This window comes from Molossus molossus, unplaced genomic scaffold, assembly GCF_014108415.1.
Source record: "Molossus molossus isolate mMolMol1 unplaced genomic scaffold, mMolMol1.p scaffold_m16_p_14, whole genome shotgun sequence".
Taxonomy (NCBI): domain Eukaryota; kingdom Metazoa; phylum Chordata; class Mammalia; order Chiroptera; family Molossidae; genus Molossus; species Molossus molossus.
This window is the reverse complement of record NW_023425349.1, coordinates 26331479-26403567: the sequence shown is the minus strand read 5'-3', so window position 1 is coordinate 26403567 and position 72089 is coordinate 26331479. Positions and strand designations below refer to the sequence as shown.

The 72089-nt window shown below is 37.0% G+C and overlaps 2 protein-coding genes and 1 pseudogene across 2 annotated transcripts; 1 reads left to right on the top strand and 2 right to left on the bottom strand.

The window, feature by feature from the left end:
- Nucleotides 1-28384: 28384 nt before the first annotated feature.
- On the bottom strand, nucleotides 28385-29354 carry LOC118629963 (annotated as a pseudogene).
- Nucleotides 29355-44480: 15126 nt separating this feature from the next.
- LOC118630047 (olfactory receptor 13C3) lies at nucleotides 44481-45582 on the bottom strand. Its single transcript, XM_036261745.1, has one exon. The coding sequence runs from the start codon at nucleotides 45459-45461 to the stop codon at nucleotides 44481-44483; it is 981 nt and encodes a 326-aa protein (XP_036117638.1). The 5' UTR covers nucleotides 45462-45582.
- A 17039-nt stretch (nucleotides 45583-62621) lies between these two features.
- Nucleotides 62622-63584, top strand: LOC118629900 (olfactory receptor 13C8). The gene has a single exon (XM_036261615.1). It carries the CDS (start codon nucleotides 62622-62624, stop codon nucleotides 63582-63584), a length of 963 nt encoding a protein of 320 aa, XP_036117508.1.
- The last annotated feature ends 8505 nt before the right edge of the window (nucleotides 63585-72089 follow it).

Sequence of the window (72089 nt, the reverse complement as noted above, 5' to 3'; positions counted from 1 at the left end):
CAGAGCCAGAAGAACATCGACAAAAATGAGGTGGTGCCCAGCATTAGTAGGGCACCAGAAGGGAGGCAGTTCACCTGTGAGTACAGGTGGGTAAGACAAGGCAAACTAGCATGGCTTCTTGGGCAGAGGCAGAACCACTGGAGTCTAGGCAGGCAAGGGAGCACGGAAAGTGACAGATTCCATGTGACAACAGGCCAGACTTGGTGACAAACACGCCTTATATACATGTGAGGCTACCGAAATGATGATGAAATGAAAGGAAGGCGGTGGGGATTCTGCACTACTGGTGAAATAAAACCCATTACTTTTTACCATATGACCAGGGTGTACTAAGGAAATTCATGTATACATTTATTTATAACCAGAATATGTAACAGTATTTCAAAAAAAAAAAATGGTTCAGATGATAAAATATCATGTAGCCACTTTAAATAATGTTTTTACATAAATATTTTAAAAGTTTCAGGTGAGGTTATAAGGAGGAAAAGAAGAATATTAAATTGTACGTACAGTATGGTTCAAATATTTATCAAAGGGGGCTAGGTGGAGATGGGTATGGGGGGAGGGGGAATGGGGAACATCTGCAATAGTGTCAACAATTAAAATATACATATATATAAAAGATATAGAAAATATGCCAAAATATTAGTGCTACTACTGTATCATAATAGATTATGTTGTTTGCTATTGTGTTTGTTATCATTTTTAAATAATAAACATGACACTGAAAGTCTAAATGTAAAAAGCTGGACAGACAGGAAAGTATTGTGATTAATATTTTCATATATACCTTTTTCCTTTTTGCTCTCATAATTTATGTGAAATGCTATAAAGTTCAAGCAAAGAACAGCTTAAAAATTGTAAAATTTGTACTTTTAAAACACACAAATATTAATCAGTTAACTTAATGAAACTTATCTCTGGATGGAAGTATTACAGGTAATTTTTTAAAATAATGTTCTCATATTTTTTTCTCCTCCTTCTCCTCCTCTTCCTCCTCCTCCCGTAGCTTCCTCCTGCTTCTTTCTTCTTCCAATTAATCAGGAAAGTAAGTATGATTAATCTCTTTAAATTATCTACCTTTTTACCTCATGAATGTTTTTCTGCCTGGTGTCTTTTTGTGCCATTGTGAAAAGCAAAAATACCATATTTTAAAAAAAAAACAAATTTGAGCCTCATTCATTCTATAAAGTGTCCCAGGTGACCACTCTTTTTTTTTATCCTCACCCGAGGATATTTTTCAATTTTTTGTACAGATAGAGTGGGAGGGAGAGAGAGACAGAAACATCGACGTGAAGGGACACATTGAGTGGCTGCCACCCGCACGACCAACCAGGGCCGGGGACAAACTGCAACCGAGGTACGCGCCCTTAGCGGGAACTGAACCCGGGTCTCTCCGGACCGCAGGCCGACGCTCCAACCGCTGAGCCAAACCGGCCAGGGCGCAGGTGACCACTCTTCACCTCATACAACACTCCGGGAAAGATCTGATATGCAGAACGCGATGTGTTGTGTCCTTCACTGACACTAAAATATAAGCTTTCTAACGGCAGAATCTTCACTCAATCTCCTGAGATCATCGAATACAAGAGCTGCCTAGTACTAGTGAATGCTCAACAGAGACTCTCAACCCTGGGTTAACCACTGAACGTCACACTGTTTAAAACACTGAAGCAAGAACATATACTTTTCCTCCCGTTGACCCAAATTTAGTATCTTTAAAACACTTACCAGTTCATTTTCCAATTAAGAGAATATTAATAAGACAATAAGCAAGACTGGATGCCCATCAAATTCCAACCCAATGGCTCTTGCTCCACAATCCTTAACACCCCACCTCACCCCCGCCCCATTCACCCAGGCCGCAGAGGACAGATACGTGTTCCTGGATTGAGTGTCAAGCCTACTTTAGTTTCCTCTCCAAATCCTGAGTGCTTGGAGAATGGGCATTTTATTCAAGTATTTGTAGTAGTGTTCTGCAGATCAAATGTTGATTTGTTGATTTATTTACTCACAGTCATCTCATATTGTCTACAAGTCTTGTTTATTGTGTTTTTAATATCTTTCCTATCCATGCTCATCTCTTTGTCATCTGCCCCGATTAACATATTTTCTCAACCTCAATTGCATTACTACACCTTTACTCATCCTATGTAATTTGATCAGAATGGCAGAAGGTGCTTTAAAACATGGAAATCTGGTCTTTTCAGTTTGCTCCTTAAAATCCTTTAGTAGTTCTTTGTTAACAGGGTAAAAATTTTTTCTTACTTTACCAAACAAAACTTTTGTGATCTGCCCCTTTCCATCATTTGCCCTCCTTTCACACGACTATTACTCTGGGAATACTTAATTACTATATTTATTTTGTATTAATTAAATATATACAGAAGTATTTAAAGTGATCTATTTAAATACTTGTGGTTATCACATCTTGAGCTTTCTTATCTGATTGCTCACTGAAATGTGCTCTTACAGACCCCACCCCAATTAACTTAGCTATACAATTATTTTTCAAGATTTGGTATAACCATAATTTGCTCTGAGACATTCCCCTCTTAGATTTGGGTTAAAGCTCCCAGTCACTATTGCCATCCTCCATCTATGTGCGTTTCTATTTTAATGTTCTCTACTATAATTTCTCGGTTGCTTGTGTGTCTCTAAAATGTAAATTAAAGATAATTTCAATTGTTTGAGTCATCCTTTTAATGCCAACAGGAATTACATTGCATTATACTTAATTTCTCAGAAAGCGTTTATTGAATAAATGACCTGTCCCGCAGGTCGAGCAACGAGGACTCTAGTGGGGGAGTGAGGATGAGGAGGGACAAGAGACACAAGAAATGGAGACAAGACAGGATTCTGATCAAGTCTCATTTATTCTGGGGAGATCCACACTATATATAGGGCAAGAAGCAGAAAAAGGAGAACATTTGTTGCCAAGCGATAAGTTTGTGGTAACCACCCCAAGCAATTTCAAGTAAATATCATGTGTGGAACAAAAGATAAACAGAGCATAACTGGCTGAGTAAATGGTTACTTAAAGGAATGCAGAAACATTGTATGCAGAGCAGATTTTAACAAAATGGATGCCATGCAAATAGTCTCCCACAAATAAATGCACACTTAATCACATCAAATCCTCAAAAACAATATTTCACTGCTTAATATTTTGATAAAATTTCCACTTTCTGGGAGTGGTAACTGTAGGAGAGAAAACCAAAGTGGTGCTTTATGCTCTTAAAATACAGAGCCTTTGCCCTGGCCAGTTTGGCTCAGCGGTTAGAGCGTTGGCCTGCAGTCCGGAGAGACCCGGGTTCGGTTCCTGCTAAGGGCATGTACTTCGGTTGCAGTTTGTCCCCGGCCCTGGTTGGTCTTGCGGGTGGCAGCCACTCGATGTGTCCCTTCACGTCGATGTTTCTCACTCTCTCTCCCTTCCTCTCTCTCCCTCCCATTCTATCTGTACAAAAAATGGAAAAATATCCTCAGGTGAGGATAAAAAAAAATAATAAAATAAATAAATAAATAAAATAAAATACAGAGCCTTTCCTCTATTGCCTGGTACCTTGGGTGACAAAAACTATGCTGTAGCTGTTCTTAAACCTTTATTTGCATCAGAATCACCTAATTTCTCCCTCAGAAAATCTCAGTCATTAGGGTTGGTGTCTGGCTGAGGCTTCTGCATTTTTAAAAGATGGTACACATAGTAATCTAAGAACCAGAGCTTTGAAAGGTGCCTTTCATATTTTCTATTTGTTTTGCAATGTTTAAGAAGTCTTAAATAGAAATAAAAGACTGCTCCATTTTTACTAGCATATTTTATTCTATCCTCTGGGACTATCATCTTGTCTACTTTCTTTGTCTTTGAAGTCAATAAATTCTTGTCCTGATGCTCTTGAAAAAAATTCCCCCTAATACCTTCCTACATTTTAATTAAACCACAGATTCTAGGTCTCTGAAGTTTTCTTGTGTTTTATATTAGACAAAGTCACCCTCTAGTGACATCAGCCATGGGCTGAAACATCTCTCAGAGGACCCTCTGGGACACTGTTGTTCACTTGCATAGACAACTCACATGGCATGCCCCAAGAAGACTGCAGAGTAACCTAAGCACTCAAAGTGTTCAGATGGAAAGGAACCTGTGAATTTTAGACCTCTTTCTCTCTAACATACAATATCTGAAATGGCATGGTTTCCCCCCAAACAATATCTTCATTCATTTGTAAAATTCACACGAAGTGATATCAGAGAGGAGTCCTTGGTCTGATAAAAGAACATAATGCCCCACTCGGCTGGTGTGGCTCAGTGGTTGAGCATCGACCCATGCACCAAGAGGTCACCTGTTTGAGTCCCAGTCAGGGCACATGTCCAGGTTGTGGGCCTGATCCCAAGTGAGGGGGCATGCAAGAGGCAGCCTGTTGATGTTCTCTATCATCTATGTTTCTATCTTTCTCCCTCTCCCTTTCTTTCTCTCTAACATCAATAAAGAAAAAAAATTTTTTTTAAGAAAAGAACATAATGTCCCAAGGGAAAGTACTTTCAGAAATAAAAATCAATAGTGTTCTACTTGGACTATCTTTGTAGATTTAAAAGTTTTTAAAAGAAACTCCAATAGTTTTTTTGTTTTGTTTGTGTGTGTGTGTGTGTGTGTGTGTGTGTGTGTGTTTGTATTTTAACCTTTGTGGCAGAGAATGATTTGGCATTTTACTATCACTCACTACAGTACTTCCAGTACTTACAAACCTAGTAGGCACAAAAGTAGTTGTCATACTTCACTCAGAAACATTGATGCTTTTCTTTACCATGGGAGAAAAGATGAGGAATGAACTGGTAACTATTCTTGTTGTCAAAGAACATTCAGATGATATCTGTGTTTTGCTATGAATTTGTGCATTGTGTGCTTGTTAATATACAATGCCAAGTATCAACTCTTTAAAATAGTACAGATGTCTTCTTAAAGCCAATAGCGTACCGTATTTGCATTAAAAAGACCTTTGGGTTCAAGTCCACGTGCTGCTTTATAAGAACAGTATGTAAATAACATTGGTTTGAACAGGGTTGGAAACACGGCACTTGGTTTGAAAGGGATTAAGAAGAGCTTCTGCTTTCTGATGATTCACTGTGTTATAAATGGAAAAAACTCTGTGTCATTCTCCCTCGGTATAAACCCCTGATGCCAGGTTCAGTGTCCTAGATACTGGACACAGGAATCCTAGGCATCACTAGGAAGCATACCGTTTAAAAGTTCCCTAGACAATAAAAATATTAATAACACCACTTACTGAATGTTCATGTCACTAGCACTGTGCTAGCTGTAATTTGTACAAGCTAAATTTATCTGTATGATATAGGCATATTATTATTTTCATTTTATAAATAGAAAACAAATACTCAGAGAACTTAAATGACTTGCCTAGAGTCACAGAGTTGGAAAATAGGGACAGCAGGACCGAATCTTGATTTAACTCCATTTCCAAGCTAATGACCTAATGACCTTTGTGCACAAAGATGAGTTCAAGCATTGCTCTGGAACATCCGGATCCAGTCCCTTAATTGCAGACAGTGAACCTATCTGCTCACTAAAACATGAGTGTAGCCATTGTCCTTGACAGTTTTCTTGTTTAAGTTAGTCTTCTATTTAGAATTTAGGCTATTATCCTGTAGCTAGTTGTGGTATTAAAAAATATATTGCCTAACTCTGAAATTTCTTAAGACCTTTAAGTCCATTGAAAGTTTTCAAAATAATCCATTCCCTACAAAAAGAGGAAGGAAGGAAGGAAGGAAGGAAGAAAGGAAGGAAGGAAGGAAGGAAGGAAGGAAGGAAGGAAGGAAAAAGTAGATATCTTTTCTCTAGTATCTTTTAACAATTTATTTTTTTCTTTAACCACTGACAGAGAGCACTAAGAACTACTATAAGAAAGCAATGAAATAATGTGTAAAAGGTAAATCATGGTGCCTGGTACATAGAAGGCATTCTGTCAGTTCCAGTGCACACCGCGCTAAAATCTCCCTCTTCATAGACTGGTCTAGAAAGTACTTAGCCTCGCCCTGGCCGGTTTGGCTCAGCGGTTAGAGCGTCGGCCTGTGGTCCGGAGAGACCCGGGTTCGGTTCCCGCTAAGGGCATGTACCTCGGTTGCAGTTTGTCCCCGGCCCTGGTTGGTCGTGTGGGTGGCAGCCACTCGATGTGTCCCTTTCACATCGATGTTTCTCTCTCTCTCTCTCCCTCCTGCTCTATCTGAACAAAGAATGAAAAAGTGTCCTCGGGTGAGGATAAAAAAAAAAAAAGAAAGTCCTTAGCCTCTCTGACGCTATGGAATGTCTTGCTTGAGTTATTTGTAAGCAATAAGAGCACAGACACTAAAATTTTCCATGCTGTTTTATTGAAAAGCAGAGAAATATGCTCAGTATGTACCAGAAAACTCAGGAATTTTCCTTTCGACATTACCTAAACAATCAAGCTACCCTTTTCTTTTTACTGCCAAAGTTACTTAGCAATAAAAGTGTAAGTAAAAAGGTCTGAAAATCTTGATCATTGGGTATTTTTTAAATCTCATATTCAGGTCCAGGTAATAATGCTAAAACAAATATTAAATAATGCTTAAATTTCCAAAGAATACTAGTTTTCTGGCATTCTCTACTTAAATCCCAGTATTAACTCATGCCTATAGTGAAGGTAAGGAAAATGCAATTCTGTGTTTGTAGTGGTCACTGATAAGTGATTTTATAGCTCTACTTTAAGAAACAAATGCATCCAGTAATTTTGGAATAAGAACCAAATATTCAAGAAATTGTATGAGATACATATAATTCCTGTTTTAGGATAAGAAAGCTGAGACCTGGCAAAGCTAATTTTTCAAAGGACACAAAGCAAGTACCGCCAATACCTTGTGCTTCTCTGCCTGGGTTTCCCAGGCAACAAGCAGACTGAGAAACTGATAGGGGCTCCCAATGAAAGAAGCTCATGCAGCCTCAGCATCCTAGATGTTAGGCTTCCTTCCCCAGAGAAATGCCATGTTGCACAGGTCCCAAGGTCTTCAGATACTGGGCCAGTTTATTCCTTCTTGATAAGGCCACTTTCTCATGTGTATGTTTGAAAAGGAAGACTTGTTTGGAGTGTACCATTCTGTGCAATGGTGAGTGGTTGGCAGACCATATGAATCACTGTGTGGCTGATCTTGCATTGTGATATTTTTTTTTCCCCCAATAAAGCCTACTCCTTATCCCCTACCATAAACTAATGAGATGAATTGGGATATAGAATTGGCCTGACAGGGAACAGCCTTAATTAAGGGAGTCCACTCAGCACCACACTGTCTTTCTACCTGGAATGGATGTGTTATTAGAAGTTGCTGTAAACTTTTGGTAGAAGAAAGAATTCCTAAATTAATTATGAGCAAAATAAGAATCCCCCATTTGCTCAGAAATATGGCCACTGTGCCTGGCATGATACCATGAAAACACCCCACTCTTACTTCCTCGACTTCTTTATGCTCCCACCATCAACTAAAACGTATTCATGCACATAATAGTATTGAGTATTTTTTGTCTACTCTAATCCATTACAAATGAACTATTTTATCTTTTAAGGAATCTCCAGGATTATCATATCGATTCTATGGGGAATCACCGGACTTTTCTTCTGCCTTGCCTCTCATCTTACTGCTGTTTCATCCTCCCTTGAACTTAACTTCGAGTTGCCTTCTTTTCATGCCTGGGTTGCTCAGATCATAATGGCATATATACTTCCAGAACTTGGAAATGTATTAACTTCTCAGCCTTTCTTATTTATTAAGCAAATATTTATTGAAAATCTATAATATACCAACACTGTGATAGGTGCTGGGAACGTATTTGGAAAAAAAAAAAAAAAAAAAACTGACACAGTCCTTACACTCCTGAAACTTACATTCTATTGGAGGAGAGAGATAATAAGCGATTAAATACGTATTTTATAAAATATTGAATTGTGAAATTGCCTATGAAAATATTAAAGAGAGTCTGGCTGGTTTGGCTCAGCAGTTGGGGCATTGGCCCTCAGACCAAGGGATCACGGGTTCAATTTCCACTCAAGGGCATGTGCCTGGGTTGCAGGTTCAGTCCCAGGCCCTGGCCAGAGTCATGTGGGAGGCAGCCAATGATGTGTCTCTCTCACATCAATGTTTCCCTCTCTTTCTCTCTCCCTCCCTTCCACTCTATCTAAAAAAAAAAAAAAAAAGTGGAAAAATATCCTTGGGTGAGGATTAACAAATAAATAAAGACAGCTAATAGAAAATAAAAAGCGAAAAACATCACCCAGGCTGGCCACCTCTCCATATCCTCTCTCCTTCTCCCTTTTGGAGACCTCTGATCAGACACTTTGCTCACTGTGTCACTCAGTGCCAGTACCTCTGCCTCCAACCCACCTTCTCCTCCTCTGCAGGCTCATGTGTGTCTCCTAACAGCTTCCAAAAATACGCTTTATATTCATTCACCAAGTTAATGTTAATGGAATTGAAATTATTTTCAAGAAATTAAATGCTATCATATTGGCAACAACTCACAAAGGACGGGAATTTGATTTGTGAAATATAACGGGACAATCACCGGATTGTCTAAGCTTGTAGAGCTCAAAAAAATTCACACACACAATTCCATCTGGACAGAGAACTATCAGCCAAACAGAGCCAGATTTATACATTCTCTTTAGGACTGGTGCTGGAAAAAAAGTAATTTTGAACATTTAGACTCAGCATTGCTTTTTAAAAACTAGAAGTGGGCAAGTGCAATTACAGTGCACTAATGGCCTCCAGTGTAGCTTTAACTTACATGAATAACAAGTGTTCTCATTGTTTGTAGATAGACTTGATAGAAATGGCTTTCAAGACTTTTGCTTACCCATTCTGGCAGTTGGAAGCAGCATAATTTATTTGTGGAGCATCCTTTATGCAAACGATATCATTCCCCAAATGTTCCCTAGAATTAAGTAATGCAGGAGTATAGACAGAATAAATTAAAGAATCAAGGCATGCAAATATTATAGGAGGAATTAATTAAAAGACACATGGCATTTGGCCAGCAAAAGGAAGGGAGAAACTAATAAGTATATTCAAGAACAGAAAAAATAACTTTAGATAATATTTGGAGGAAATGGAATGTTGAAAGTGATAGAGAGTAGCTAGCTGAAACTGGCATGATTATGAAGGGGCAATAGACTATTTTATCAAAAAGAGAATAAATAGAATTAAGAATCAAATGTGACTTCAATCTTAGATAAGTCTATAGTTAAATATAAAACAGGATTTTCTTCTAAGCAATTAGCACAAGTCACATTCAGCTAAGATGTATTTGTAATATATCTGATGGCAAGAATTTTAATAAAGTAGGTTTTTTAGGTCTTCTGTGATATATTCAACTTCATTTCAGAAGGTGTGATCACAATAATGAAGTCAGAAAGAATACGCTGGACCTACTTTAAGAACTCTGTCTAAACACTTCTGGGTAAAAGTCAAAATGGTTATGCATCCTTCTAAAATAATGCCTCACATTCTACTAAGATAATTAAGGAACTGGGTTTGCGGGATTATTAGATCTTCTGGCTCACTGTGGGTTAGATATGACCCTTTCTATATCAAGCCTAGGTGAAAATTTATTTTAAATGGCAAATACTGAATAAATTCATTGTCTAGTGGTGGAGATGTCCAAGCAAATAGCTACTTATGGTACAAAGTGATAAGAGGTACAAGACAGTTTTGCAAAGTTGTTGGAGAACAGAGAAGGAATTCCTAACTTAGTCTGGGAGGAGTCAGGGAAGATTGTATAATTGGTATTATACTTGCAATGGGTCTTTAAAGATTACCAAGAATATAAAGTTGACAAGGACATTTTCTACCTAAGTGGGAGCATGGGCAAAGAACCACCTCCTGATACCTGGCAGCGCTTGAGCATGAGAATTGAGGAAAGAGCTGGCAAGAAACCAGGAGCAATGCAGTGGCCAGATGTGGAATGGCCTTGATTTGGGGAGACAGGAAAGAGCCCGGGGTGGAACAGGCTGAGTGAGGTCTGTGGTGAACTAGATATCCTGGATTTTTTCCAAAGGGTGATCCCCTAATCAGTTATAGCTGTATATCGCATTACTTGATTGCAATATTTTGTATAAAACATTGCTGTTTAAATGAGGAGTTAATTTGAGTTTTTAATTAGAGTATAGGCCCAAACAAACACTTCCTTGGGCAAATTCCAGTTGAATGGGCTTTCATTTTGTAGCTTCTCCTGTGATGTGTACAAGAAAAATACATAAATTGAATTAATCCTGACCCATGTTGTATGTGTCTTCTAAATCTGGAAACTAGACTTGTGATTCTGTATTAATGTTCTCAATATATTACCTTGTACTTTCTTTTCTCTTCAAGTGAAGAAAATGTTCAAGTTATGTGAGTTTCAGTTAATCAATGTAACTATATCTTTTTCTATTTTATCCTATTGAACAATTCATATGTGTAACAGAATCTTGCAGAATGTTTGTTAAAAATTTAGATTTCTGGCATTAAGTCAAACCAATGATTACAGAATCCCAAGACCCAGGTATCTGCCTTTTCAGCAAGCTCTCCAGATATTTCTGATACAATAGTCTCATAACTATACATTGACAATCACTTAGTTAAAGAATGCCCAATGTGAATAAAAAGATTTATGCTTTTTTTTTTACTGCATACAATGAACATGGCCAGAAGCAAAGGCCAATCAAAGTCCAGGAAGCTGAGATCATCAGAGTTTAAAATTAGAACCTACCTGAAGATGGAGAACCTCAGTCTGCATCACTGAATCTCCTTCTGTGGACTGGAAGCTCTCACGAGAGAGAGAAAGCCTGTAAGCAACACAGAGTCAAGCACTTCTGCAGGTCAAGCATCCAGATCTATCTCTGGCTTACAAGCTACCTGTCCTAACCTCTACCCAATGTGCTCACAATTACAAACACAAATAAATAAAAACCTATCACATTGCATTTCTTATCATTCTATGGTCTTACACAACTTTTTCACAGGTGAATGCCTTTGTAGAACCTGGGTCCACTGTCTGCAAAGCCATTTCTCTTATTCAATTCTTCACCTGGCAAACGCCCATTTATTCCTTAAGACCTGAACTAAATGCTACCTCCTCGCTGGTAAAGCTCGCCCATGAGCCCAGGTGATTCATTCACTGTTCTTACCTCTAGTTCCCAGAGCAATTTGTTCAGACAGTTCTAACAACACGTTTCATTATAATTATATTTATTTTATCTTATTAGACCTTGATGTATTGAGAAAATTCAGGCTAAATAGTGAATTCAGTAGCCTTTTACTGGTGCCAGCTAATGGATTTGACTTTAAATGTATTTGTAAAAAGACTGCCAACCCAGAGGCCACTGGAGCAATTAAGCCACAGACAATCAACCCAGCCCAACCATGGCTGAGTTAATTAATAGTTTAACATCTTTAATTAAATGGAAGTCTACTAAGAAATTTTAAATCAATCCAATTACTAGATATTACATTTTGTATTCCATTGTTCTAATTGGTGAGATCTATTTCACTGTAACATCTAGGTTGTTTGAGATGTAGAAGTTTCCTTACCAGAAAGTTATTGTACTAGTAAAGGACATGAGCTTTATTAAAACTAATTTAATAAATCTGAGAGTCAGAGCAGGTAATACCATGAGGAACATGACCTTGGAGTCAGGTAAGCCTAGATTCCAACTATAAATATACCACTGTGTGATTTCAAGTTACTTTATTATTCTAAGACTCTATTACATCACTTACAAAATGGAAATTGTTTTACAAAGCAAAGAGCCAATTAGATAAATGTATGAGAAAATACCCAGTATACTGGCTAGCTCATAATAATCACTCACACATTTGTTACTGCTGTTGCACCAGGGACAAGTCCAGTCCTTTCTGTTACCAAGAGTGGGAGGGCCGAGGCACGAAGACAAGCTGTTGGTTGACTGATCCCAGCTTTACATCAAGAACCTTAGCAGAAGAATTAACTAACATGCTAAGATGTATAATAGCAACATGTTTCTTTTTCTTTCTTTTTTTTTTTTTAATCCTCACCCGAGGACATTTTTCCATTTTTTGTTCAGATAGAGTGGGAGAGAGAGAGAGAGAGAAACATCGAGGTGAAAGGGACACATGGAGTGGCTGCCACCCGCACAACCCAGCCAGGGCCAGGGACAAACTGCAGCCGAGGTACGCGCCCCTAGCGGGAACCGAACCCGGGTCTCTCTGGACCACAGGTCGACGCTCTAACCACTGAGCCAAACCTGCCAGAGCACAACATGTTTCTTATAAACTGGAAGAATTTATAGTAAAACTTGACATCTATGCATTTTACAGTTGATATATTTGCTTTTCAAATTAAAAAAATCTGATTTTGAGAAAATCTGGGTGGTTTGAGTCACATACTAATCAGCGATGGTCATAATGAGAGTATGCTGACTTTGAACGGGCACGGATATCGAAGAAGAGCACGTGCACGGGCCCTGGCTGGCCTCACAGCCTCCCGGAGGCCCCCCAGAGCTTGCTGAGCTTCAGCGCCCCGAGTCTGGCCCTTGATGTTTTTAACAACAGCTGTATTGAGATATAACTGATATACAAGAAACTGCACATATTTAAAGTAAACAACGTGGTAAGTTTTGACAGATCTGATATCTATATCCATCCCCTCCTTTTCAGTCCCAGACATTTGCATCTGCCAGTGTGCCGAGAGTGAACTAGCCTGTCGGGGAAGGGCTTATGACAGCATTCTCAGGCAGTAGATGGCAAAGCAGATACTGGCAGATTTGTTAATTTACTATGGAAGAGCGAACATTTCCAACAAACTCAGGGTACGCTTTCCCTGCTGTTAGATACAAGACACTTCAGTGGTTTGGAAATGGAGGTGTCATCGGAAGACTGCACGGTAAGGATCAGAGTAAGGGAATTGGATGCTCTTCTGGAATATGTCAACAAAGGTGTAGAAAAGCAACAGTCTCCCCTTTCCCCCCAATCCTGTCCACTGTTCCTGTAGTCATTCTTTGCGTCTTTTGGATAAAGTGTTTCTCTCTTGGACAAAATTCCTCCTTTTCAAGTCAGGCAGGTAAGACTCCTCTTTTGTTCACAGGAACATGCACACAACAGAAGGTTCGGTGACCAGGTTTTCTTGCTCTGATCACTTTGGTATGGCTTGGGCACTGTCCATAACTCATTTATCTTTGTTCTTGTTTGTAAACTGTATGGTTATGTTGGCAGATAATTAAACTCTTGGATATTGTATGTTGAGTCCTGTGAGACACCATCCCAGAGAATGGTTTTATCTACCTACAGGTATTGAAGTGACCTGGCCATGTCCCCTGTAGAAATGGAAGCACAATACTCGCTGGACCAATTAAGGCATATAAAACATTTTTATTTTACGCTGCAAAAGGACTCGCAACTTGGAGCCTGTGACGTGATTTTAGAGTGAAGCCCGCAGTCACTTCTCAAGGATACTTGGTGCTTGGGCAGTCTTCTCTTCACCTTTGGTAGATGATTTACAGAAATATTTAAATGTGTTTCAGCAAGTTAAACATGTCAGCATATGTCAAAACACTTAAATTATAATGAGAGTCTATGACCTTAGCATAAACATGATGTCAATATCAAAAGGCCTCTTGCTATAATTAATGTCCTCCCTGAAATGAATCTCTTTGAAATGACTTTTTACCAAGCTCTTAAATAAGTGAACTGCTGTACATATCTCCTACTTGAAATATTCCAGGCATTAATTTTCATGGAATTAAAGACTTTTAAGGGCTAGAAATTATGTGATCTTTCTCACACTAGGAAGAATACTGTTTTCAATAAGAACCTAATTTAAAAAAACTCTTTGTCTCTATTAATAGAGAATGATATGCTATTTAATTCTATATCAAAGTGATAAGAAAATTTGTTATCTTTGAATAGTGAATAATGTTCTGAAAGGAAGTTGCATCATAAATGTGGGTATTTGGTAAACAGTAGAAACTCAAGCAATGCTAAATGAGAGATTTAAACCTTTCGTCATGCTGTAAAGCTTTTATTACAAAAGAATTTTCATTGCTTTTGATTTGACATTACTTTTGGACACATCTGCTTTAATTTCAAATTAATAAGTGGTTACTGAGCACTTGCGATGGGAGCAAATACCATGCACTTGGCAGGAATACTATGCTGGGCATTATGATGCATTAATAAGAAGTCAGGGTCGCAGAGAATTTAAACTTATTCCATGACATACAACTCTTATTGATATATAACTTATATTGATTTACAAATTTATAAGTTTGATTTGATTTTGTAAGGCCATATTTAATCATGTTTGTCAATTCCAAATTATATATTCTTTAAAATATTAAAATCAACAATAAAAACATCTGGACTTGTACTCTCCTGTGACTTGCCTGAAAGTTATTTGTCAAATAAATTGCTGGTCCTTAATTTTTTTAAAGAGTATTTAATAGGGCCTCCAATTCCAAAATTACTGGGTTAACTATTTCGGTCTGTTCAGTGCCTGTGTATTTACGTTGTGCTCAATGCTAGAAACAGTGTGAGTGAAAACAGATGAGTTGCCATCTTCAGTCTGTGTGACTCCTTGAAGACTTGGACTATATCTTCTATTGGTATGTAGATCTCCATTTTTCAGTAGGTCTCACAAGGGCTTCCATTGTTATTTTTAGTAATACAGAGTCTATGTTTTGTCTGAGTTCTCCTCCCAGGTCTTGAGTTGTGTTCTCTTACAACAGTGGACCTCACAGTTACTCCATTGGCAGAGCAGCTAAAATACATGGTGTCCTCTGAAGTCTAGTTCATCTGGCATACACATTAGGAAGATTTTTTTTTGTCTGCTGAAATAGGACTATTGCATGACTCAATTATATAATTATAATCAGGGATAAATTTGTTTCATATATTTAAAAGCTGCTGAATGAAGCAAAAGTGAGTTTTGAAAATAAATTTAAGCCAGTGGAAGAAGAGTTAGGTATTTAAATAATAGTAATTGAGAATGCTGATGAATTGCAGAATTACTGAGCACATTAAGGTTAATAGGGACATTCAAGAGTTGCCCTTCACTGGAAAAGAGGACTCTACTAATGACAATCATACCAGCAAATGTGTTCAGATACATCCAGGAAGCATTCTTCAAGTGTTCTGCCCACCCTTAGTTGCCTAACCTGTAAACATGGCCAGCAGAATGTCAAAAGGTTTGAGAAAAGAGGCAATCATGAGAATACAAGAATCACTCCCAAGCTGGTATAGGATCTCCATCACCCACTTGCAGAGTTTCTGGCACTTTTCCTGGGTTTTGACCCTGTTCACAGTGGATTTTCAGGTAATTCTTCATGCTACATGATGCACAGGTGTGTATCCAGGTTGTTAAATAAGCCTATCCAAATAGGGTTATTCTCCTGAAGATAAATCACGCCTAGTCTATCTCAGAGTTCTCTTCTGAAAACTGAGCCTTCATGTGAAAAGTATTCTTCAACCATGGTTGAGCAATGCACTTGCTAAACTCACTAACATCCTATTTTTGAGCATTCTTCCTCATGACGGGTTTGGCTGCTACAGGCCACATCATTCCCTAATGGACTTCATCTTGGATAGCAAACAAAATAAAAAATGATGTTACAAGGAGTGTACCTTGCCTTGCCTACGAGATAAGCAGCTAGAGTGTCCTTCAACACTAAAAAAAAAAGTTTAAGTCCATTTGGCTAAGAGATCTTAGAATATCTGTTATAGAAACCTTAGTTAGTCATAACTTAATAAGGCTCTATGTTGTCATATTTTGTTTAAAATATGAAGTTTGAGTGCTATTTTGATAAGCTACAAACTTCTCCTATACTTTCCTACTGTTATGCTCCTCCTATTTTCTACTGATTCAATATTTCCCAGTCATGTACCAAATGTAACCTCAACATCATTGTATAAAAGTAATAATAATTAGGAAGAAAAGAATGAAGAAAAAAGGAAGAGAGGGAGAAAGGAAAGAATGAAGAACAAAGGAATAGAGGGAAGGAGAAAAACATAGTTGGAATTGTTTTTTAGCATAAGTATTCTATAATATATTTTGTATACTTCTCTACAGGGGAATGTTGGCCATCTCATTAAATTAACATACAGACACACACACACACAAAGGAAATCAATCAGAGGATACTTATACCACCCTCTTGAGAATTAGTTTTAAAGCCTTCAGTCAAGAGTTGAGTTATGTTCCCCAAATACACATAGTATGTTCAAGCCCTAACCCCCTGTACTTCAGAATGTGACCTTATTTGGAAATAGGATTACTGCAGATGTAATTAGTTAAGATGAGATCATACTGGAGTAGGGTGGGCCCCTAATCCAATAAGATTGGTATCCATATAAAAAGGGAAAATTTGTATACAGAAATGGACACAAAGAACACCATGCAAAGATGAAAGCAGAGATTGGAGTGATGCCAAGGAATGCCCAGCTAAGAAATGCCAAAGATTGCCAGCAAATCCCCAGAAGCTAGGCAAGAGACATGGAACAGATCACAGTCCTCAGAAGGAACCAGCCCTGCTGACACCTTCATCTTGCATTTGTAGTCTTCAGAACTGTGAGATAACACTTTTCTGTTGTTTAAGTGGCCCAGTTTGCAATACTTCGTTATAGCAGCCCTAGCCAACTAACACACCTTCTTTGAAGTTACTGATTGCAAACAACTGTGTCTGTCTTGTCAAGAGGAGCCACTACCACACTCTCACCCCCAGTGAAAGCATATGATGGGACAACCTTGGCCTAAGCTTTAAAAGTCACTTATTGAAACCAATGCTGTATCTTATCTTAGTCTCTTGTGAGCACACAAAGCAGACACAGTAATAGCCCTAGGGTCCCGTGTACTCCTCATAGAGCTTTCCTATTGTTTACCCGAAGCTTTGGCAAAAGAAAAGAGCTATTGACTGATACATGGATGTAGGAGACATTAATGAGTTCAAGGGCATTGGATGAAGCCTTCTCCTTATTTCTATCCCCTATAGCCACCAGCTCAATGCTGAGCACAGACCTATTACTTAGTATTTCATCTTTGATGTAAGACACTATCAACTTTCTTCACTAGTTTTTTAAAAATATTTTGAGTAAAATACATTAGGAAAACAACTCTTTTTCACTACTTGTAAATATCAATAACAACAGGGAGAAAAACAAACCAGTGGATTTCTGAGAAGGATTTTCAGTAGGGTAGCCTTAAAGACAAGCTAGTCTTTGTTGCCATCTAGTGAAAATAGAGGATTATAACAGTATAAAGCTTAAATTTAAACTCAGTCTTTTCCAAAGGATGCATAGTTAAAACTGTATTTAGAAAACTGCGGGAGTATAGAGTTCACACCTTCCATTTGTACCCAGGGCAGGCCAGTGTAGCTTTCCCTTGCTCGTTATCTTTTGCCAATTTGCAGAAGCATGACTTTTGTGATGAACTATTTATTTATTCTACTCAGCCACTGCTATATTCCAGGCACCATAATGCTAATCAAAAGTGGATGGCACAAAATAGGCCATCATGTGAGATGAGAGGGTCAGACATGTATGTGTGTTTAAATTAATTTATTCTGCTCTCACTACACTATCATAAATATCCAAAGTCCCACACATTTATTTACTCTGTTCACTAACAGCCCTCCCTCTGTCCATTTGGATCCATTATTGCTTCCTTTCATCTCTCTGGATTTTCTAACCCCTTGGCTTTGCCCCCATGTACCTGGTTCTGTCTGAAAACCACTTTTTATTTTGATGATTTTTTATTTTTTGGCCACACTTCTTTGACTTTTCTTCTAGAAATTATTTCGTAAACATAATTTTTTTAAAACAATCTAGCTTCTCTTCCAGACTTACAAAATCCTAACAAAGCAAAAATTATACTGGAAAGCAGAAACGACAGAATACTGACATCCTCAGGCCTCGAGGTCCCTGTTCACTGGGGACAAGACAATGCCCTTTTAATTTTTTGGAAATGCAGTACAAACACAGTTTTGTGCACTCAGCTGTCAACAGTGATACAGCTGCCTAAAGCATCTGTTCGCTGGCGTCCCAATTCAACAAAGGTGTCAGAAAGTTTATCAGGTGAGTATGCTCCCTGCCACCAAGAAAGAAATCTCACTACTCCTTAGCTATCAGTGTGAGTTTGGGTGAGCATACTACTTCACGGGATCCCTCAATTTTTCCCACATCCAGGTATGAGCCTTAATAATAGACCCTGATTATATTCTTGAAGTACAAAATAACCAAATGCCAAATGACCATACCCCCTGTTACGGGCTGAATTTTGTCTCCCCAAATTCATATGTCGAAGTCCTAACCTCCAGCATCTCAGAATGTGACTATATTTTGGAGATAAGGTTTTTAAAGAGATATTCAATTTAAAATGAGGTCATTATGGTGAGCCCTAATCCAGTATGAATGTGTCCTTATAAGGGAAAATTTAGACACAGAGACACCAGATAGGTGCATTCAGAAGGAGGACCATGCTGCTCACACAAAGAGGGTAGCCATCTGCAAACCAAGGAGAAAGGCCTCAGGGCAGGCCCCCACAGGGAGAACAACCCTGCCAACATTTTGACCTTGGACTTACAGGCTCCAGCACTGGGAGGAAACAGATGTCTGTTGTTTAAGCCACCCAGTCTGGGCATTTTGTTACACCAGCCTACCAAACTAATTCTTCTCTGCAGGGACCCTCTCCGGAAAACTTAGCTCCATTCAGTCTTCTTCATGAGTAACAGCCTTACTTCTTACATGAAGTTGTCTTTCCTTGGATCTGGACTCTTCTTTGGGAAGGTGTAATAATTTTCAGCCAGACGTACTTTTGGTCAGGAATGAATTATTCTCTGCCATAGGGGAGATTGGTAAAGCATCAAAGACGGAAATCCCACAGCCCGATCAGTCACTTCCCTCACAGTGTACCCATGTACACAGTTCCCCTGGGATCACAGGAAGGGGTCATCCATCCCCCCAGTGCCCTTTATCAGTACAGCTTTCACGTTGCTCCCAGGAACTTCTAGAACATGTCAAAATAAAGTATTAATTAAGCGCCTGCGAGAGCTCATTTTCCTCTTTTACAGATGTTTTGAAATTATGCTCAACAAGATGTCCCAGCTCCCTGAATCAAGTTATACAGTACAGTGAACACCAGATGACGTTATAACCCAAGCAATATATATCTCAGTCTATCTTAACATCTCAGGACTCAAATTCCTCTCATCCATTTTCATTGTCAGAGCTTAAATTTCAGTCTTATTTTTAATGCCGTCTCTCTAATCTCACCAAAGTGATTGTTTTAAAAATTCAAGCCATGTTCATATTCCTTTTCTCCTGGTTAAAAAAAAAAACTCCTTTTTTAGTACCTAAAATGTGAGTTATAAAGCCCCTAAGTTGGCACAGACACTCGTGCGACCAGTCCAGCTTTATCACTTGCTACTCTCTCTTTCACATTTAATGATCAGGTCACCCTGCTCTACTTACCTTTTCCGAAATGCAAAATAACAGGTTACAGCTCCAGGTTTAAGTACATGTTACTCTCCTTGCCTATGAGGCATTTCTCTTACATACTCATTCGGCTGCCCTTGACAACCTTTCAAATTCAACTCTGGTTTCAATTCTTCTGGGAGGTCCTTTGTATCCCCGTCCCAGACACAGCAAAGGCTACCCAGTCACTCCCATGTTTCACAAATAACTCTAGCCTTACCCCAATTTCCCTAATTAAACTGAGAAAGTGCTAAGAGAAGGGTTTTTACCTTTATCATTGTCTGATCACCAGCACCTCACACAGATCAGAATACAGCAGAAGAAACAGGGTGTTTGCTTGCTTGCTTCTTTGGGTGGGAGGAAATGTTGATTTGCAATACCTGTCATTTAAGTAAGAGGAACCACTCGATCCAATAGCTCCTCTGCCCACGTGTTGGTCAAGAGGTCAAGAAGTTGGAGCCTTTGTGCATTGTTGGTGAGAATATAATAGTACAGCCATTATGGAAAACACGATGGAGATTCCTCAATAAATTTTAAAAATAGAACTACCATATGATACAGCTGTCCTACTTTTGGGTATATATCTAAAAGAACTCAAAACAAAATCTTAAAAAAAGATCTGAATGCTCATGTTTAATATGGCATTATTAACAATAGCCAAAAGGAGGAAGCCACCCAAATGCCCATCAACAATTCAAAGGATAAAGAAAATGTGTATATACATACAATGGACTATTATGCTGCATTAAAAGAGAAAATCTTGTCACATGCTACAACATGAATAAACCTCAAAAACATTGTGCTAAGTGAAATAAGCCAGTCACAAAAGGACAAATACTGTGTGATTTCCACTCATACGAAGTAGTCAAAATCATAGAAACATATAATAGAAAGATGTTTGCGAAGGGGGTGTAAGAACTAGCATATAGTGGGTATAGAGTTTCAGTTTTGTAAGATGAAAACATTCTATTGTTGCACAATAATGTGAATATAAATACCATAGTGAACTGTACACTTAAAGATGGTTAAGATGGTAAATTTCACCAAAATTGCTACAGTTGAAAATCAAAAGACTATCTATTTCAATTCCCTCCATTTAGAGACAAGACCACAATAAGAAAGGTTGAATGTGGAAATATGTTCAAGATGAAACAGCAGAATAAAGTCAATTAAAAGACTGAATGTTCCCCTGCTAAGATCAAGATCAAGGCAAAAATGTCCACTATTATTACTTCTATATAACAATACTGTATTGGGTGTTTTAGGCAATGCAATAAGCAAGAGAAATAAATAAAAGGCATTACAATTGGATAGGAATAAGGAAACTGTCTTTATGCACAGGTTGTATATATAAAAAAAAACTATAAGAAATCCACAAAGTAAGTAATAAAATTAATACGAGAATTTACCAAGCTATTAACATGTGTTACATCATACAAACCAATTGCATTTCTACTTACCAACAACAAACAATTGGAAAAAACATTTTTTTTTTCAGAGAAGTAGAAATTGAGCCTATCTAGACCATATTTTAAACTAATCTTTCTCTACCTAGTGCTTCCTCTATAAAATTTTAATACTAATTCATATCCTAAATTTTATTTCTGTAATTGGCCACCTCTCTATGACTTACATAGTAGCTCTTTATTTACCAATTTCTTTCTTTTATTTATTTATTTATTTATTTATTTATTTATTTAATGTATTTATTTTTGTTACAGATGTTTCTCCTTTTTCCCCCATTGACACCCTCCTTCCCCTCCCTCCCCACCCTGTCCCCAGCTTTATTGTCTATGTCCATTGGTCATGCATACATTCATGTAAGTTCTGTGGTTTATCTCTCCCCCTTTCCCCCTCTTCTAGGGATTGTCAGGCTGTACCCCACTTCTATGTCTCTGGGACTACTCTGTTCTTCAGACTGTTATGTTCATTATATGCCACAAATAAGTGAGATCATATGATACTTGTCTTTCTCTGTTTGATTTATTTCGCTTAGGCTAATACTTGGAAAAAAATATTTTTAAAAGCCATTTGTAATAAGTTAAAAATATTAAATAACAGAGAAAATTAACAGATGTACAAGACTTTCATACCAAAAGCTAAAAAGCTTTTACAGAGAAATTAAGGAAAACCTATTGAAGAGGTACCTTGTCACAGATTTGAAGATTCAATATTATTAAGATATTAATTCTTCCCAAATTGATTTATAGATTAACACCATCACTTTCAAAAATCAGGCAGAAATTTTGGAGAAATTCATGAGATGATTCTAAAATTGATATGTATATAAAAAGGATCTAGGACTTCTGGTCAAGATGGCTGGAGGTAAACGCGGTATCTCGTCCTCCCACAACCACATCAAAGTTACAACTAAACTACAGAACAACCATCATTCAAAACCGCCTGAAATCAAGCTGAATGGAAGTCCTACAACTACGGAATTAAAGCAGCAGCCACATCCAGACTGGTAGGAGGGCGGAGGGGACGGGCTGGTCCCACACCCACGTGTGGCGGATAAAAATCAGGAGGACACCTCGGCTGGGAAGGTCCTTCCTGAGGACTGAGGGGTCCCTGTCCCACACCAGGTGCCCCGCTCAGGGTTCCAGTGCCAGGAAAAGAATCCCCATAACTTCTGGCTGGAAAAACCAGCGAGAACTGAGGCTCAGGGAAGCTGAGGTGGCTGGAGCCCCAGGCAGCTCCTTAAAGGGCCCGCGCACGGACTTATCGGACTCTCTCCTTCTGAGTTTGGAGGGGAGACAGCTCGAGGAGCACCAGAGACATACAGGGAAGAACTGAGCTGTTTGGCACTGGAGCGAGGGCTGGAGAGGGGGCTTTCTCCGGGACAAACGCGCTATCAGAGGCCTTTGTTCCTTTGGTGAGCCCTTCCCTGGGGTGGCAGACAGAAGCCATATCTGGGACTCCAGCAACCTGGCTCACACTGGTAGCCCCGCCCTGCTGACTCCCTGAGGCCCCGCCCCGCCCCACCCAACTTTCAGGCCCACCCGACTTTCAGGCCCACCCAAGCTGTCGCCACTTGCTTTAGCATAGAATTGGCCTATCTTGGATCCTGCTTCAGGTTTTTCCTAAATTCTTTCAAACAAGCAGCATCTGGTCTCAGATAGCCCCATACCTCTCGTTAAGTAATACACTGAAACAAACACAGGGAGGCAGCCAAAATGAGGAGACAAAGAAACAGGTCCCAAATGAAAGAACAGAACAAAACTCCAAGAAAAGAACTAAGCGAAATGGAGATAAGTAACCTAACAGATGCTGAGTTCAAAATACTGCTTATAAGGATGCTCAATGAACTTAGTGAGAACCTCAGTGAACTTAGTGAGGGCCTCAAGAGCATAAAAAAGGACCAGTCAGAAATCATGGATGCACAGTTAGAATTGAAGGAGGCATTAACTGAAATAAAGAATAATTTACACAGATTCAATAATAGAGTATGTAAATCCAAGGAGCAAACCATCGATTTGGAATATAAGGAAGCAAAAAATGCCCAAACAGAAAAGCAAAAAAAAAAAAAAGAATCCAAAAAAATAAGAAGAGTGTAAGGAGCCTCTGGGACAACTTCAAGCATGCCAACATTCGCATCTTGGGGGTGCCAGAAAGAGAAGAGAGAGAACAAGAAATCGAAAACCTGTTTGAAACAATCATGGCAGAAAACTTTCCTAACTTGGTGAAGGAAACAGACATACAAGTCCAGGAGGCACAGAGAGTCCCAAACAAGATGAACCCCAAGAGGCCCACACCAAGACACATCATCATCAAAATGCAAAAGGTTCAAGACAAAAAGAGAATCTTAAAAGCAGCAAGAGAAAGGCAGCTAATTACCTACAAGGGAGTTCCCATAAGGCTGTCAGCTGATTTCTCAAAAGAAACTTTGCAGGCCAGAAGGGAGTGGCAAGAAATATTCAGAGTGAGGAAAAGCAAGAACCTACAACCAAGATTACTCTATCCTGCAAAGCTGTCATTTAGAATAGATGGCCATATAAAGACTTTCCCAGACAAGAAAATGTTAAAAGAGTTCACCACCACCAAACCATTATTATATGAAATGATGAAGGGTCTTTTTGAAGAAAAAGATAAAATATATGAACAAACAAAATGGCAATGAATACATATCTATCAACAATGGAATCTACAAACAACATGAACAGGTAGAACAGAAACATTCTCATAGATACAGAGAACATTTTGTTGGTTGCCAGTCGGGAGGGGGGTTGGGGGAATGGGTGAAAAAGGTGAAGGGATTAAGAAATACAAAATCATTGCTAGACTGACAAACCTCAAAGGGAAAGGGGTTGGGGGGGGGGGGGAGAAATAAACCAAAGAACTTATATGCATAACCAGTGGACACAGACATTAGTGTGGGAAAAGGCGGGAGGGGGGCGGGAGTGGGGAGGATGGGGTCAATGGGGGGAAAATGTGGAACATCTGTAATACATTTTACATTCAACAATAAAGATTTAAAAAAAAAAAAAATCAATTGACCATAGTGCACAGATTGATTTCTGGTCTCTGTATTGTTTCATTGGTCTATAGGTCTGTTCCTATGCCAGTGCAATGCTCTTTTCATTGCTACAGTTTTGTACCATATTTTAAATTTTAAAGTGTGATGCTTTCAGCTTTGTTCTTTCTCAAGTTTGCTTTGGCTATTTGGGGTCCTTTGTGCTTCCAAACAAATTTTAGGATTTTTTTTTCCTGTGAAAAATGCCATTGTAATTTTAGTAGGGATTGTGTTGAATGTAGATTGCTTTGGGTGATATGGACATTTTAACAATATCAATTCTTTCAATCCATGAGCACAGAATACCTTTCCATTTATTTGTGTCTCTTTCAATTTCTTTCACCACTGTTTTGTAATTTTTAGTGTACATATCTTTCACCTTGATTCATTTACGCCTAATCATTTTGTTATTTTTAATACTGTTGTAAATGGAATTGTTTTATTAATATCTCTTTCTGATAGTTCATTGTTAGTGTACAGAAATGCAAGTGATTTTTTGTTTATTTTTGTATCCTGTAACTTTATTAAATGTATTAGTTCTAGCAGGGTTGTGTGTGTGTGTGTGTGTGTGTGTGTGTGTGGCATTGTTAGGGTTTCATATATATAAAATGTTATGTGCAAATACGTACAATTTTACTTTTCCCTTTCCAATTTGTATGCCTTTCATTCCTTCTTATCTAATTGCTCTGGCTACAACTACCCAGTACTATACTGAACAGACGTGGCAAGGGTGGCCACCCTTGTTCCGTTTCTGATCTTGGAGGAAAAGCGTTCAGCCTTTCATCTTTGAGTATGAAGGTAACAATGGGGTTGTATATATGGCTTTTGTTATGTCGAGGTGCATTCCTTACAATTTTTTGAAAATTTTTATCATAAAGGGTGTTGGATATTGTCGAAACTTTCTTTGCATTCATTGAGATGATCACAGGGGGCCTAAATCCTGGGACAGTGGGTGTCGGCCTAATGCTCGGGGCAGGCCCGGAAGCTGGGTTCACAGAAGCAGGCATGGAGCAGAGTCCACGAGGGCTGGGGCCTTTAGAACTGGCCTCGCGCTGTGGCTGCTGGGAGCCTTGCTCTGGGGAGCTGGGGTGGAGAAATGGGCTGAACCTGGAGACTGGGGCCATAGATGCCAGCCTGGTGCCAAGGTGCACGGGCCTGGGCCTGGTGCTGGGTCCGTGGTAAAGTCAGGTGCCCATTGAACTCGTCTTGCCCCATGAGGAAGTTGTTTCCATACACTTCACTGCTGGGGCTTGGGAAGGGTAACATGGATAATGTGACATTTCTTCTTACCCTCTTCAAGGCATCTTTTCTTATTTCTGTGCTGGATTTCGATGGAAATCCAGAAACATGTACCAATCTGTAACTACTCACCTGGCATCTTTGCTCTTGCGATGGTATTTTTATTTAAGGACAGTTGTTCAAATTGATATTTCTGTGAGGGAATGAGCTCTGGAATCTCTCATGCCACCATCTTGCTGATGTTCCTGTGGAAGTATCCTTTTACTGCTAGCTTGCGCTCACTTGTTCATGACTTAACGCCCTTTTCTATAACGGTGGATTTGATTTGCTAATTTTTAATGATTCTTGAGTAGATATCCATGAGTACTACTGGTCTTTAACTTTCTTTTATAATAATAGTCTCATAAAGTTGTGCTGGTACCAGGGTATGTTGGCCTCATAAAAAAGGTTCATAGGGATTCCCTCCAGATACAGAAATTGATCCTCTGTTTTCTGAGTGTGTGTAAATGTTTCTGTAAGATTAATATGGTTTATTCTTTAAATTGTCAAAATTTATAAGCAAAGCTGTCCAAGTGACAGTAATATCCCTTCTTTCTTTCCTAAATGTTGGATTTGTGCTTTCGCTTCTTTTTCCTTAATAAGTGAGCTAGAGGTGTAACAAATTTATTCTTCTCAAATAGCCAACTTCTGGCTTTGTTCATTTCTCTCTCTCTCTCCCCCCCTCTTTTTTTTTTTTTTTTGGTTTTGTTTTCTAATTCATTTATTTTTTTTTTATCTTTATGATTTCCTTCCACTTACTTGGAATTATTTTGGTGTTCTTTTTCTAGCTTCTTCAGTTGAAATTTTATGCAACTTAAAACCTTTCTTGTTTCTTACTAGATCATTTAAAAACTCTTTCTGCCTAAACACTGCTTTAGCTGGAACCCACAAATTGGATAGATTGTATTTTCACGATCATTCAGTTCAGTATCCCTTGTGATTTCCTCTTTGGCACATTTTTTTATTAATAAGTGTATTGCTTAATTTACAAATGTTTTCAAATGTACTAGTTATTATTTTGATATTGGTTTAGAATTTCTTTCCGTTGTAGTCAGAGAAAAATCTCTGTATGTTTTCTGTGTTTTGAAATTTACTGAGACTTGTTTTATGAACCACCTTGGCGAATGTTCCAGGCTCGTATATTTAAAACGTGTATTCTGCAATTGGTGAATAATGTTTTGCAAATGCTAATGGATCAGTATGTTTTATAGTGTTTTTTCAATGCTCTAAATCCATACTGTATTTTTATTTACTTATTCTCCCAATTACTACAGGTGGGTTTTAAAAATTTCTAGATCTGATTATAGGTTTGTCTATTTTTCCTTTAGTTGTATCAATTTTTGCTTTAAGAATTTGAAGATATACTGTTAGCTATATATACATTTACCTCTTATTTAAAGTTCTTAATGATTTGACCTTTTTAAATCATTTATCTCTTATAATACTCTATTTCTTGAAGTTAATTTGCCTGTTACTAATGTAGTCATTCCAGCTTTGAAGCAGGACCTTGTGCATGTGCTTAAAACCTTGGTAGTATAAATCAAAGTGTAAAAAAAATTAAACCTGTATTGGATTGAAATGTAAGGCTCATCCAAGTCAGGGTGGGCAGAAGTTAAAGAGCCTCACCAACAGAGGTTGGTTCACACTTGTCTAAATAGAACCAAAAGCAGCACCCATTGTGATCCAAACCAGAGGAGAAGGACCAGAAGCTGGGGGTTTAATGAAGTGACAACACACCAACCCAGGGGAGACAGTAGATGGGCAACAAGATCTTAGTGACTAGATCACTGAGGTCAAGATCTGGATTTACCCCAAGGATATGGATTGGCAAAGAGTACAACTCTTAGCTAGGAATTCTGCAATTATATTATCGTGCTAAAACCAACAGGAAAGAGAAAATTTAGGTAGACAAATAAGGCTGAAACTAGGTGTCACAATGGCTGGTGATGTGGACCAATGATATACAATGCTCAGCCATGACAGAAGAATCTACAGAAAGTAAAGGGGAATTTTTAATTGGCTTACTGAGGAGTTTCAACTCACTGGAGTATAAAATGAAAAGGTTTTCTCTTCCCAGGTGCTAATTTTAGCCCTCTTTCGGAGCCTGAAAAACATTTCAGGCAAGCTAAAACATTTCTGGCTATTTTCAGCTTTAAAATGCCCATCCTCCAGCTCTTCTCTAAACTGACTTAGTCTAGAACCCGGAGAGAAAAAGCTCAGCAAGTCTCCACTCATCGGGCTAGACATTGGTTCTTTGCAGGTGCCCAACACCTCAACAGGCTCTTTCGTAGCACCTGGTTATTGGGCATGGATCACAACAGTCTCCCCATTCTCTCACAGGCACAGTAGTGAAACACCTCTCACCACTCTTGGAGCACTCCTCACGATTTAAAAGTCTCCTTTGATTCATCTTCCCTTTTCTTGATGTTTGCTTTATATATCGAGAGATAGTTATGGAAAAGTAGCTGCCCTTAATAATAATCTTAAAAAATATAAGAGGTGTTAGCTACTATCTTTTACCTTAAATTCAGAGTTTTCATTTCCATTCCTAAATATTGAGTCAACAGGAAAAGTCAAGCTCAACATCCTCTACAAAACCAACTACCATGAACTTAGTGCTATGCCAGGTGCTTTCTGTACCTTACTGAATCTTTATAATAATGCTGGGAGCAGTGCTTTAATTACTCCCTTTTTGCAAATAAGGAAACTAAAATTTAGAAAAGATGAATACCTTCCCCAATATTAATGTAAGTAGGTTGTAATTCAGCAAAATACTCTTGCCTCTCTATTTCCAAATCTTGTGTGTGATGTTTTTCACTATGTTGCCACACAGTACATCAATATCACTCATTTCAGATATGTCGAGGGTACGATTCTAAAGGAATTCATTGTCTTTATGAGTTATGGATGAGAACCTATTAAAATCTGAATTTATAGCAGATTCCTCTTCTCAGAAATTGTAGCTAAGCTGAGCAACTGAGAACAAAGAATAAAATCTTCTCTATATAATTTTGCTTTCTCCACGGAAGGTCTTCGATGATTGCTCAATGATGCTATTTCTATTCTTAATATACTAAAGACCCACATTTTCATTTGGTCTTATTGGTTAACAGCTTTCCAACTCAGCATATATTTTATAGCAGCTTTTACCTCCTTATTTCTCAAGCTATGGATTATGGGATTTAGTATGGGGGTAACTACCCCATTAAACATGGAAACAAGCCCTTCCATAGCTTGCAAATTGTTTTCCAACCAAGTCTGGAGACTTGGGTTTGGCATACATAAATAAGATGATACCATAAAATATGATCACCACAGCAAATGTGCTGAGCAGGTGGAAAAGGCCTTACGTCTCCCTGTGGCTGAGTTCATTCTCAAGATGGTGTAGAGGAGGAACACGTAGGAGAAAAAAATTACTAGCAGTGGAATAACCAGGAACACCATATTTGACATTGCTAGGGTAACAATGTTGAGGGATATATCAGCACAAGCTAGCTTAAGGCCAGCTAATATCTCACATGTGAAATGATTAATAACATTATTCCCACAGAAAGGCAATTGCATGGCAAGAGATGTTTGCACAATCGAGTTGATTCCACCAGGGAGCCATGACACAGAAGCCATCAGGACATACACCACCTTGCTCATGATGATGGGGTATCTCAGAGGGTTACAGATGGCCACATAGCAGTCAAAAGCTATCATGCCGAGGAGGAAACACTCTGTTGATCCCACTGCAAACCCAAAGAACATCTGTATTGCACATCCACAGAAGGAAATGTTCCTTTTCTTTGTGATTAAGCTCACCAAGGTTGAGGGAACAGAGGAGGATGTATAGCATATGTCCAGGAAAGAGAGGTTGCCCAGGAAGAAGTACATGGGGGTGTAAAGACGGGAATCAAAGATGCTCGCTATGATCAGAATGCCATTGCCCATCAGAATCACTAGATACATAATTAGAATTAGAGCAAAAAAAAAAAAAGAAGAAGAAGAATATCTCAAGTTTTGAGTAACCAGCGAGTCCCAGAAGAATGAATTCTTTCACAAATGTCTTGTTTATAATATCCATGTTCCAGCATTCAGGATATCAAAAGAAGACCTAACATAAAATATTTTCACTGCCAAGTAACAAATGTAACAGATGTCTTGAATAAGCATTACTCTAGGGTGACATAGAAAGAGTATTTTCTTTTACTGCTGTCATCTGCTTCTGACATATGTTGTTATCTTCAACTGTTTGTGCCTAGAATACAATGATACTGGGAAGTTGAGAGTTTCTATGTCTTGTGTTTAATGTGTTCAGATCTACCTAGGATCAGAAGCAAATTCAGAAGCTACCTCCCCTACTGTTGATGACACCCTAGTTGAGTTTCTAAAAGACTTTAGAATATTTCAAACAACAAACCTGCTTTCTTCACTTAGGTCCAGTGAGAAAAGAGGGGAAGGTAAAAGACATTTCAACAAGGACTAGAATTTTGATTTGGTGATTAACAGAAATTTTCAAAAATGTAAAGTAAGGTTGATTTTTATGAATATTTGTCTGCCTGACATTCTGTATCTCTGTTTAGTTAGTTAAATTTTGTGGTTTTATAGGACAGACATTTGATTATAGTAAACTGAACCAACCATGTACATTGCAATTTAACACCTGCTCAAGGCTAAAGTTGATCTCGTAGTTACAGCCCTCTCTCACTATTTGTTAGTTCCTATTACAAGACCAGTGTGTAGACCAACTATGCACATATATGATGGAGAACCTTTGAAGAACAATAGTCACTTTTTATTTGTTTTATTCTGTGACTTCAGGCTTATTTGTAATTTATTTAAGTAAACCTGAGAAACTGTAATAATGCTTAAATATATTTGTGTATGTAGCACTTTATACTTTACAAAAAAACCCCACAAATTATTCTTCTCATTATCCACATTTTTTCAAATGTTAAAGACAGATTGTGGCCAAAGTTATTCAGCCTGTAAGTAAAAGATAGAGCTTGACTCAAATCTTTGCCAATGAACTCTAGAGCTCTTTGGGCTACAAAACCCAAAAACTTTTGTAGTACTAAAAAGTGATAGTTTTCCTACCAACTACTATCTAGAATTTGGGGGCTTAGTGTAATAATAAAAAAGTCAACTATTTTAGTCCTTCAAACATTTCATATGTATGTAAATTACCTGGGGGTCTTGTTAAATGCAGATTCTCTTTCAGTAGGTCTGGGCCAGGGCCTATGATTCTGAATTTCTAATGAGTCCCCATGTTTTGCTGAAGCAGTGGGTATGGGGCCAGATTTTGAGTAGTGAGTTGGCTGACTATCCAGAGGTTTCTGATACACATAGATTTTCTTTTGTTTTATTAGATGGACCAGTTTATCAACCTAGAAAATGACCGAGGGCATACTTCTTTCATGTTTTCCAGCAAACTCCAGGGCCATATCTCACTGTTCAGTATAATTCAAAAAAATAATAACATTAAAAGACAAATTTTATAAAAGCAGGATAGATTTTTGCTGAACTACTATAGTATGTATAAAATATTGCCAATAGCCTAACTTGAACCCATTCCTATTCCAAGCTGAGTAAGGCTGTCATCAAAAAGTTTCCAATTCAGTGAGAGAAACAGTACAACTACACATGGAACAATTTGATACAGAACATAATTACACTGTGACCAGCGTGAATACTGTATTTCTAGAAGGTGGAGGTTAATGAGAAATAAACAAGGCAGGGAGAGTTCTGGGAGAATCCCTAGGCTGGATCTGCAAGCACGGAAAGCAGGAGGCCAGTTTGGAAGAGAAGAGGGGGAGGGGGTACCCCAGGGAAAATAGGCTGAGCAAAGTTTAGAAGTAAGCATATTGGCAGCACCTCCTTTGCAGACAAGGGGGTTTCTATTGAGAAGTTACACAAAGCACATTTTGAAAGGTAAATGAAGCAAATGTATATAAAGGCCCAAAAGTCAGGCAGACAAATTGCCACTTCTTTTTGTGGCAAAGAAGCCCGTGGTTAGAGGCACCAAGCCCAAGGTGGGTATTTAGACCCTGTGATTTTTAACTACCCTTCAAAACTGACATCATACACTTTGGTTGCATGAGGTTTTTGAGCAGCTATATGACACAAGAAATTAAAATATTTAGATTAGGTTATCATTATTCACTGACTGGTACGCACACATGCACACACACATACAATCATCTTTTCATAACTGCCAACAGTTTTCTGGTTAGCCAAAAGTGCAAGTTTAGGATCCACGTAGACTAACCATTCTGAGAATGTCAGCATAAGCTCACTGCCTCACTCTAACACTCAGTTTGTTCTGTGACGATAGGTGAAAAGATTTCTCTACAGTGTATAATGTCATAGAGTCAGAAGCCAAACTCAGCAGAGGAATTCTCACTTCAGAAACAATTCAGGTTCAGCCAGTGTGGCTCAGTGGTTAAGCATCATTGACCCATGCACCAAGAGGTCACCGGTTCAATTCCCAGTCAGAGCACATGCCCAGGTTGTGGGCCCAATCCCCAGCGGGGGCATGCAGGAGGCAGCCAATCGATGTTCTGTCTCGTTGATGTTTCTATCTCTCTCTCTCCTCACTTCCTCTCTCTAAAAATCAATAAAGAAAAAAATTTAAAAAGAAAAGAAACATCTCAGTTAAAGAATACAAAATAGATGCCCTGGCCAGTGTGGCTCCGTGGTTAGAGCAACAGCTCAAGGACCAAAGGGTCACAGGCTTGATCCCCAGCCCCGGACGGGGTCATGTGGGGGCAGCCAATTGCTGTGTCTCTTTCACATCGATGTTTCTCATTCTCCCTTTCTTCCTCTCCCTCCCTTCCTCCCTTCCACTCTAAAAAAAAAAGAAAAAATATCCTCGGGTGAGGATTAAAAAAAGAAGAATACAAAGGAGAAAGTTTCAACTGGGATGAGAGATGCAAATGAGAATACTGAATCTCCAAATTAGAGATAAGAAAACTGAGCCTCAAAGCAATTTTTAGTGTATGTTTATTCAGGTAAAGGCCAGCAGTACCTTAAAAATTTTCATTTACTTAAATGAAAAAAACAACAACAACAAAACACTTTCATTTGTGCAAACAACTTCTATGGCAGGATTTTATGTGCTAGATACTGTGCTTGAAATTAGTTCATTTGGTTGAAGTCACATGGTTAATATTGTCACAGAAACAAAACCCAAAGCCCATTCTATTTCCAGTACTTCTGTGCCCAACAGATAGAATTAAACTGTATGGAAAACACGTTTCAGCAACAGAAAATGGTCAGTGAGACCACAAATATATTAAAGTCATAAAGGTAAAACTTAATCAACAATGCACAAGGAGAATGATTAAGTCTTGAGAACTTAGTACTTCCTATCATGATGGAAGGTTCCAGGCTGTGGGATTAAATTATCTGTCTCAGAATACTTCATTTTCTATGATATGATTCTACGCTCACTTCTTCTTCCACACTACTTCTTAGGTGAAATCAAAGTTCTCCCTAAGTGGAATACAGAAATTGGTCAAGGGATGCCTTAGATAAGGGACAGGCGCACTCCAATCAGCCCCAGAATGCATGCAAACACTAATTTACTAAGGAACATGGTAATGTTCCAGATCCAGCTCCTTTGGGGTCCAGTCCTGGAGAGCCTGTTGGCTTCCACCTGGGAAAAAATGTTAACGACAATGTATTTTAGGCCACATAAACCACTTTTCTTGCCACCTGTTGCAAGCCTTCCCTGCCTAGGCAGAAATCCCCTCACCCATTCAAACCCACCACGAGCCAGTTCTGTCTTGCTGCCTTTGTTCTTCTTCTCCTAGAAATTTAAATGGGCTATTTTGTATATTATAAGGAAACAAGAGACAGGAAGGAGCTGGTCTGCCTTGCTCATCCCCTACACTAGAGCCTAACGAAGTGGCTGCACATCTTGGGTGTGGGCTGAATTGGTCAAGGTTTACACTCTAGGTGCTTAAGCAACTTCCCTGTGTAGTATTTGTGGAGTCATACTCAAGAACATTTTAACATGCCCAAACTATTCATTTGCAACCGGCTCAGATTTTTTTAAAGTATCTTTCAGTCAGTACTAACAAAATGACATCTTATGCAAATGATACAAGGGCAGAAGATCACCTAGGAGTACTCACTTGAACCGGTACAGCGTGAGGTGAGCCTAGTGAAAAAGTACTTGGGACTTAGAAGCAAAAGTTCTAGGTTTAAGGTTCTTTTCTTCTAATATGTAGTCTCAGTTTTCTCATTTGCGAAGTAGTGATAAAAAATACCTGTCTTACTTTTCTCCCAGGTTTGTTTTGAGAAAAATTCAGTAGCATATGGAAACTGCTTTACGAATTAATGGGCATTATACAGAAATAACAGTGACAATAAATCATAGCTATTTGGTAATCATAATAAATTAGTAGCTATATTTCCTCATGTTGTTCACATTTTAAATCCATATTTAATAATAGCTTGAATGATGGAATAAAGATTTACAGTTTCATGGTATTAAAGACTTACCTTTCTACTGATAAATTATTTCCACCTCCTAGAAGAACCAGTACTTTCTCCTTAGTATTTATGTCAGCATTCTGAATTAAGGTCAGGTTTAACAAACAATATTCCACAGATGTGGAAGAGTAAATATTTGTAATGCAAGAGTTGTAATTGCTCCCCAGTTCCCAAAGCAATTTGAAGTTGGAATGAGAGATCTGTGGAATGGAGAAACTTCGGATATGTTGGAGACAGTGTTCCACAGACCCAATTAAGATTGATGTTAGGAATACATTGGGACTAAACTCAAGCTCAAAAATGAAATGACATTCTCCTACTCATGCAACTTTTGGAAACAGGGACAAACGTTCACCAAATTAACTTTATACAATGTGAGAGCTTTGCCCGTGTGGCTCAGTGGATTGAGCATCGTCCCATGGACTGAGGTCCCAGTTCGATTCCTGGTCAGGGCACTTGCCCAGGTTTCAGGCTTGATCCCCAGTGCAGGGCATGCAGGAGGCAGCCAATTGATGTTTCTCTCTCTCCCTTCCTTTCTCTCTAAGAAATCAATAAAAATATGTATTTTTTTTAATGTGAGAGCTTTTTAATTTAAAAAAATGTTTACCAAAGCAAAGTAAGATCTTAATTCAAATTATAAGTACCAAAGTAAAATGCTGGAACTGGAAAATGATCTAGATAATATACATTAAATAAAACAGATATTTGTTGTGAATTAAATGCATTGTCATTTAACTTTTTTGCTCAGTTTATCTTCGTTCTTTTAGAAAAGTTAATGCCATGCAGGATGTTATTTTCAACCTTTTTTGGAATGAAAAAAATACGGTGATCAATAATATAAATAAATTTATAGGGTAAGAATGAACTCAAATGTTTAAGGCCAAAACATAAAAAACATCCACTCTATGGGATAGCATAATTGCCAATGATATATCAGATAAGGGGTTAATTTCCAATACATATAGAGTGCTCATAGAACTCCACAAAAGGAAGACAAAGAATCCAATTAAAAAATGGGCAGAGGAACTAAATAGACACCTCTCCAAACAGGACATACAAATGGCTAGGAAACATATGAAGAAATGCTCATCATCACTAATCATCAGAGAGATGCAAATCAAAACAACAATGAGGTATCACCTCACACCTGTCAGAATGGCCGCCATCAACAAATCATCAAACAACAAGTGTTGGCGAGGGTGTGGAGAAAAGGGGATTCTAGTACACTGCTGGTGGGAATGCAGACTGGTGCAGCCACTATGGAAAACAATATGGTGTCACCTCAAAAAATTAAAAATTGATCTTCCATTTGACCCAGTGATCCCACTTCTAGGAATATACCCTAAGAAGCATAAAACACCAATCAGAAAGAATATATGTACCCCCATCTTTGTAGCCCCATTTACAATCGCTAAGATCTGGAAACAGCCCAAGTGCCCATCAGTAGACGAATGGATAAAAAAGCTGTGGTACATATACACAATGGAGTACTATGCAGCTGTAAGAAAGAAAGATCTCTTATCCTTTGAGTCTACATGGAGGGACCTTGAAAGTATCATCCTAAGTGAAACAAGCCAAACAGAGAAAGACAAATTTCATATATTCCATTATTTGTGGAATATAATGAACATAATAGTTTGAGGAATGGGGTAGTCCCAGAGACGTGGAAGCGGGGTACAGACTGACAATCCCCTAAGGAGTGGGGAAGTGGGGGAGGGATGAACCACAGAACTTATACGCATGTAGGCATGAACAGTGGACATGGACAACAATCTGGGGAAGGGGCAGGGAAGGGAGAGGGAGGGGGAAATCAGTGGGGGAAAAAAGGAGAATCATCTGTAACAAAAATTAATCAATAAAAAATAAAAAAAATAAAAAATTTTAACGTCCTTACAGAAAAGAGACAGAAGTGACTGGACCAACCCTTCCTAGTTTTCTATGTTTCTTTCTTAAAGGTGAATGAATGGCTTCAACCTCAATTAGCCATCTTACAGGCATGTGAGAAATATTTAAATAATTCTGGTCATCAGCTTTAATGTTGTTGAATCATAAAACCAACAAAAGGAGTGGTTTCTACTATCAGACTACTGGTTACATCAGAAAAATAAAATACTATATCTATAATAAAAAACAAAAACAAAAAAAAATCCAGAATGGATAGTTTGGGGCATGAATTCAGATAGATAGGTAGCACATTATCAAATTAAAGTGTTTCAGATGATCTGTTAAGCTATATTATAGATATTAACAGATTCTGACTGTAATTTTCCAATAGATGCTACATTTCACGGTAAAATATATGGATTCTGGAGGGCCATTTTCAGAAGGCAGGCCTATGCCCAAGTAGGAGACTCACCAGCTGTGGACTATGGTTCCAGCTACTAACCTGGAAACAGGACTGCCCCCCGTGGACTTGGCTACAACACTGTTTGACTTTGATCCCGCCACCAATACCATCTTCCAAGGGACCCATCAGGACTCATGCCTCCCCATGCCACAGGTAACAGGCTCACCAACCTCAGTCCCGGCTGTGGACCCTGAAGTGGCAGTGACCTGGCTCCCGCTGCTCTTAGCCAACAGTAGTGTCTGTCCAGGGACCGTGCAGGAGACACACCCTCTCTGTGCCCATGGCAGGCCCTCGAACTTCTGTCTGAATGCAGATCCTGAACTGGCCTGTAAATCTGTTCCAGTCCCTTGCAGCTTCAGGTGAGGAAACTACTGACCACCCAGGGGGCCATCAAGAGACATCCTTGTCAGAACCCCCTGGAGGTAGACCTGCCGACCTCAATTTAAAGCAGTACTGGAACCTGATTCCAAACCTTCATATCTTCAGTCAGAGAGAAGTACTGTTCGCCCAGACACCTGCTGAGAGATGCATGCATCTGTGTCTCTGGAGGCAAGCACTTGACCGCAGTTTGACTGCAGATCTTGAAAGGGTACCATAAACTGGCTCTGGCTCCTCACAGCCACAGTCTAAAAGTAGACCAGCCCGGGGACCTGTTGGGAACCTAGCCAGGGACCTGAAAGAGCTACATGCATCTGGGCACCTGATAAAAAGCCCACCCTCTGTGGACCCTAAAGCAAACCCTTGTCCCCAAACCAGCAATACTGATGAAGGTCCGGAAGGCCATCTCATCTACTCTGGGACATGAAAGTATATAAAATATGTATCTCACTGCTAAAGAGGAATATAAACACAGATTATTATATTCTGTAATGGTGGCATGTAAATCTCTTTTATTACTAGTATATAAAAAACAAAAGTAGTATGAATAACTAATACCACAGAAATTTGTTAATAGAAACCTGATATCAGTTACATAAAAGGGGGGAGTAAAATGTAAAATTTCTGCATTTTGTTGTGTTATGTTCATTTGAACAAACTAATAGCAAAAGAAAGAAAGTAAATCAATAATCAAAAACCTCTCGTCAAAGAAGAGTCCAGAACCAGATGGCTTCAATGATGAATTCTCCCAAATAACTAAAAAAGAATTAATGTCAGTCCCTTTCAACTCTTCCAAAGGATTGAAGAAGAGGGAACACTTCCAAACTCATTTTTAGAGGACAGCATCACCCTCATACCAAAACCAGATAAGGACACTACAAGAAGAGTATAGACTAATATTCCTGATGGTCATAAATGAAAGAAATCCTCAACAAAATATAAGCAAACCAAATTCAACAACATGTTACAAGGATCAGCACCACAATCAAGTGGGATTTATCCCTGATTTGCAAGAATGAGTCAACATATGCAAATCAATAGACATGAAACTTTATATTAACAGAATGAAGATTTAAAACGATATGATTTATTAAACAGATGCAGAAAAAGCATTTGATAAAGTTCAATATCCTTTCATGATAAAAATTCTCAACACATTAGGTATAGAAAGAATGTACTTTAACATAAAAAGGCCATATATGACAAGATCACAGCTAACATTATGCTCAAAGGTGAAAAACTAAAAGCTTTTTCTCTAACATCAGGAACAACATAAGGATGCCTACTCTGACCACGCTTATTCAGCATAGTACTGGAAGTCCTAACCAGAGCAATTAGGCAAGAAAAAGAAAAAGAAGGCATCCACTGGAAAGGAAGAAGTTAAATTATCCTTCTTTGCAGACGGTATGATCTCATATAGAGAAAACCCTGAAGATTCCACTGAAATGGCTGTTTGACCTAATAAACTAATTTAGTAAAGCTTAAAGACACCAAATTAATATACAAAAATCAGTTGCATATCTATACATGCAAAACAAACTATCGGAAAGAGAAGTTAAGGAAACAATATCATTTACAATGGCATTAAAAAACACACACACACACAATAAAATACTTAGAAATAAATTTAACCAAGGAGGTGAAATATCTTCACTGAAAACTATAAAACTTTGGAACTATATTATGAAGCTTTAGTAATCAAAACAGACACGTCGACAATGAAACAGAATAAGTAGCCCAGAAATAAACCCAGGTATATATAGTCAACTAATTTGACAAGGACAGTAAGAATACTCAATGGAGAAGTTATAGTCTCTTCAATACATGGTGTTGGGGAAACTGGATATCCACCTACAAAAAATAAAGTTGAACCCTTATCTTGCACCATTCACAAAAATTAACTTGAAATGTATTAAAGATATATATATGTAGGACCTAAAATCATAAAAGTCCTAGAAGAAGACTTAGGGAAAAAGCTCTTTTGATATTGGTCTTCACAAAGAGTTTTTGTATATGACACCAAAAGAACAAACAACAAAAGCAAATAATAAATAAGTGGAACTACACCAAACTGAAAAGCTCTGCACAGCTAAGGATACCAGCCACAAAATGAAAAAGCAATCTATGGAAAAAGATAAAATATTTGCTAACCAGATATCTGATACAGGGTTAATATTCAAAATAGATTTTTAAAAACATACAGCTCAATAGCAAATAAATAAATAGGCAAGGAAACTGAATAGACATTATTCCAGTAAAGACATATAAATGGCCGACAAGTACATGAAAAGGTGTTCAACATCACTAATCATCAGGAAAATGCAAATCAAAACCACAATGAGAAAGCTCCTCGGATTTTTTGGGATGGCTATTATCAACAAGTCAAGTAAGTGCAAGTGAGGATGTAGAAAAAAGAGAACACTTGTACACTGTTAGTAGGAATATAAATTAGCACAGCCATTATAGTAAACAATATGTATGTTCCTCAAAATTAAAAATAGAACTACTGGCCTGATAGGTTTGGCTCAGTGGTTGAAGCATCAGCCTGTGGACTAGAGAGTCTTGGGTTCGGTTCCCACTGGGGGCATGTATCAAAAAAATAAATAAATAAAACTACCTATGATTTACCAATACCAATTCTGGGTATATATTAAAAAGAAATGAAATCAGTAAAAAACATTATGCTGTATACCATAAAAAAATCACACTGTACAACCTAAATATATACAATTTTTACTTGTCAATTATACCTCAATAAATAAAATATAATATTTGGATTCTGAGAAATTAAAAATCTATATAAGAGCAGTATTTATACATGCAGATAGACATAAATGCACACATACACACACGTGCACACACACATTCACACCATAAACCATACAGTGTGCACATTAATTTTCAAGTGAAAATACATCAGGATTGGGTTTTTTTTTATCCTCACCCGAGGACATTTTTCCTTTTTTTTTTTTTTTTTGTTCAGATAGAGCGGGAGGGAGAGAGAGGAAGAGAGAGAGAGAGAAACATCGATGTGAAGGGACACATCGAGTGGCTGCCACCCGCAGACCAACCAGGGCCGGGGACAAACTGCAACCGAGGTACGTGCCCTTAGCGGGAACCGAACCCGGGTCTCTCTGTACCGCAGGCCGACGCTCCAACCGTTGTGCCAAACCGGCCAGGGCTGTCAGGATTGTTTTTATATTATAAGATCAAAAATGTTTAGAGCTGGAAAATTTGTAAAAATCATTTAGAAAGATTTCCATTCTATAGATGAGTAAACTGAGGTAGAAAGGATGAAATGATATTCCAAAGTCACAAAGTTGCTGTTAGTATTTAATTAGGAAGAATTAGAAGCAGCCTTCCTCACCCACCAGAGGAACTGAATAATAACATGGTATTAATTTTTACCAATTCTCAGATAGTAGCTAATGAACCAGCAATATGGCTTAAAATACAGGGTGTATATGACTGGAAGATAAAGGGCTTCTATATGGGGTGGGTGGTATGTTATGAAACATTTTATGGACTTGAAGTGGGATAATCAAAGTGGGAAATATCTATGTCATAAAATTTTTCTTATGAATTCATAATGGGATCAGAAACAACACATAGGAACCTTTATTTTCTTTTAGGAAGTGGCGTCTTGGGAACATGAGAGGGCATGGAGGCATTCAAGTAGTGCAATGTGTGCAAAAAATATGCTTTCCTCTGTCTCCCTCAGGTGCTGGAAATGTAACAAGTTATGAGCTACCCACTGAAAGGATCCAGGAAGAGCCATAGCAAGGAAGTGGATCACATTGGCCCATTACTCTTGTTTCTGGGTAAATAACAGTCTTAACTGAGAGAGACACTCATTCTGGATTTGGATTTGCAAACCAACAAATGAAGCAAATACCACTATTTCAGCCCTAGAGAAAGTGTATTGTTTTAATTTGGATTTTGATCATCTAATTAAAGCATTCTAAGGAATTTAGTGAAATTCAATGAGTTACAAAGCATTAGACATTGTATGCATTCCCATTCACAAAATATGGACCAATGAAAATTGGAATGGACAGTTGCAATGTCTGTTGACAAAGTTGCTGGGTGATAAGAAACTAAAAGAATGATTTTCAGGACTGAATAACTGTGTGTTTAAACTTGACTGGCCAGTTTGGCTCAGCGGTTGAGCATTGACCCATGCACCAAGATGTTGCTGGTAAGATTCCTGGTCAGGGCACATGCCCAGGTTGTGGGCCAAATCCCCAGTGGAGGACATGCAGGAGGTGGCTAGTTGATGTTCTTTCTCATCTATGTTTCTATCTCTCTCTCCCTTTCTCTTCCTCTCTCTCTAAAATCAATAAAGAAAAAAAATTTTAATATATGTGGGTTTAATAAAGATGGCAATGGATATGTTGTTGAGATATTTTGGGAGTAGATATGGCAAAAGTGAGGGGAATGATACAGACAACTCATAGAAACTTTGTTCATATTTCTAAGTGTTTTTCTTTTCCTTTGCATGATGCTGCATTGGTGGTACATGGATTACATTTATGAGTTCTGGAGGAAGAATCAATTGCTGAATATGACACATGACAATACATGTAAATATTACTGCCCATATTCCTAAAAGAAGAATAATATAGGTCATTTCTTTTTTTTTTTTTAAATGGGATTAATGGCCCTGGCCAGTGTGACTCAGTGGTTAGGGCGTTGGTGCACACACAGAAAGGTCATTGGTTCTATTCCCTGTCAAGGGCACATACCTGGGTTTCAGGTTAGATCCCTGGCCCTGGTTGGCATGTGCAAGGGACAACCAATCAACGTGTCTCTCTCACACTAATGTCTCTGTCTCTCCCCCTCCCTCCCTCCTTTCCACTCTCTCTAAAAATCAGTGGAAAAATATCCTTGTATAAGGATTAGCGCGCGCACACACACACACACACACACAATGGGATTAATAGTTTCTTTCTCTCTCTTACCTGATCAATGAGGCATGTCTATATGCTTGTACTTACCAACCCCACTCTACAGAACAGACTAAATAAAGGGGAAATCATTGACCTTATTTAGATTGCTCCTATCTCTATGGATCAGTCCTCTAGCTGAACCTAATAGTCCTGCCCCAAGGAGAATAATCTGGATAAAAATTAATGAAAAGTGAAAATAAGGAAAAGTGATTGCTGCTATAAAGGAAGCTCTGTAACATACTCTGCAGTATATTTGAAGGTTACTATTATTTGTATGATAGGATCATGGATAAATCAACATTTTGGATCCAAAATATGTACTCGAATGTAACAGGCAGTTAATGACAACATGTTCAATATATATACCAATATTGAAACATGCTAGGAGACAGTCACTCAAAACTGGTCTGGGAGGTACAACTGACATTTCAGAACTCTCTCTTTTGACCTGAAATTCCTTCCTCCTTCAGGACTATATCCTATACCTTTATAGGAAGGCTTTAGCCATATAGGATTATATATTTTAATTTGCTTCAAAATAATCTGGGAGAAGAAGATATGTAATGATGAAAGAAAGAAGGTTGACCATGTGTTGAAAATTATTTAAACCATGTGATTGGTACATGGTATTTTATTAAATTACTCACTCTTTTGTTAAACATTTAAAATAAAAATTTTCAAAATATATTTTAAAGAAAAAAAATACAGCCTAGCTGGTATGGCTCAGTGGATTGAGCGTCCTCCTGTGAACTGTGAGGTCCTGGTTTGATTCCAGGTCAGGACGCATGCTTGTGGTGCGGGCTCGATTCCCCAGTAGGGGGCATGCAGGAGGCAGCCGATAGATGTTTCTCTCTCACATTGATGTTTCTATCTCTCTCTCCTTTCCTCTCTCTAAAAATATCAATTAAAACATATTTTAAAAAAATACATATAAATGTGTGTATATATGGATAAACATAGATACAAATGTGTGAATGTGTATTTTGGATATAAACATATTTTGGGGAAATCACATATGGTATTTAGGGTAGGTAATATGACATTTCTGAGGGTGATTTAGCTAGAAATTTTAAAAGTTCATATCACCTGACCTATCAATTCCACTTCTTAAAATTTGTCCTGTGAAACCATAGATGTTTTATATCAAAAACAAAAACAAAAGAACTTTAACCTCAAATGTTCATATTATGTTAAGTGATAAATCAAAATAAAAACATAATGTATGACTCCTGGTTATTAGAAGAAATATTTTAAATGATATCTGGGAGGTGACCAAGTGATAATTTTCAAATATTCTTCATTTAGAAAATATTTATTAGTCATAAAATAATATACCTAACAATATTTTAGAAATTTCATGATTGTCGAGGGAAGGCAATTTATTATCAAATATGTTAATTTTCTGATCATTTGAGTAGCACCACTTTTATATACCTATGTAATATTTTAGTAGTTGAATAATTCAACTTGAGATAAGCCTGCATATAGGTGCTGACATCCTTGGTATTATGGGGGAAAAATAAAAACTAAGGTGCTAAAGAGTTGGTTAAAACAATTTAAATAATATTTTTACATGTCTAAAATCTTATCATAAATCAAAAGTTAAAGAGAATTAAACAACAATCAGATACAAAGCAGGGCCTCTGGGAAGGAGGGAGAAGCAGCACTAGAAGTTCAAAAGCCATCATCCACAGGGTCTGGTACACCCCTTTCTCACAGAACCCAAGCAATGCCAATGGGATCCACCCAGAGGAGGCAGAAGAGCAGCTGAATGTTTTCTGCAGTGACAACATGTCAATTCTGATGGGGCAGTGGCAGACAGCAGGATTTAGTGACCAGATCATTTATGTAGAAACCTGGGTCAACCCACAGAAACTAGATTGGCAAAGAATGACGCCTCTGAGTAGGAGATATGGGGTCATGTTGTGGCTCTAAAACAGATAGGAAAGAGTAAAATTGATTAAGAAAATTAAGTCAAAGCTCAGCTATCATAATGGACTAAGAGATTATGAGAAAGCTGGATGGTAAATAAAAAAATTAAAAAAGCCTGATAAATTTATTGAAAAGTTTCAACTCATTGGAGAATGAAAGAACTCGTTTTATTTCCCCAGTCACTGCTTTTATCACACTTTCTGAGCCTTTGATAAAATCTCAGACAAATCTGAAATGTTTATTTATTTTTGGCATAAAAGACCTACCTCCTTTCCTCTTCTAGACTAGTTCCCATAGTCTTGAGAGATCAGTGGGCCTCCATTCATCAAGACCAAAGCCAGACTGTCTCTTGCAGGCACACAAAACTTTAAGAGGCTCTTTTGTAGCACACTCTCATTTGAGTTGGACAGAAAAAACAAACAAACTTTCCCATGCTTCCACATGGACTGTAAGGAAACGTCTCCTACCACTCTGTTGTGTACTCCCCATGCAGTAGAACACTCCTTTGATTACTTCTCACGGCCTGAACTTATCTTTATATAGATATGGAGGGTATGACTAAGATTAACAAAGTGATTTTTATGGGGAGATAGACTGTTCTTGTAACTATTAGCTTAGGGTAAAAGAGATGCTTAGCTATAACTTTTAGTCCTCAACTTGGAGTCTTATCTTCAATTCTAAAATTCTAGGGCACTACGAAGCTGTTGCTATGCTGAGTTCCTTCTTCACTGAAACCTGGTTTTATTTATTTCCTTACTGAAAGATAAGTAACTATGGCTTACAAAGAAAGTCTATCCAATGTCATTTATGTAGTTTGTGTAATTGGAGATTTTGAACTCTTGCCTCTCTACTTCCAAAGCTATGTGTGATTGTTTTCTATATTTCCACAAGATATTCCAAAAACGCTCATTTTAGATAACACCAGAGATGAGACTCTAATAGAATTCATTGTTCTTCTGAGATCTGGATCAGGGCATACTGGAAGCCGAGTTTATTGCAAACTATATTACTCAGTAATTCTTGCTGAGCAGGATTAGGAAAGGAAAATGATAGAAATATTTCTCCTTCGTCATGCTTCCCATAAAGGAGGTTCTTACTAATTTACCTATGAGTCCATCTTTGTGCCCATTACATATTGAATAAGTTTTTGGTTTAGCAGATATTTCACGGCAGCTTTTACATCCTTATTTCTCAAGCTATAGATGATAGGATTTAACATGGGGGTCACTACCCCATAAAACAGGGAAATAAGCTTGTCTGAAGTTTGCAACTTGTCTTCCCCAGGCAGTTCCTGAGACTTGGGTTTGGCATACATAAAGAAGATGGTACCATAAAATATGATCACCACAGTCAGATGCGCTGAGCAGGTGGAAAAGGCCTTGCGTCTCCCAGCGGCTGAGTTCATTCTCAAGATGGTGTAGAGGATGAACATGTAGGAGAAAAAAATGACCAGCAATGGAAGAACTAGAAACACCATATTTGATATCATCATGGTGATAATATTGAGAAATATATCAGCACAAGCTAGCTTAAGGACAGCTAATATCTCACATGTGAAATGATTAATAACATTATTCCCACAGAAAGGCAATTGCATGGCAAGAGATGTTTGCACAATCGAGTTGATTCCACCAGAGAGCCATGACACAGAAGCCATCAGGACATACACCACCTTGCTCATGATGATGGGGTATCTCAGAGGGTTACAGATGGCCACATAGCGGTCAAAAGCCATCATGCCGAGGAGGAAACACTCTGTTGATCCCATTGCAAATCCAAAGAACATCTGTATTGCACATCCACAGAAGGAAATGTTCCTTTTCTTTGTGATTAAGCTCACCAAGGTTGAGGGAACAGAGGAGGATGTATAGCATATGTCCAGGAAAGAGAGGTTGCCCAGGAAGAAGTACATGGGGGTGTGAAGACGGGAATCAAAGATGCTCGCTATGATCAGAATGCCATTGCCCATCAGAATCACTAGATACATAACTAGAATTAGAATAAAGTAAATAATCTCAATCTTTGGGTATCCAGAAAGACCAAGAAGAAGAAATTCTGATACCAATGTCTGGTTAATTTTATCCATGTTATCTGCTTTCAGAAGGGAGTTCTAATATAAAATACATTCACTGCCAAGAAATAAATGTAAAAAAATTACCTGAACAGTTCATTCTTTAGAATATATTACAAAGAGTGTTTGCCTGAAGCTCTGATATCCAGTTATCTTCAACAATGTGTGTAACTAGAATACAATGAAATTGGGAAAGATGGAAGTACCTATGCCCATTGCTAATACTGTTTATGAAGATCCACCTATGGTCAGACATACAGAAATAATCTTTCCTGCTGTTGAGGACATATTCCCAGGTTGAAGTTTCTAGACTCTTGACTAGTTGCTAACTATAAGCCTGACTTCTTCATCTGCCCTAGAAATCAAACAGTGGAAATGGCAAAAGACTACTGAACAAGGACTGAAAATTTAATTTGGAATTAATAATGATGGTCAAAATTTCAAAGTAACTTTGATTTTTTGTGCATGTTTCTTTCCATGCACGTATACCTTACATTAGTCAGTTTGATTATATATTTTATAGATATTTGATAATAAATTTAATAGCATTAACTGAAACTTAACATGTTTAAACAGTTGTTTATCTTATATTCCAGTCCCTCTGAGTTTCTTCTGTGACTGTTCCTATGACAAGACCATTGCCAATATCAGCGCCACATAAATGTTATAAATAATCTTTGGAGAACATTACATAGTCTCTTCATTTATTTTATTCTGTAGCTTCAGAGTATATTTTGATAATTTACTCATTTAACTCAACCTAAGAAAATAGGTTTAAATATTTTGTATAAATATGTATATATGTGTGTATATGCACCACTTTATGCTCTATAAAATATAATATTTTATATTATCCTCATTTTTTCAAATATAAAAAGATGGAACTTGTCCAAAGTTAACCAGGTGGCAAATAACTGAAGCTTGAAGCTCAGATCAAGTCAAATTACAGCCTCACTGTTTTTATATACATATGAGTCATCTGAGTATCTTGAAAAGCTTTAGATTCTGCTTTAGTGCTCAGGGCAGCTGCTGAGATTCTGCATTAATCCTAAATGCCCAGGTGATACTTATGCAACAAGTTTTAACACACTTGAGTAACAAGGCTTTAACCTACACTGAATTGGTAGATTATCCAGATTTTTGTGATCCAAATGGACTTCCATTTGCCTTATTATGGGCTAGCATGCCATCCTGAAAAATGAAAAGAACATAATTTTGTATTTTATAGAAAGCTCCATATTCACATCATGTTTGTAAATATCCTAAATAAAATATTTTATTGAAAGACAAAATTTTTTAAAGTAGACTAAACTTGTGCCAGACTACTACATAGTTTTAGAATACAACTGACAGTCTATCTTTAATCCAGTCATATTCTAAGCACAGAAAGAATAAATAAAAGAATAATGTAAAGTGCCTGCCACTAAAAGCTGACAATTCAGTTAGGATACAGGAAAGTACATATGAAAATATATTATACGTATAATTACATATGTAACTGAAACCATGGAAAGTGAAACCCTTGATAAGAGAGGACACTGTCCTTATAATATATATGACATGAGTTTAACATGGAAAAGTGCTTCAGACTAAAACGCAAGTCTTTGGTTTGAATTTCTGAGCTTCTAATTAGAGATGTGGCTTTTTCATTTTTAAAATAGTGATAAAAATAACTGCTTTACTTTTTTTTTTTTTTTTATCCTCACTGGAGGACATTTTTTCCATTTTTTGTTCAGATAGACTGGAAGGGAGAGAGAGAGAAAGAGAGAAACATCAACGTGAAAGGAACACATCGAGTGGTTGCCACCCGCACGACCCAACCAGGGTCCGGGACAAACCGCAACCAAGGTACGTGCCCTTAGTGGGAACCGAACCCGTGTCTCTCTGGACCGCAAGCCGACACTCTAACTGCTGAGCCCAACCGGCCAGGGCTGCTTTACTTTTCTTTATGAGATATTGTGTAGAAATAATGAGATAGCACAGGGAAATGCCTTTTAATGAGTAACAGACATATGAATAATAATAAAAGCATAATAATAATGATTCACATCTGTATTTTGGTGATAATGAATTGCTACCTGTACTGCATCAGGTTATTCACATTACAAATTCACATTAAATAACAGCTTGAACTACAGATTGAAATACAGTGTCATAGTTTTGAAGACTTACCTTTCTCTTGGTAAATTATTTACACCTCCTAGAAGAACCAGTTACTTTCTTCTTAGTATTTATGTCAGCATTCTGAATTATGATCAGGTTCAACAAAGAACACCAGATTCCAGAGTGGAAGAGTAAATATTTGTTACGCGACAGTTGTAATTATTCTCCAATTCCCAAAGCAATTTAAAGTTGGAATGATAGCTCTGTGGAATGAAGAAACTTTTTGGTGTGTCATGGACAGTGTTTCACAGACACAATTAACCTTGCTGTTGGGAATAAATTGTAGCTGAACTAAAGCTCAAAAATGAAATAACCTTCTCCTACCCATGTAACTTTTGGAAACAGGAGCAAATGTTCACCAGATTAACTTTATAAAATGTGAGAGCTTTTTAGCTCAAAATATGTTTACCAAAGTAAGGTTAATTCAAAGTCAGAAATTACACATTCAAATCATAATTACCAAAACAAAATGCTAGAATTAAAAATGATCCAGATGTTATAAATAAAACAGATATTTGCTGTGAATTAAAAATACTGTCATTTAACTTCTTTGCTTACCTTATATTCATTCTTTTAGAAAGTTAATTTTATGCAAATGCCAGGACCAACTTTTTGGAGTGAAAAACACAGATGGCAATAAAATAAATAAATTCACAGGTCAAAAATGAATTCATATATTTAATGCCACAGTGCATGAGAGTCCCCTTTTCTCCACATCCTCGCCAACATTTGTTGTTTGTTGATTTACTGATGATAGACATTCTGACAAGTGTGAGGTGATATCTCATTATGGTTTTAATTTGCATATCTTGGATGATTAGTGACTGAGCATCTTTTCATGTGTCTATTGGCCATCTTATATCTTCTTTGGAGAAGTGTCTCTTCAGGTCTTTTGTCCATCTTTTAATTGGATTGTGTGAATTTCTTTGGTGTTGAGTTGTATAAGTTTTAATAAATTTTGGATATTAACCCCTTATCAGATGTACGTTCTCCCATTCAGTGGATTGTCTTCTCATTTTTTTGATGGTTTCCTGTGCTGCGCAAAATCTTTTTAGTTTGATGTACTCCCATTTGTTTATTGTTTTCTTTTGTTTCCCTTGCCCAAGGATTTATATTGGAAAAATATTGCTAGGAGATATATCAAAAATTGTCAGATTTACTGCCTGTTTTCTTCTAGGATTTTCATGTTTTTGAGTCTTACATTTATGTCTTTAATTCATTTTGAGTTTATTATTGTATATGGAGTAAAAAGGTGGTCTAGCTTCATTTTTTGTATGTATCTGTCCAATTTTCCCAGCACCATTTATTGAATAAACTGTCTTTACCCCACTGAATCTTCTTGCCTCCTTTGTCAAAGATTAATTTGTGTGGGTTTATTTCTGGGCTCTCTATTCTGTTACATTGATCTATATGTCTATTTTTATGCCAGTAATGGCCTTGTAGTATAGTTTGATATCAGCTAGTGCATTTCTTCAACTTTTTTCTTCTTTCTCAAGATTGCTGCAGCTATTCGAGGTCTTTTGCAATTCCACATAAGTTTTTGGAATATTTGTTCCAGTTCTATGAAAAATGCCATTGGTATCTTGATAGAAATTGCATTGAATCTATAGATTCCTTTGGATAGCATAGACATTTAAATTATGTTAATTCTTCCTATCCATGAACATGGTATATATCTCCACTTATTTGTATCTTCTTCAATTTCTTTCTTCAGTGTCTTATAATTTTCCAAGTGCAGATCTTTTACATCTTGGTTAAATTTATTCCTAGGTATTTTTTTTTTGAACCAATTATAAAAGTGATTATTTTCTTAGTTTCCCTTTATGGTAGTTCATTATTGGTGTATAAAAAATGCAACTGGTTTCTTGATATTTATTCTGTATCCTGTTACTTTACTGAATTCATCCATCTGTTCTAGTAGTTTTTTGGTGTACTCTTAAGGGTTCTCTATATACAGTATCATGACATCTGCAAATAATGACAGTTTTACTTCTTATTTTGCAATTCGAATGCCTTTTTTTTCTTCTTGTCTGACTGCTGTGGCTAGGACTTTCAGTACTATGTTGAATAAGAGTGGTAAAAGTGAACATCCCTGTCTTGTTCCCAATCTTAAGGGAAATGCTTGTAGTATTCCCCTATTGAGTATGATGTTGGTTGCTGGTTTGTCATATATGGCCTTTATTATGTTGAGATATGTTCCCTCTATTCCCACTTTGCTAAGAGATTTTATCATAAATGGGTGCTGGATTTTATAAAAAAAAAAAAATTCTGCATCTATTGATATGATCATGTGGTTTTTATCTTTCTTTTGTTTGTGTGATGTATTACATTTATTGATTTGTATTGTACCAACTTTGCATCCCCAGAATAAATCCAACTTGATCATGGTGCATGATATTTTTAATGTATTGTTGGATCAAGTTTGCTAATATTTTGTTGAGAATTTTAGCATCTAAGTCCATAAGGGATATTGGCCTATTATTTTCTTTCTTTATAGTGTCTTTAGCTGGTTTTAGAATTAGGATAATGCTAGCCTCATAAAATGAGCTTGAGAGTTTTCTCTCCTCTTGAATTCTTGGGAATCATTTGAGGATAGATGTTAGTTTTTTGAATGTTGAGTAAAATTCACCTATGAAGCCATCTGGTCCAGGATATATGTTTGCTGGGAGTTTTTGATCACTGCTTTTATTTCATTAGTTGTAGTAGGTCTGTTCAGATTTTCTGTTTCTTCTTCATATAGTTTTGGAAGATCATATGTTTCTAGGAATTTATCCATCTCATCCAAATTTGTTAGCATATAGTTGTTGGTAATATTTTCTTATAATCCTTTTTATTTCTGTGGTGTCAATTCTTTCTCCTCTTTCATTTCTGATTTCATTTATTTGGGTCCTTTCTTGTTTTATTTATGAATCTGCTTAAAGGTTTATCAATCTTGTCTGTCTTTTCAAAGAACCAATTCTTGGTTTCATTGAACTTTTATATTTTTTTAAAACTCTATTTTGTTTATTTCTGCTCTGATCTCTCTCTCTTTTTTTTCTTTATTGATATGAAAGGGAGAGAGAGAGAGATAGAAATATTGACGAGAGAGAACATCGATTGGCTGCCTCCTGTATGACCCCCATTGGGGATTTGGCCCACAACCTGGGCATATGCTCTAACGGGGAATCAAACTGGTAACCTCTTGGTGCATGGGTCAATGCTCAACCACTGAGCTATACCAGCCAGGTTGCTCTGATCTTTATTGTTTCCTTCCTTCTACTCACTTTGGGCTTTTTTTGTTGTTCTTTTTCCTTTAGGTATAAGGTTAGATTGTTTATTTGAGATTCTTCTTGTTTCCTGAAGTAGGCCTGTATTGCTATGAATTTCCCTCTTAGTAATGCTTTTTACTGTGTTCCATAGACCTGGGGTTGTTTTCATTTTCATTTGTTTCAAGGTATCTTTTGATTTCTTCCTTGATCACATTGTTAACCAATTCATGTTTAGTAACATGTTATTTAGCCTACATGTGTTTCTGTATTTTTCAGTTATTCCTTGTAATTGATTTCAGGTTTCATTCCATTGTGATCAGAGAAGATGATTGATATGATTTCAGTCTGCTTAAATGTATTGAGATTTGTTTTGTGTCCTAACATGTGGTCTATCCTAAAAAATGTTCCATGCGCACTTGAAAAGAATGTATATTCTTCTGCTTTGGTGTGAAGTGCTCTGAAGATATTAATTAAATCCATCAAATCTAGTATGTCATTTAAGGTCACCATTTCCTTGTTGATTTTCTATTTGGAAGATCTATCCATTGGTGTTAAAGGAGTGTTAAAATCCCCTCCTGTGACTGTATTACTGTTGATCTCTCCACTTATTTCCATCAAGATTTGCTATATATATTTAGATGTTCCAATGTTGGATACATAAATGTTTACAAGGGTTATAGTCTCTTTTTGGATTATTCTCTTTACCATTATGTAATGTCCTTCTTTGTCTCTTACTATAGCTTTTGTTTTAAAGTCTATTTTGTTAGATATAAGTATTGCTATGCCAACTTTTTTTTTTCTATTTGCATGAAATATATTTTTTCATCCTTTTACTTTGAGTCAGTGTATATCTTTCATTCCGAGGTGGGCCTCTTGAAGACAGCATATATATGGGTCTTGTTTTCTTATCTATTTAACTACCCTATGTATTTTGACATAGGAGCCTTTTACATTTAAAGTGATTATTGATAGTACGTACGTATTGCCATTTTATTCTTTTAAATATGTTCCTCTTTTTCTTCTTCTTCTTCTTCTTCCTCTTCATCTTTTTATTAAAGAAGACCCCTTTAACATTTCATGTAATGCTGATTTGGTGGTAATGAATTCTAGCTTTTTCTTGTCTTGGGAGCTCTTTATTTTCCTTCAATTTTAAATGATAGCCTTGTTGGATAAAGTAGTCTTGGTTGTAGGTCCTTGCTTTCCATCACTTTGAATATTTCATGCCAATCCCTTCTGACCTAAAGTTTCTGTTGAGAAAAAAATTGATAGTCTTATGGGAGCTCCCTCACAGGTAACTAACTGCCTTTATCTTGCTGTTTTTATAATTCTGTCTTTGTCTCTAACCTTTACCATTTTAATTATTACATACTTTGATTTGGCCTCTTCAGGTTCATCTTGTTTGGGACTCTCTGTGCATCCTGGACTTGTGTGTCTTTTTCCTTCACCAGATTAGAAAGTCTTCAGTCATTATTTTTTAAAATAGGGTAAAATAAATAAATAAATAAATAAATAAATAAATAAATAAATAAATAAAATAGGGTCTTGATCCCTTGCTCTCGCTCTTCTCCTTCTGGTACCCCTGTGATGTGGATGTTTTCATGTTTCATATTGTCCCAAATGTCCCTTAAACTATCCTCACTTTTGTAAATTCTTTTTTTAATTTGCTGCTCTGATTTGGTGTTTTTTTCCTACCTTGTCTACCAAATTACTTCTTCCTTTCTCTACTTCATCCAATCTACTGTTTATTCCTTCCAGTATATTCTTCATTTCAGATATCATAGTCTTCATTTCTGACTGGTTCTTTTTGGTTTTCTATGTCTTTTTTCATGCTTTTGAGCATTCTTATAATCATTATTTTAAGTCTATGTCTTGATAAATTGCTTGCCTCCATTTCATTGAACTTTTCTGGAGATTTTTTCTGTTTTTTAATTTGAGGCATGTTGTTTTTTCCCCCATTTGTGCTGCCTCTTTGTGTTTGTTTCTATATATTAGATATATCTGCAATTATGTCTAGTCTTGGTGGGGTGGCCTTATATAGTAGTTTTCCTGTGGGGTCAAGCAGAACAATCTCCTTGATCACCTGATCTGGGTGCTCCAGGAATATCCCTTCTGTGGGTTAAGTAGACCCTCCTGTTATAATTGAGTTTTTGTTGCTATTGGCCTGTTCGTGAGTGGGTTTGGCCCTAAGCTGGCTGACTGTGAGGCATTACCCAGCCTGTAAGGTGCTATGCAGATGCTGACCACATGAAGCAAAATTTGCCTCAGCAGAGTCTGGTGCCTGTCCAGATCTTCTCTTGGATATGCCACTTATGAAGCTTATTGGATTCAGGTCTGATGTTGTCTGAAGCTGACCACTTTGTGTGTTGGTTCTGGGCTTCTTGGGAGGGACTCTATCTAGTACAGGGAAATATCAGACACTGCTTGTGACTCACCCTGGGCAACCTGTTTGGAGCTACAAGCGACCTACAGTTTGTGGCTACCTCTGCTGGGCCTTGGTGCATGCAGGAAGGACTAAGATGTGCACCAACTCTAGCTTTAATTATACCAGGGGCAGGTCAGTAAAAGTTCCAAGGCACCCCAAGATCAGCCTCTGCCTGCCTCCACCTGTTGACTGTCTATTAGGCTCAGGCATTGAAAGAGCCTATGGCGGTACTTGAGTTGCATGAGGTAGTTTCTCAGTGAGTCACCAGGTAGGGGCAAATGGTGTTCACCTAACTGATACAGGTTCCAAACTCATTGTCATTGCTGGGTCTGAAGCCATTCAGCAATGTCCCCAGGTATACCAAGTTGAGCTGCCACCTGCTGGGGGTTTGCATACCTTTGTGTTGGAATTGGGATTTAAGGAGTCATCAGGATGAGACCAACAGAGTTTATTAGGCACAAACAGACCAAGATTTGGCCATGTAAAGGAAGGGTTCTGCTCCAGTTGGGTACATGAGCGGAAAATGGCACCTGTCTTAGAGCCACACACTGAACATCTTTTCTGATCACAGTTATATGAAACTATAAATCAACAATAAGAGGTAAATTGGATAATTTACAAATATGTGAAAACTGAACAACAACCTCATAAACAATCAAAGGGTCAAAAAAATTAAAAGAAAATAAAAATATATATTGAAACAAATGAAAGTAAAAACACAGCATTGAAAATTCTATGGGATGCTAAAAACAGGTTTTAGAGGGAAGTTTACAATGAGAAATGCATATATCAATTAAAAAAAAAAAAAGATCTCAAGTAACCTAAGTTAACACCTCAAGGACCTACAAAAAGAGCAAACTAAGCCCCAAGTGGAAATCAATGCAATAGAGACCAGAAAACAATAGAAAAGATTGAGGAAGTCCTAAAACTCCTAGAAGAAAACATAAGAAAAAAGTTCCTTGACATTTCACTTGGCAACTATTTTTTAGATATGACACCAAAAGCACAAGCAACAAAAGTAAAAATCAACAGATAGGATTACATCAAACTAAAAAACTTCTGTATAGCGAAAGAAGTAATCAACAAAATGAAAAGGCAACCTATGTCGTGGGAGAAAATATATGCAAACTACATATCAGATAAGAGATTAATATCCAAAATATATAAAAAATTTGTACAACTTAATAACGAAAAATAAAACAATCAGATTTTAAAATGGGCACAAAAACTGAATGACATGTTTCCAAAGAAAGCTGGGGACAGAGGGGGAAAAAGGAGAAACATCTGTAACAAAAATATATTAATTAATTAAAAAAGAAAAGAAATCAGATGGCCAATAGGTATACAGAAAGATGCTCAACATCAGTAATCTGCAGAAAATTTAAATCAAAACCATGATGAGATATAGCACCTCACACTTGTTGAATGGCTATCATCAAAAAGACAAAGATAAGTGTTAGTGAGGATGTGAAGAAAAGGTAAACCTTGTATACTGCGGGGGGGGGGGGGGGTAAATTGCTTCAGCTCCCAGAAAAGCAGTATAACAGTATGAAGTTTCCTCAAAAAATTCAATATAGAACTACCATATGATCCAGCAATTCCACTTCTGGATATATACCCAAAGGAAATAAAAACAGGATCTCAAAAAGATATCTGAATTCCCATATTCATTACAGCATTATTTACAACAGCCAAGTTATGGAAACAACCTTAGTGCCTAAGTGTCCATCAATGAATGAATAAAGATGTAACACACACACACAAATGAAATAGTATTCTACGATATGAAAGAAAGAAATCCTGCCATTTGGGACGACGTGAATGAACTTTGAGGGCATTATGGTGAGAGAGATGTCAGACAGAGAAAGACAAATACTGTGTATCGCTTATTTGTGGAATCTAAAGAGGCCAAACTCATAGAAACAGAGAGTGGAATGGTGGTGACCAGGGGCTGTGGCGTGGGGGAATTGAGATGTTGGTCAAAGGGTACACACCTGCAGTTAGACGATGAATAAGATCTGAAAATCTAATGCACAGCATTGTGATTATTATATATTTGAAAGTTGCTAAGAGACTAGATGTTAAATATTTCCACCACAAAAAAAGAAATGATAATTATGTGATGTGATAGAGGTGTTAGCTAATACTATGGTATTATTCATATTATAATATATAATTGTATGATATCAACACAATGTTATATGTCATTCAGAAGGACACATAACACATAGATTCCAAGTTTTTGAAAGAACAGAGAAAGAATTTAGGGAAAGAGGAATTGAGCTCTGCCTCCACTCAGGATTCTTTGTTTTTCCAAAGGCCCTTCAGTGACAAGTACCACTGCAGACAAAAACTATAAACATTAAAGTAACATATAATTTCATAGTATATAAAATATGGAGTACATTTGAGGAACTAAATGTATATGGTAAAATTGTCCATCTGCCCACAAGTACATATTCTTAGTGTTCACCATGCTCAAGATACATCTTGAGATGTTGCTGTGATACAGAAAAGCAAAATAGAAGATTCTCTGCCTTTAAGTGGTTTTCAGCCTCTTTAAGGAAACTTGTTGCATGTACATATCACAGGAAATGAATAATATATTTTTGTTCCCCAGTTATTCAATCTTTAAAATAAAGATGATGATAGTATATATCTCATAAAATCGTAATAAGGATTATATAAAACAAATACATGTAAAGTGAAAATGTCACTTTCCCCCACCCACTTGGTATTGTCTATTATTAAGTAGCATTAAATGACAGCATAAACTGGTAACATTTGGAGTGAACTAAAGAATACATATGTAGAAGGTTAAAGAGAAATTACTAATCTGAAAAAGTAGGCTTGTCTGAAAAAGCATTAACAGAAAAATATTGGGGAAGGAGGATTCATTTCTGGGACAAAATTTGAGTTTGAATGTAGACCTTTGTTATTAAAGTCAAGGAGAAATTGTTTTTTATAAAAGTTTACATTTTTTTCCACATGCTTTAACTCTTTTTTGGATCTAGAGGGAAAAATAAAGCTTAGTTTTAACTTTTTATTGACATTTTAGTTTAAGTTATTAAAATCTTCTAACCTAATTTTTCTTGCATTCATTGCAGAGTGGGGATGCAATACTCAAAAAGCTCATTTCAAGTTCTCATTGGTGAGCAGTGGGGCAGCATTGCAAATATATTGCAGAGCTGGAGTCATAAAAGCTGGATTTCAGAACAGTGTTACCCCATCTTATACTGGCTAGGCAATATTCAGCAAAATATTTCAACTTTCAGTCTCAGACTCTGTATCTACATAACAGGAAAATTGTATAACTCATGGTAGTATTTTGAGAACAACTTTAGATATTTGAAAACTCTATGCCAATAAAGAGAGTGTATGCAATTAATCATAGGGCATTGTCAGATAATTTCAGAAAAGAATAAAATAATACTTATTAAAAACTTTTTCTGTTTGAGTCCTTAAATGTTCAAATACTGTGATGATGTAGCTGTAGACAGTGATACAAAATTTAGGTTGCTTTGCAACAACAATGTACCAATTATATGATATAATTGGATCCAACTGCATTCTCCCTGGAGTTTTGGAAAGTTTTTAATTCTCCATGTTTACTGTAGTAACTTTAGTTTGCTGCAAATACTGGACCTCTCCCTGACTCACCCCGAAAAGATTTAAAATGCCCTGCTATGGTAATGGCTGGCCTTTTGGAGGATGTTTCTGGAGCTCAAAATCTAGAGAAACACTCAGATAACCACAAAGGCACCAGGATCTATGGACTTCTTCCTCTTTTTTTTTTCCTGAGACTGAACTCTGGGCCTGAGCGTCAGAACACTTGAAATAAACTCAGCTATCCGTTTTACCTGAGGAATAAACTGGTAAGTCCAAACTGGAAGAAAATAATTACAGCTCCTGGTTTACTGTCTAAACCTCAACAGTATCTCCTCAATTTGTCCTGCAGATTGTTGCATAAAATAGAAAGCATTTCTTAAAGTTGTAAAGCAAAACAACCATTGAGGAAGAAGACTGATCTCAAATCAAGGAAAGGAAACCATTCCTCAGGCTCAAAGGTATATAAATAACATAATATTTCATCTTCTTCGCTTATAAATATTGGTTTCTTTTTCAAATTATGGGTAGGATATCAATTTTATATACTTTAACTTGATATATCTAATTTTCGCATCTGTCAGTTTTTCATTATTTAGGGTCATAAAGCTTTGCATTATATTTTAGGACACTGCTGGGTCATTTTCACAACAAAGCTCTTAGGTAGGAATTGGCATCATTTAAAGAAGAAAAGACAGGAGGCTGTAAATCTTTGCATTTCAAACCCAGGTACTCTAAAATAAAATATTTTGCTCTTTTGCCACACCTACCTCTTCAAAAACACTTACAGTTGACCCATGGGGTTGAATTGTGCCTCTCCTCCACTCCCCCCAGCGAATAGAATGAGAACATTTGATACCTCTAGTCGGTGCTCTTAGAGACATCACTGCAAAACAGATGTGTTAGCCCTTCTTCAGCAGCCAAGCAATTCTAACACTATTATTGGACCCCTAATCTACTGAAAAATTAATTCTCTGTCCCAACTGTATGAAAATGCAATGCAGCCCTGGCCGGTTTGACTCAGCGGTTGGAGCGTCTGCCTGCGGTACAGAGAGACCCGGGTTCGGTTCCCGCTAAGGGCACGTACCTCGGTTGCAGTTTGTCCCCGGCCCTGGTTGGTCGTGCGGGTGGCAGCCACTTGATGTGTTCCTTCACATCGATGTTTCTCTCTCTCTCTCTCTCTCTCTCTCTCTCTCTCTCTCTCTCTCTCTCTCTCTCTCTCTTCCTCTCTCTCCCTCCCGCTCTATCTGAACAAAAAATGGAAAAAAAAAAAAAAATGTCCTCCGGTGAGGATAAAAAAAAAAAAGAAAATGCAATGCAAATATTTAACCATATTCAGCAGTTGCTATGACCACCACATTAAAAGAAAAGATTTAAAAAATAGTGGAGATGCCATATCACCTGCATTGTTATATTCAAAATAATTGTTGAGTTCAAAATAATTAAAGCAAGAAGAGGCTGGGTTTCATTCATAGGAGTCGATTCTCACTAGATCACACATGCTGCTATGAAGCAGAGCGCCGTGCTTTACAGTGAGAAACACAAAGGCCAGTGTGGGAGCAGCCACTTAATTCCTCTGCTCAGTCCATTCTTTCTTTTCTTCCTTTTTGCCTCCTCATCAGAAGGGGAAGACTGGGCCAAATCAAAGTGGTTACTTATATGAATAGCATATTTAGTGGATTCAGGCTAACAGAAATGCCAGATTCATCTATCTCTACATTACTTATAACCTTTCCAATGGGACGAGATAAAATGGGTAAGCACTGCCTCTCATTAACCCTGGGAACTTCCTTCCATTCTCATTACTGACCGACCACTTTATGACTGCCTTTCTTTATCTTTAACTAGATTTAAAACTTTAATTGTTTAAAATGTCTGGTCTAACTAAGCTTTAACCCATTTTAAGTGTCCTAATTTTTCCCCCCTTCACTCCATTATGTATTGTTTTTTGGTGTCAGAAGTCAATTTTTCATTTTGTTTTTTTTTTTACATTTATGGTAGTCCTTTCTATTGAACTACATTTACTTTTTTAAAAATCTTCACTCAAGGATATGTTTTTACTGATTTTTTTTAGAGACAGAGAGAGAGAGAAACATCTACTGGTTACCTCCTATTTGTACCCTGAACCTGCAATACTTGGGTTTACAGGACGATGCTCCAACTGAGCCGCACTGGCCAGTGCTGAATTACATTTCTGATCAGAGCTCCTTCATTGGTATATGCCTTATATTGCTATGATTTTATGTATTATTTGTCTGTTTCCATTTAAATTTAGAGTTTACTTAATCATGCTCTCCTATATTTTATCTTATATTCTTTTACAGATTATTTTCCTCACTCCTTAAAAAGCCTCCTATTATTCTCCCATAATCACTGATGCCACTAATATTCCCTCTTCAACCTATAATTATGTTTGATTTGTTCCTAAAAATGTGCATTCTCCTGTGAAATATGTATTTTAAATTTATATATGGATTTTATTGTGCTATCAATCACAATATTGATTCCTTTGTAAACACTTTTTCAGGGATCTATTTACGTTGCTGTGTAAACATTCAGCTCATTTGCTTCTCACTTCTGCACACTGTTGCATAATGCATGCTCACATGCCGCAGAACCATCCCTCTGATGATGGGCATCCAGGTTGCCTCCAACCACTTTTGCCACAAATAAATGCAATGACCCTTACGTTATTCCCCTTACAGTCCTGGACAAGAACTTATGTAGGACATAATCTCATGACTGGAATCACTGGGACCTACCAAACTTTAATACAGCCAGAGAGTTTTCCAGCATACTCCCACCAGGATTCTACCTCCCCATATGCTTGCCAACATTTGGTATCATCTACTTTTCTAATAAAAATGAATGACATCTCATGGCTGTTTTTTGAACATTTAATGAACATTTTTCAGATTTTCTAAGAGTGAGAATTGTCAGCCATTTAGAAAAACCCTCCTGTGAATCACTGATTTCTATCCTTTGACTAACTTTCTATTGGCTTAAAGCTTTATGTTTTATAAGGTTTTTTTTTTTTCTGTACTATAAGTTTATGAGTTTTTCTATAGTCTTTTATTAAATTATACTTTTTCTTTACACATAAATTGTTAATCCATCTGGTAACCTAAGAACCTTATTTTATCTTTTCATATAAAAGAGCATGTTCCTAACACGATCTACTAAAGCTGTTATTTCCCCATTGCTTTGGGGTAACAGTTTTATATGTCATTCTCATACAAACGTGGGTCTTTATCTGAGAGCTCTTTTCTTTTCCTCCAGACTATTTAAATGTTTCTCCACCATTATCATGATATTTTTATTACTGTGGTTTCACAGTGTGTTTTAAATATGGATGTTCCCCTCATTTTTCTCTTATAAATTTAATAGTGAAAGTTGTGTGCTTTTTATTCTTCATATACATTTTAGAATGAGTGCTCATATCTCTCAAAATAAATCCAGCTAAATTTTGAATGTATTTAATTGAATATATAGACTCACTTGGGGGGGATGATAGCCTCATATTTTTAGACTACTTATTAACATGTTTACTTTTTAATTACATGTAGTCTATTAGGCTGTTTATTATAATTTTTAAATGATTTCTGTAAATATTTTGTGCATGCTGTTAAGATACAGATGCTTCATATTTTTATTTTTATTAATTTCCATTATGTTTCTAATCATTCATTGTTAATATAAAGAGTACTATTGATTTTTTTCATTAATCTTATATTCAGAAGTCTAACTAATTTTCTCTTATTAGGTCTTATACATTTTTAGTCTCCTTTTATTGCTACTTCTACCATTTCTTATCTTATGATTTTGAACAGGACTACCAAGTCTATGTTAAATAGTAGCTATAAGAATGAGCATCCTTATTACAGATCTTAATGAGAATGTATAAATTGTTTCAATTATTACTAAATAGTAATTTGCTACTGATTTTTCATATATAGTTTCCTTTTATGATTAGGAAGTAACCTTCTGTTTCTAAACTTCAATGAGTTTATATGAAAATTATGAATTGACCTTCACCAAATTTATTTCTTATCTAGTAAAATAATTACTTTTTCTTTTATTTACTCTTAAGATTTACTGATGGTGTTTAGCAAATATTTAGGATAGGTTAATAAGAATAATCCATATGCATACAATAGTAGTTCCTTTACTTCCTTGGATTATTATGTGGAAAAAAGCATTTAGAAATGTATTTGGCATAGATAATAAATACATATATTACTATTGTATTGATAATTAATTGTGTTATTTTAATAATAAGATTATTAAAGTGCAAATTATTAATGTTACTCCCTACTTACTACATCAGTTTTCAAATTATACACCTTGGAAACAAAATCAAGGGAGGAAAAGTAAATAAGGTACTGAATCATAGTGCTTTTTCCTTCCCTGCAAAACAATGTAACTTTGACCAGAAAAACTCTCCTTTTTATTGTTTTCTATATTATGCTTCTGTGTAAATTTTATTTGCTAAAAAATAATAGTTGCATGTCACTGGCTGAATTAAACATATACATTTTTAATTAAAGCACTGTTCTTAAGTTGATCCCTAAGTGATAATTCTTGCATGAAGTGGCAATAAACAAGTTAGGTGGAGCCTACAATACACAACATTACATCTCTCTATTCATTATAAATTGACTATAAGTACTCTCAATCATTTCTATTAAAAAACACTTATTTGAACACAAAGTTCCTCATTAAATTGAAGTAGATACTGGTGCAATATAAATATATGATCTTTCAATAAGGCTATCGTCCTCAATGAGACAATATGCAAATATATAATGACTACTTATACCACCAACACACCATACTAATCTCTTAAAAGAGACTCAACCACACAGGACTGCGTTATGATTTTGATGGGCCCAAGACACTTTGCCTCTAAGGGCCCTTTCTTCCATGCAGTAATATTATTATATTTTACATCTTCATTGGCATAAAGATAAATATACTAATACTATGTATTGAAATTTAAAAATTCATGGTTCTATTCAGATTTTAAAAGAAATCAAAACATTTTTATAGTCTCCTAACAGTATGGTAGGTCTACTGCACCTAGTGGATAAAGTTAGCCTTGAGTCAAACATTCAAATACATATACAAGTAATATAAATTACTGAGATCAACAGATAAGAGAGAGAGGAGGGTATTCTGGAAGAATGGAGAACATGCTTCAAATCCAATGCAACAGCTATAACTGAGCTCAATGCATCAGCTATAACTGAGCTCAACTGAGTCCAATGTTTTCAAATATTATAACTTATTGGATGATAAGCTAAAAATAGAGATTTTTATGCCGTATCTCCTACTTTTACAATGTTGACCTCTCATTTAAAGTACAGCATAGTGCAGGAATCACTGCCGAACGAAGCACATCTGTCTGCTGCACCCAGGCTTTGGGCCACTGATTTGCAGTCAATGCATTAAAGGCAGAACCAGTAGAAATGATAATAATCTTGTTTTGGATCCTAAAATCCCATAATCAAATGTGTTCTCTCTCAACCCTGAGAAAATCAGATTCGGATTCCAGGTCTAAAGGCTTGGGTTTGCAGTAAGAAATTTGTCCCAGAGTTATATTGATGCATCCAAATCCTTAAAGAACTACAGTAACACACAATATGGTTATTAAAAGAGGAGCTCCTACCTACACTGTTTTAACAAATTTCTGTTCTATCGTTCATAGAGTGCTGTTGGAGAAATGGCATATGTAATATGGAAAGGACAAATGATTCCATATTAACAGAATTTGTCCTGGTTGGACTTTCTGCCCACCCAAAGCTCCAGACAGTTTTCTTTGTGCTAGTTTTGTGGATGTACCTGATGATCCTACTGGGAAACGGAGTTCTTATCTCGGTAATCATCTACAATTCTCACTTGCACTCCCCCATGTATTTCTTCCTCTGTAATCTTTCCTTCCTGGACATTTGCTATGCAAGCTCTTCTGTCCCACTGATTCTTGACAGTTTTCTGACAGTAAGGAAACATGTTTCCTTCTCTGGGTGCATGGTACAAATGTTTATCTCCTTTGCCATGGGGGCCACAGAGTGTATGCTTCTAGGAATGATGGCACTTGACCGCTATGTGGCCATCTGCTACCCACTGAGATACCCTGTCATCATGAGCAAAGGTACCTATGTGCTCATGGCAGCTGGGTCCTGGGTCTCTGGGATTGTAGATTCGGTGGTGCAGACATCTCTCGCAATGCAATTACCATTCTGTGCTAACAATGTCATTAACCATTTTGTCTGTGAAATTCTGGCTATCCTAAAACTGGCCTGTGCTGACATTTCAATCAATGTGATCAGCATGGCAGGCTCAAATCTGACTGTTCTAGTTATTCCATTGCTAGTCATATCCTTTTCTTACATTTTTATTGTTGCCACTATTCTGAGGATCCCTACCACTGAAGGAAAACGTAAAGCCTTCTACACCTGCTCAGCACACCTGACAGTGGTGATTATATTCTACGGAACCATTTTCTTCATGTATTCAAAGCCCAAGTCTAAAAGGTCTGTTGGTACAGATAATCAAGACATCACTGAGGCCCTCATCTCCCTCTTCTATGGAGTGATGACTCCCATGCTCAATCCTCTCATCTATAGTCTGCGGAACAAGGATGTCAAGACTGCGGTGAAGAACATGCTGGGCAGGAAAAACCTCTCTGATGGAGTATAAATGAATAGTGATTTACACTATGTGACTGCAGACACAAAATTCAAATAGAGAGAATTGCCACATGAAAATAAATTCACTATGTCATTCAAAATCATGTTATAAAAATATTTTGGCCCTGGCCAGTTGGCTCAGTGGTTAGAGTGTCGGCCTGCGGTCCGGAGAGACCCGGGTTTGGTTCCCGCTAAGGGCACGTACTTCAGTTGCAGTTTGTCCCCGGCCCTTCACATCGATGTTTCTCACTCTCTCTCCCTTCCTCTCTCTCCCTCCCATTCTATCTGTACAAAAAATGGAAAAATATCCTCGGGTGAGGATAAAAAAAATATATATATATTTTGGACCCTGGCCGGTTTGGCTCAGCGGTTGGAGCGTCGGCCTGTGGTCCAGAGAGACCTGGGTTCGGTTCCTGCTAAGGGCATGTACCTGGGTTGCGGTTTGTCTCCAACCCTGGTTGGGTTGTGGGGGAGGCAGCCACTCGATGTGTCCCTTTCACGTCGATGTTTCTCTCTCTCTCTCTCTCTCTCTCTCTCTTCCTCTCTCTCCCTCCCACTCCATCTGAACAAAAAATGAAAAAATGTCCTTGAGTGAGGATAAAAATATATATATTTTGGGCCTGGCTGGGTAGTTTAGTTGGTTAGAGCACTGTCCTGATACACCAAGGTTGCAGGTTTGATCCCTGGTCAGGGCACATACAAGAATCAATCAATAAATGCATAAATAAGTAAAACAACCAATCAATCAATCTCTCTCTCTCTCTCAAATCAGTTTTTTAAGATCATTCAAAAATAATAAAATAAAAATATTTTGGTTGCTGTTGTTACTATTAGTTCTAACTGCAGAAATAAAACATGCTTGTCATTTTAAAGAACACTATTATGAGAATGCAAAATGTTGAAAATATCTCAGGAAGCCCCAGCAAAACATAATCATTCTTAAACCTTCAGAAAATAATAAACACAAAAGGTGTTCTAGAAAGGAACTTGTAACTTAAAATAAGTACATTATTAATTATTCAAAGTAATGATTAATCAGCTCATGATATACATTTATTTTTAATTTGTTCATTTGTTTACTATCTGTGTCTACTACACATATAAGCTCCCTGAGAGTAGAAACTTGTGTTTATTATTCTATAACATCCCAAAGGCCTAGAATAGAACATGACATACAATAGATGCATAATAAACACTTTTTAGTAAATAACTGAATCATATCATCTATAAAACTAGAAATGTATATCTGTCATTTCTGAGGTAACAAAGCTTATTCAAAAAGAAATTTGATGCAATGTAATAGCAGCAAAATAAACTATATTGGAATTTTATCACATGAAGTCCCTTAATAATAAAAGTACTACCTTTTTTTTTATGTGATGTGTATTATAATGCAGAACAATAGGTTTCATTTGCCAGCTTTCATAACTTTTCTGGATTTGATACGTAATGAGACTAAGTCCCCTAGTAATGTACTCTACGTTTTAACCTAATAAAATAGACATGACATGGTAGCAGAGAACTCCTCTTGGCCTCTGAGAAGTGACCAGGTTGTGATAAAGACTTCTTTCCTACTCTGCATTGAATCACACAGCTCTTAAGCAGTAGGAGAACCAGACGCAACTGGTAACCAACAGAAACTGCAAGAAGAGGATTAGAAGTGGCAAAGAGTTAAGTTGTTCAGTATGCAGCCCTGTGGGGCAATGCCAACGTCGGAAATGGAAGACCCATAGCCACTGAAGGAATTGAGTCAGATCTAGCTAGCCCTTTGAGGAGTCCATGAGAATTTCAATTTAGAACACAAATCTAAAGTAAAAGACCATAACTACTTCTAAACTTTAACAGTAGGTCCAGAATATCTTCCTTTCTTGTTAGAAGATAATTATTGTTTCTTCATAAGATTAAATAAGTTAATTCATGGGTAGCACTAAAAAGTGCCTAAAGCATACTAAACGTCCAATAAACATGAACTGTTTTATTATTATTAGTGTTGGGTGTACTTTAATGGGTCATAAAGCTTTGAGTAGGCACAAGATTTTCATCCTTATTTTTATGGAGTAATTTTGATGCTATGAAACTATTGTCTATGCTTTGCTTTGTGAATTAGGATTGGCACAATGAAAACCACATTTCTCCTTTGCTACCTAGCTTCTGTTAAATTGTCCCCGAAGAGTTGCTACAGAGAGGATGGAAGTAGGTTGGATGAAGATAAGGGACCTCCTTATGTGCTTCTTATTCCCATCAGCATCAGGCCAGCTATGGTTCTTCCCCATGACCATGGCAGCTCCTTCGTTGCTTCCAGTGTTGGTTTCCGTTTTCATTTCTTCTTTTCTATGACTCAGAGCCAGAAGTTACCAGTGCCACCTCCTCGGAGGTTTGAATGTGTTTCTCAGCTTTTACTTCTGATAAATGAATAGCCCTGTCAAGTCTTTAGTCTGTCTTGGGGATCTTTAAAAGCAATAAAGTATTCAATTCTCTGCTTGAGAAAAGTAGTGAATAAAATAGAGTGCAAGCAATAAATTTGGTTAGGCTATCATTTTCATATACAACTAAATAACAGAAGTTAGTGGGCAAGATATTTGTATTTCTTTTGCAGTTGTTTTCTTGTATCTAAAATGTAGATTTATGAAAGCCTCTTTAGAACACTCTAAAATAATAATTATTATTATATAATCATATTAAAAAAAAAAACCCACAAACCCTGAGTAGGTATACCAGACCCTGAAATATGTGTGAGAAGAGACAAACTTAGGACCTTGAGTGAAACATAAGTATAATTATTTTTTTTCACTAATGCACACCTAGCACTTACCTAAGTTCTATTCCTGGCACATAGTGCATTATCTCTATAAATCTGTTAAATCAATGCATAAGTAAGTAAGTAATTGAATGAAAAAACTTCAGAAAGGTACATATGTTTTCCAAAATAATTTATCAAGATCATATTATTAGATCCTCATTATAACTGTTTAAGTAGCTAATATTTCCCCAACTTTAGAGAACAGAAAACCTAGTTCCAAAAATATAGAAATATCTGAAGTTACAAACAGGATATGAGAAGTCTTTGATTTGAACAAAACAACTGACAAGTTTAACAACCCAACTATTATGGACTACACATTCTTCTAAAGCACACAAAAAATATGCAAAACTTGTTATTTTGTTAGGCTGAAAGCATAAATCAGGAAATTTTAGAGGGAGGGAGGGAGAGAAGGAGAGAGAGAGAAAGAGAATGAGGGAGAAACATGGATCTGTTGACTCCTGCATATGCCCTGACCAGGGATAAAACCTGCAACTTGGGTATACCCTGACCAGGAAATGAACCCACCACCTTTCGTTTACAGGATGATGCTCCAACCAACTGAGCCACACAGACCAGAGCAAGAATCAGCACATTTCAAAGAAATCGTATTAAACAGTCTATATGCTTCCAACTAAATTAAAAGTAATTAATTTTAAAAACTCTATAACCAGAGATAACACTTCTAAATGACTAACAAGTAGCCATAACATTAAAAAATATTTAACAACTTCTATAGCAAGTAGTCCAATAAATCATAATAAATGTATGCCAGCTAGATTTCAGCTTTGCTTTATAGATCAGAGAAAAAATTACAAACAAAAAAATTAAAACCTCATAAAACCAGACCTGAGCATGCACCCACTAGTATCACAATACCAGCTGTAAACAGCTAGTCATGCTGATTGGTTGATAGCTGTGATACAGTCTTTGTAAAAGGTATTTTCAATATCAATCCTCCTAGGAAATGAAATATAATTGGATATTCTATATTAAAATTTAGTAGATATAGAAAAAGCAGTTTTTTTAAGGAGATTTTCATTTTTAGATTTTTTTATAGAAAGCAGCCTCATAAAGAAGAGACAATGAAGGAAACAAAAGGAAAAGGAAGATAAAAATAAGGAACTACAGACTTTGAATGCTAAGTCAATACACAAGGCATCATGCTTTATATTTACATCTTCTTTCTTATTAAATTTTCACAATAATGTTGAAAAGTATATCTCATTGCTCTTAACTTACAGATGAAGAGACTAAGACTCGCAGAAGTTAAGATCATACAAGTCCCAAGTCGCAAAGCTAGTTTTCAAACCATGATCTTGACTATGAAGAAATATTTCCTCTACTACCTGCTAGTAAGAAGGAAAATACCTGAAGTCCAGTTGCACCTGAATCAGGGAAATTAAAGATATTAGAGGGCAAGAAAATTAAAATTTAACCTCAGAATTGCTCCAAAGCTGTTAACTGGATATATAAGTGAATTCAGCAGACTATGACTGAAATCTCATCTCCATATCTACCTTACTCATCTGTGCCTATGCAAGTAATTTAACTTTTCTGAGACTCAGCTTTCTTACTTATTGTGAGGATTAAATATATCAGCTCATTCAGCCACTCTTTACAGCACTTCTCTCACTCTAGAGAAAGGGTCTTAGGTCGAAATAAAAACAAAAAGCCAAGGGGAATAGGGAGAGTTCAACTACAATTATATTTGCTCTGGTGATAGTGGGTCACCAGGAAGATGTAGCTTAGCCATTATATAAAAGTTTACTTAATTTAAAAAAAAAAATTCTTTATTGATTTGAGAGAGAGAGGAAGGGAGAGAAAGAGAGAGATAGAAACATTGATGAGAGAGAACATCGATTGACCCCTCCTGCACGCACCCCACTGGGGATCGGGTCCACAACCTGGGCATGTGTCCCGACCAGGAATCAAACTGGCAACCTCTTGGTGCATGGAATGATGCTCAACCACTGAGCCACACCAGCCTGGCATTATATAAAATTTTAAACACTTATGGACATTTAATTTGATGCTGTAGATGGTGTACTTTTGGTGAAAATATTATAGATAATATCTTTTCAGATATGAGAAAAGCACACAAGTATTACTAACTGCATTCCATGGTCTAGGGAAGAAAGAAGTAGAACCACTAAAAGGAGAAGCAAGCTGCAAGAGATAGAAAGAGAAGCATGGATACGGACAGTCACCAAGATCACAAAAGGGAGAGCCTCGAGAAGCCTAAGAGGGTATATCCTAACTCTAAAGAAGAAAATTGGAGATATGATCATTGGTGATACCAGCGATATTGAAGTGGAGAAGAGGGACTATGACCCAGTTGGTTCAGGAATGGCTCCTATGGGGCCGGCTGGAGAGTCACCAGTGCTCTGGCCAAAGTTGTCATAGGATCAGTAGGACCGTAAACAAAAATCAAACAGCAACAATTTTACTGCGCCCAGATCAAAAATTCTCATGACTATATCTGGATAAGACTCATGAGTTTTCCAGACAAATGGGAAAAGAAAGGAAGAGGTCACTTCTCTGTTGCAGATGAATTAAAATGAAGCAAACTTCAGTGATGTTTGTGTAGCTCAGGGAAGGGAATACATTCAACATCACTTAACTTGTAGATGTATTTAATCCTCATAAAACCATGAAGATATACATGATTTTCTACAACAAGAAATGGGGAGCCCAAAAAAGTGGGGACTGGAGCACAATTAAACAGACTCCAAAATTCATACACTTCCCATCACCACATTATATGTTTCTTTTTGACTGCTAAAAGTCCTTCCTGTCTAATTTTTAACAAATAGACAAAGAACAATTTTCAGTTCTATAGACCTCTGATCGTGTAAAGCACAATGGTTCCAAAGAGGCCAGTCGGCCCGGGAAGACAGCATTTCTTTTCTACTTGGTATCTCATAACCTGGTAATCTCCTCCCTCAGGAATATAAAACACAGTCTGCTATTTACACCTAGGCAGAGAACTACATCTCCGAGGACATCATTAAAAGTTGACTGACCTAGTTCTCTCTGATATCAAGGTACAAATAGGTTACATAGGGATGTGATCCCCTGTGCTTGCGACAGTCTGAAGTCAAGCTTGTTAAAGTAAACTTGTAACTTTTTAACAACAGCACTCTTCCCCCCACAAGTTTTCTGGAAGGAATCTGGGGATGTTCCTAGGACAATCAATTCTCCTTGTTAGCTACAACTAAACACAAAAGAAAAGAATGTATGAGATCATTATGTGGAAATTCTAAAAGTGGAATCATCTTGTTCTGTGAAGAGAAAGCAATCCTCTATGCACTTGCTATTGCCATGCCATTCATAAACTGTAATTAGACAGGGTAAAGAAGACATATTCTGATAAAAACATTGCATAGAGAGGGGAGATAACCTGGTGGGAAAGGGAATAAGACAGCATATGCATTTTGTTTAGTCTAAGAGAATGACAGAGATTAGCCACAGTCCTCACCCCTCCATATTGCTTTAGACTCAGCTTGTTTTACTCAAGCACATTAATTGCATAGCAGTGAATATATTTGAGTTTGTGACTCCCAGAAGACAGGAAATCATGCAAATAGAAAGTCCATTTTCATTCTAGAAAATCAATCGAGGGCTCATATAATTAATGTGGTTTTTAAAAAATCATTACAGTTGTTTGAAAATACAATGACTTAACTTTCAAAATGGAAAGTTCTTTTTTCTCTAATATTTATATAAATCCAGGACAACATGGGTCAGGATACTATACAGGAGAATTCTGAGTAGGATTCCTCCAACCTTGAGTAAGATTCAATCAGTATTAAGATTTTTTTCTAACTCTGAATTTAAATAATCTATAATGACATTTAAATATGGTACAAGTCAAGTGCTCAGCTTAGGGCCAGTAAGATGATAAATGGCAAGTAAATAAAAAGTGATTAACAAAAAATCATACCAATTAGCACACATTTGTAATAGGACTATTCATCACATCGATTTAGAATCACTATGAAATAATCATGACCCTCCAAGAGCAACTTGTTCTATTAGGGTTCTTTTGGAGGACAATGAACAAACTATTTGCTCATCTGCATCTAGATATGTGAACATTTATTACAGAAATTTTAATATATGGATTCCCAAGGTTTCTAACAGTAGCTATATGATCAGATATCTTTGACATGATTCATTGAGAATATATTTGTACAGATTATAACACAAATGTGAGTAAGAGCACTAGGGTTGATTAAACTACTTTATCTTTTGTTGGAGGTTTTTTATGATTGCTCAAATTTGCAATGTAATTTTAGAGGACTCAAATTTGAAATAGATCTCAAATAAATACATCCTTTTTAACATTACCTAGCATTCATCACAACTAAAAATGTATCTGTCCCTTTGGCATCTGGTCGCATTGGACACAGACATGCGGTGATAAGGGAATCGGGCCATATGACCTGCCAACGCCTGTGTTCCTGTCATACCTTGTTCTTCACCACCCCTCCCCCCACAAGCCTCACAAAGCTCTAGGAAAGTAGGATGAGCTACCTTAGCCCTGGCTGCAAATGAAACACCCAAAGATGAGCATGACAATGACAGCCCACATCCTTGAAAGTACAAGCTCTGCTTCTTCCGAATATTTTCTACTTTGTTTTATAGGAACCTGTGAAACATATGAAAGTCAGAATGCAGCATATTCTGTCATCTTGAGAAAAAATTTACTGTCTGGAAGATAGTCCTCCCAAGATATCAAGTGGTGGGCATTTCCCAGTTTACTATAAATGTGAAACTGGGTCCTAACAAGAGATGATATTCAAGAGAATATTTAACAAGTAAGGCATAGGCAACAACAAATCATAGCAAACACAGTTGGAATGACATATTAGGCTGTAAGGAGAGTGATGGTGGTTTGATCAGTATCACAGTTTAAGATGATCCATCATGCTGCTGTCTAAAGAATACACTGAAGGAAGGCAAGAGTGAAAGCTGAGGGGCCAATAGGAAGCTGTTAGAGAAATGTCATGTTAAACAAGAGCTCATGACTTGTGGGAGCTGTACATTACTCAACTTTGTGAGTCCCCTAGCTTTTTAGTCTGCCAATGCGCCTACTGGGTTAAATGTACTTGAATACATTTATCAAGAAAAATGAGCCTCCTCTAATTTAGATGGATTTATCTTAAATAACTTGCCAAGGCTTTGTGTAATCAAATTCAATAAGTTATATAATTTTGTCTCATACAAGCAATCAGTATTTTCCCCAACTCATTAAGGAATAGATTATATTCTTTGGTGGCAGTGATTCATTTTGATACTTTTTCAATTGATTTTTTTAGCTTCATATTGAAGCAGAATGATTATATATGTTTTATTTACCCAAACCAACTGAAAGTGATTATTTATAGCATCAACCGTAGGCAAACTATACTCAGACTCACTGATTTGTAATTACATATAATAGTGTTAACCATCTTTCATGGAGTGCCTATTAAATACCAAGAACCATGATAAGTACTCTTTATCACTTAACAACCTTGTCAGAAATCTGTAAATACTTTAAAGCTGTCATGGAAAAGGAGTATATACCTATTTTTTGTTGTTCAAAGAGGAAAGATGAGTTGCATTCAGAGTGTTCTAACAATGAGAATTGTCCCAAAGTAACCTGAGTGGCCTCATAAAGTGCTCTAACCATCACTGGGTTTGCAGGCAGAAATAAGACAAATGTCA

Bases quoted from the DNA above. Each gene is read 5' to 3' on its own strand.
- LOC118630047 (XM_036261745.1), bottom strand. From the start codon at position 45,461: ATGGATAAAATTAACCAGACATTGGTATCAGAATTTCTTCTTCTTGGT.
- LOC118629900 (XM_036261615.1), top strand. From the start codon at position 62,622: ATGGAAAGGACAAATGATTCCATATTAACAGAATTTGTCCTGGTTGGA.